At 40.9% G+C, this 72,089-nt stretch overlaps 3 protein-coding genes and 1 long non-coding RNA gene across 4 annotated transcripts; 2 read left to right on the plus strand and 2 right to left on the minus strand.

Annotated features, from left to right (window-relative positions):
* Positions 1–2,440: 2,440 nt before the first annotated feature.
* LOC130378664 (uncharacterized) lies at positions 2,441–5,658 on the plus strand. The gene is made up of 4 exons (XM_056585375.1): positions 2,441–2,602; positions 2,821–2,999; positions 4,404–4,597; positions 4,844–5,658. Exons 1-4 carry the CDS (start codon positions 2,441–2,443, stop codon positions 5,656–5,658), a joined length of 1,350 nt encoding a protein of 449 aa, XP_056441350.1.
* A 1,751-nt stretch (positions 5,659–7,409) lies between these two features.
* Positions 7,410–9,011, plus strand: LOC130378662 (uncharacterized). The gene is made up of 3 exons (XR_008894835.1): positions 7,410–7,564; positions 7,847–8,021; positions 8,458–9,011. It is a non-coding gene; the product is annotated as an uncharacterized LOC130378662 (long non-coding RNA).
* Positions 9,012–18,663: 9,652 nt separating this feature from the next.
* si:dkey-11f4.14 (uncharacterized) lies at positions 18,664–20,305 on the minus strand. Its single transcript, XM_056585374.1, has 2 exons — positions 19,855–20,305; positions 18,664–19,071 (listed from the first exon to the last, which is right to left on the minus strand). Exons 1-2 carry the CDS (start codon positions 20,201–20,203, stop codon positions 18,737–18,739), a joined length of 684 nt encoding a protein of 227 aa, XP_056441349.1. The 5' UTR covers positions 20,204–20,305; the 3' UTR covers positions 18,664–18,736.
* Positions 20,306–23,703: 3,398 nt separating this feature from the next.
* On the minus strand, positions 23,704–42,921 carry LOC130378661 (uncharacterized). Its single transcript, XM_056585373.1, has 5 exons — positions 42,726–42,921; positions 40,718–41,002; positions 39,942–40,205; positions 39,294–39,392; positions 23,704–28,312 (listed from the first exon to the last, which is right to left on the minus strand). The coding sequence occupies exons 1-5, from the start codon at positions 42,799–42,801 to the stop codon at positions 28,260–28,262; spliced, it is 777 nt and encodes a 258-aa protein (XP_056441348.1). The 5' UTR covers positions 42,802–42,921; the 3' UTR covers positions 23,704–28,259.
* Positions 42,922–72,089: the final 29,168 nt, after the last annotated feature.

Below are 72,089 nucleotides of genomic sequence, written 5' to 3' on the forward strand. Positions count from 1 at the left end.
AATGGTGCTTTGGCTGTGCAGTTCACATGCACAGTTTGTCCACATGCACTATTCATCCCCCAGCGATTGTAGCCAGCTTCTTTTAGGTTTTAGATTTTAGAATGTTAAGTTTAAGTCTACCTTCCTTTTTTTACGTGAACTTGCCTCACTGTTTAATAATGTCTGCCTCTGACTCATCAATTGTTTACTTATATTCCTCAGGGCCCGAAAGGACCAGAGGTGAAAGGGTAAGCCACTATCAAACTCATTAATTATGACAAGATGCATGACAATGCCATGTTTGCTGGATAGAAACTTTCATGAAGTTTATCGGTTGATATATGATGACGCCGATTGACCTTTCAACTTGAATAGGCCACACCCCTTTGTTTACATCAGGCACAGCCTAAAGCCCTCCGCCGTGATATAACAAATATAATGGACCAATCTCTGCTGCACGACGGCTGAAAATAACCTGAACTACAAATATTTGTGTATATTATTTTTTTCTGACTTTGGCTCACATATCCAGAACAAATTCATATTTATCTTTTCTAAACTTATTAACATAATAAAACAATTTAGTAAAAGGACATGACGCTTTTATTCAAGTTGAGACCAAACCGAGCTCCACAGCCGAACAGAGCTGGGACTCTGGCAGCGTCCCAGCAGACACGGTGGCTGTGTGTCAATCAGTGGTAATCAACGGAGACTAACCCAAGGCCTTCCTCCACAGGGACCCCAGGGCCCTGACGGAGGGACGGCAGACCTGGCAACCCCGGCCCTGCTGGGCCCCCAGGACCCCCTGGCCTCGGCAGAGTAAGTATCCTATAGGGGCCGACTTGGTCAACTGCTGGGTGGGGGGACTGAAGGTGGATGTTGGTTCTAAAATGTGACTGTGTGGGGGACTGAAGGTGGATGTTGGTTCTAAGTGCTGCGGGGTGGGGGAACTGAAGATGGATGTTGGTTCTAAAGTGTTCCTAGGTGGGGGACCTGAATGTTGATGAAGCCTCTCAGTAAATAAGGTTAACCGGCTGGTATATCCTATTGTAACCGTAAGGTATAGAAGCTACAGGAAGATGCTGATTTGCTGTTCATCTGTTGATAACGATCAAGCCCTTAAACTCACCTGACCCAAATTCTGGCACAATTATAGCAATGGAACAGACAATAACCTATGATTTAGAAATAAGTATATTGATTTGTATGAATTTTTATATGTATATTTTGTCTCTTATTCTGGTTTTTATTTTTCACTCCACCAGAACTTTGCTGCTCAGTATGATCACAACAAAGGCGCTGATATTGGTCCCGGCCCCATGGTGAAACACACACACACACACACACACACACACACACACACCACACACACCACACCACACACACCACACACACACACACACACACACACACACACACACACACACACACATACAAACTCAGACACACACACACACACACACACACACACACAACACACACACACACACAGCACAAACTCTGAGACACACACACCTGCAGTTTTGTGGTAACTCTCCAACAATAACACTATGTATTCACACATACACATCACCCAGGGATTAAAGTTCTCCGTCGCTACGACGGATTTCCGTCATTTGGAGTTCACAGAGGCCACTTGTGAGATCAATGTAGATCCGAGGAGTTTTTTTTTGGGGGGGGGGGGGGGGGGGTAATAGGTACTTCTCGCATTAAAAAATATTAAAACTTAAGAAAGTGATGTATTAACAGCACTGAAGCGAGAATTAAACAGCTTTTAGCAGCTTTACCGCTACCGCTGCCGCGAAATGCATTCTGGGAAACTTGCATACTGTATACTGCGGTGCAGTCGGCGAAAGTTAAGCTAGTCGAGCGAAAGTTAAGCTAGTATGAACTCCCTTATAATGATTGACGGCTCTGATGTATCGGATATTGATAAAACACAAAAAAATAAATGGAGATGGGCATGGCTGATGGAAACGGGGAACGATGGCAAGCCTTACGGTTCATGGTGCAAAAAAATTCAACAACCAGGTGCGTGTTTTTGTGTGATATGCCACAAAAAAATTCTGTATGGCAATAATGGCAAAAAAGTGCTAATTCGCCATCAGGCTGACGCTCACAAGGCTGCCCTTCGCGGTCTCCAAAACACATCCTCACTGCCTGGTGCCACAACAACGACATCGGAGGCGCAACAATCCATGGCCGATCGTGCGTGCAACCAGAAAGCGATATGTTCGTTTATTGCGGAACATGACCTGTCACTGACCATCGCCCAACCACTAGTCGACCTCATACAGTCGTGTGCAGAAGACCGGCGCGCACTGTCGAGACTGTCAATGTCCAACTCCCATGCGTCCTATATGTGCACACACGGTATTGCCGCTCATCAGAAAGCGAAAATAGCACATATACTGAAAACACGTATGTTTCGTTAAATGCCGACGAGGCAACAAATGGCAACATGGACAGGATATTAAATGTTCTTGTTCGCTACTTTGATGAAGACATGGGGAAGGTTTTAACTCAGCACCTGGCCTCAAGAAAAGTCAACATTGCAGATGCCTCAACCCTCACACAAGAACTGACTGATATTCTTCAGTCCTACAGCCTGAACTGGGATCAGGTTGTTGGTCTGTTATTGGACAACTGCAATGTTATGAGGGGGAAAAAGTCTGGCGTAGAGACACAAGCCAGAAGAGAAAACCCATCACTCCTGGACATCAGCGGAGATACCGTTCACATGGTCTCAAATGCAGCCAAGGCCCTTTTGGATCCTTTCCAAGGATTTGTGGAAGAATTTTGCTCTGATGTTACTATGATATCCAAAAATTCCCCAAACAGAAGGAAATTTTTTCAGAGTTTCAGTCCTTACTGCATTTGGAAAAAAAGAGCCTGATACGTCCTATCAGCAGCAGGTTCCTGCAAATGCTGGAAGTGTGCAACAGGGTGCGGGAGATTATGGACCCATTGATTGTGCATTTCTACGGTTTCCTGTCCCCTCAGGAGCAACACAAACACAGGTGAGATTCATTCTTTTTATATTAGGGATGTAATCTTCATCTGCCATGTAGATTTAAACATGGGCTATAATTAATTTACTCCGGTTTAGCGGCTCCGTGTATTCACAAATAATTCAGGAATACGCGTAAGAAATGACTAGATACAGGCGAAACTGTTCATGTGAACTGTATACAAACTGTGCAATGAAGCAGGCACAGCAGCGATGACCTAGCAACGGAGACGTTTTCCAGTCCCGTCAAAGCTTATGGAGATCGTGGAGTTTCCCAAACTGAATAAATACTGCACATAAGCACTAAACTGCTTTGTTAGTTCAGTCTTGTAGTGACTAAGATATCTGCTGAAAAACATATTTTTCCATGGACAGATTCGCCTCCTTATTTCACAGCTGATGGAGGATGATCCAAACATTTCCAGTAACTCCACAGAGTTGTAATGTCCAAAAGTCAAATGTATTGAACAAAGATCAATGGAATAATTTCCAAAATGAACAACATGTTTTTATCTAACGAAATATTCCTCCTCAGTCCGTAAAAGTCCACCTTTAGTCTCTAAAAATATTTTCTCTGCGCTCACTGAACTGCTTGATCTCCGACGTGCTGCGCACAAACGAGGTACACCTGTATTAACGAGGTGGTCTAACAGCTCCGTAACAAACAGAATATTCAAGAAAGCTGAAATTGTAAATTCAGATGTTACTTAATTAAAGTAGCCTACTTCCAGTGGATTTATTCGTATTTGATATGTACGTACATGTTATATTTTCAGGACGTGGCAATGTGGACAAAAAGATTTATGTACGTTATGTATAAATTATATACAGCCTCTTCAGTATTGAGAGAAATGGATTCAACATTTTGCATTTTAAACTATATAAATATATAAGTATGATTTGTAGGTACAGTGGGTCATTCGTTCCTATGTAAATGTAAAACAAATTACCCCCGTCTCCCCACAACTGACTCAATCTGTATGAGACGCCACCTAGTGGCGAGAGTAAGCAAACCTACAGGACATTTTGTGACAGCGACACTGCCCGTCCCTCATCTTCTGCATTATCCATTCATATATTCTTATTCAATTATTATCCCCAACTTTATACTACAATTTGTCTTTACTAGTAGGCCCAATTTGCATCACAGCCAAGCCTAAGTGACATTTCTTAATAACCTACATGTGGGCGGATGTGATTTAGAGCCAGTCACCAAAGTTTAATAGGGATGAAATACATTTTGTTCTTTTAACACTGAACTTATTTTTAGGCCCACATATACTATTTATGTATTATAACGTTTATGTTATATCATGATATGCAAACTCTTGAAATAAGTCAGAACAAATATATAGCTTTTTCAGGTGTGTTGTCTGCCCTAATCTAATGTGTAGAATGCCTTTTTATGATGCAGATGGCTCCTGAACCAGGTTCTTGACAAGCATCAAGTGACACCCGATGAGAGGGCCAGGATCATTCTTCTCCGACAGCAAATGGCAAAATCTGCAAGGACTGGAACAGTGTTCAACCAAAACCGGAAGAGACGCATCTGTGTGCAGCTCTTCTCAGAGTTCGACAAGCTCACAGTCTTGATAGATCTTTACAGAGGTATGTTGAGTCACTTTTCTTTTTTGAGTGGCCTGGTCAGAGTCCTGTTCCTAGATTAAATTATGTAGTAGCTCATGCAACTTTGTCTTATACCACATATACCACCCTAAATAGCTTATAACTGTTATGTTATCAAACAGGAAAGGGGTAAAATACTTTTCAGTGTTGTTTTTTGAAAGTATGAAAGTATTTAGCTCCTGTGATCATTCACCCACTTTTCTAATCAGGTTCTAATCTGATTTTCAGGTGTGCTTCCAACATTCCAGGTGTTCCTGAAGAAGTTGCAACATGAGAAACCCATGCTCCATGTGTTGCATGCTGAGATGGTGTTGCTGGTCAGGGAACTCCTCTCTAAATTCATGAAGCCTGAAGCCATCTCCATGAGGGTGAATGATTTGCTGAAGCTTGATGTCCAGAACAGAGAGCTGCAGTACCCTGACAAAAAGTTGTCTGTGGGGAGATACAGCTTCTTTGCCCTGAACAAGGCTAGAGTGGAGAAGAAGATCTGGGTTCAGAACATCTACAGCTCTCTCAGAATAGGCTACATCAAGGCAGCAACATTCCTCCTGAAAAACCTTCCACTGAGGAATCGCACCATCACCTCTTTGTCTGCGCTGGCACCATCAATGATTCTCGAGGAATCTGTCCAAGGAGCATTCAACACCCTAGCCAAAGCTTTGCCAAATGTGGTTAAATCAGAGGAGCTTGGTCAACTGGATGATGAGGTGCGAGCCTACCAGATTGACTCAGATCTTGGGGCACAGGCCAAGTGCTATGAAGAAAATACTTCACAAATTGATGTTGACTGGTGGAGTAAAATACTTGCAAGCAAGACACCAGGAGGAGGGTTGAGATTCCCTGTCTTGGGGAAGTTGGTAAAGGCTGTTCTGTCATTGTTCACTGGCCCTCTTATTGAAGGATCATTTAACATCATGGATGACATCATTGAGAATGATAGGGTCAGGTTGAACATTGAGACATATGAAGGCTTAGCCATCATCAAGTCCCACATGAAGGCAACAGGGACAACAGCATCCAAAATGGAAATTAGCCCTGCATGAGGAGTTCTTGCCTGTCCTCTTATGAGCGATACCAGAACCATTTGCAGAAGAAGAAGGAGATCATTAACAAACAAAAGGAAAGGAAACTGAGAGAAGCTGTGAAGGTCCTTTCAGCAGTTAGAATAAGAAAAGTAAAGAAAGGTTCCACCTCTTCTGCTGCTGCTAGAGCCTCCTCCTCCACCCCTGGACCCAGAGCCACTGCAGCCACATCCTCCTCCTCCTCCTCCTCCCTCACCACTCCTGGACCCAGAGCCACTGCAGCCACAGCCTCCTCCTCCTCTCCTCCTCCTCCCTCACCACTCCTGGACCCAGAGCCACTGCAGCCACAGCCTCCTCCTCCTCCTCCTCCTCCTCCCTCACCACTCCTGGACCCAGAGCCACTGCAGCCACAGCCTCCTCCTCCCTCACCACTCCTGGACGCAGAGCCACTGCAGCCACAGCCTCCTCCTCCCTCACCACTCCTGGACGCAGAGCCACTGCAGCCACAGCCTCCTCCTCCTCCCTCACCACTCCTGGACCCAGAGCCACTGCAGCCACAGCCTCCTCCTCCTCCCTCACCACTCCTGGACGCAGAGCCACTGCAGCCACAGCTCCTCCTCCCCCTCACCACTCCTGGACCCAGAGCCACTGCAGCCACAGCCTCCTCCTCCTCCCTCACCACTCCTGGACGCAGAGCCACTGCAGCCACAGCCTCCTCCTCCTCCCTCACCACTCCTGGACGCAGAGCCACTGCAGCCACAGCCTCCTCCTCCTCACCACTCCTGGACGCAGAGCCACTGCAGCCACAGCCTCCTCCTCCTCCCTCACCACTCCTGGACCCAGAGCCACTGCAGCCACAGCCTCCTCCTCCTCCTCCTCCCTCACCACTCCTGGACCCAGAGCCACTGCACTACTACCACTAAAACGTGCATTCGGTGTAACCAAGCTTCAAGCATATGGTTTTGTTGCCAAAAAGCAAAAAAAATGAGCCTTTTTGCAAAGTTGCACTTGTTGTTGCAATTGTTATTTAATTCTGGTGTTGTTTGTTTGATGCTTGTTCTGTTGTTGTTCATTGTTTTAATAAGATAAATCCTGGTGCTGTTTGTTGATTTTTTATTTCTATTTTCTTATATATAAAAGGTTTACTTGAAATAAAACATGTGATGAAAAGTTATGTAGATGCTTGATTTTTTAGAGAGTAAAATATGAGACAAACTTTGCAAAAAAAAAATCTTAGAGTCTAATTGAAAAGACAACAAAAAATTGCAATAGATGCAAAAGAACAGCTGTTTAAAATCCTCCTCCTGTAAAACAGTATTGGTCGAGCATTTAAACGTGATGGCTGCATTTGGTGCTGACGTCTTATACATTTGTATTTCTTAAGCAGGTGTCAAGTAACCTAACCTGGAACATGTTTCACACACTGCACGTGACTTGGCTGTAGCGCGAATAAAATTTCAGTCAGAAGATTTTTTTTCACTTTAATCCCTGACATCACCACACAGAACTACCACTAAGAACCCATCGAAGTCTGAAGACCTTTCCATGTCAGAGCACACCTGTCAAATAGGTTTTCCGGCGACAGTGGTTCACTGTCATTCCATCCATGGATTATTCCCATGGAGATTCTGGGATTTATTGCGCACTTTATGGCATGCTTCCTCCAACCTTAGCTTCAGTCCAGTCAATGGACTCATCGTCAAAGAAATACTTCCAACAATTTCTGGACTACTGTAAGTGGTGGTTTTATAACACAAAACCCTTTCTGTTGTATAGCATTCTGTCCTCAGCGGCATATCTTACTCACAGCCCACAACATGCACAGCCACTGGTGTTGGACATTGCTGTTGTTTGACCTTTGATTTCTTTCCTCTATCTCCAGGGAATGATGGGAATGAAAGGCCAACCTGGACTTCCCGGCCCCCCTGTAAGTACCCCCTCACCACACACACACACACACACACACACACACACACACACACACACACACACACACACACACACACACACACACACACACACACACACACACACACACACACACACACACACACACACACACACACACACACACATAGCTAGTTGATTTATAGCATGCAATTCGTGGGGCTGACAATGTCCTGTTTTTTATGCTGCTAAGCTAGCAAGTGCTAACGTAGTAGTAAACAAACCCAAGTTCGACGCTGAAATGTTTCTATTTATTTTGTAGGGAGAAGGAGTGATAATCCCTTGAGTCCGGACTTTGTTCCATCTCTTTTCAACTACGTTCCATCTCCAGAGAAGAGGAAAAGAAAAATGAGACTGGAGGTTTTCAACAGACGACAGGGAGCAAAGCTACAGAAGATGGAGCAGACAAAGCTATCTGCGAAAGCCATCCCTCCCAGGTGAATATTTAAGTTCCTTAACCTGGTCAACCCCACTTCCATGGACTTGGGAAAATTATAAACCAATTTTTTTTGTACAATTCATTGTAGGTTTAATAACACCCAATGAGCTAAAAAACATAACATCTGTGACTGGGCTGAAATCATCACACACCTATACCGACTTGCATTTGGCAGCCACTGACTATGCATGTGATTGTCACTGTCATTGTCAATATCCCTGTCATTGTCTTTCTATTCATTTATTTTATTACATTGTTTATTTATCATATACCGACTATAAAGCACTTTTGGATGTAAATGTGCTATACAAATACAATTTACTTACTTTCTTACTAACGAAAGCTAGTATACTGCAGAAAACAGAGAGTGACTGACAAAAGAATGACAAACTGTCATCAGTAGTGACAGTTTATACTACTTTTGTTTTCACCAGAGCATCAACAGATTGTCCCCAAGACTGCAACAAGGATCCTACTGCAGAGCAAAGTCCCACCACAGAGCCTTTGAAGGAATCTACCCATGAAGAACCTGGAAACGATGTCCAGCCTGTTCTCCATGAGGAGGATCCAGCAACCCCACCATGCACCACTGAAACCTGTGGTAAACGCGTCCAATCTCTTGAGCAAGAATGCCAAGCTCTGAGGACTGAAAATATGTTGTTGAAGGAAAAAATGAATAGGACTACACTGAATGAGATGAGCTTGCATAACGATGATAAAAGGGTTCATACTCTCACTGGTTTATCAGCATTCTCCATTCTCATGACAATTTTTCATATTGTGGCTCCTTTTCTCCAACTTAAATCTAGTTTAACATGTTTTCAGCAGTACATGTTAACTTTAATTAAGCTTAGAATGAACTTGTCCTTTGAGTTTTTGGCTTTTATTTTGACATTGACTCAACCACTGTTTCAAAGCTCTTCAAACACTGCATTAGTGTGATGCATTGTAGACTGGTGCCAAGTCTGGTGTTGTGGCCTGACAGAGAATACTTAAGAAAATCTCTTCCATATGCATTTCGAAACCGTAGCTTTGAAAAGACAGTTTGCATTATAGATTGTTTTGAAATATTTCTAGAGAAACCCAGTAGATTGCTAGCCAGTGCTCAGTGTTACTCATCATACAAATCACACCACACAATGAAATATTTAATTGCAATTTGCCCTCGAGGTTCCATTTGTTTCATTTCCGCTGGATGGGGAGGTCGCACAAGTGATACGTTTATCACAGAACAAAGTCACTTTTTATCTCATTTGCTCCCAGGGGACGTAGTTTTAGCGGACAGAGGTTGTCTGGTTAAAGAGTCCATTGAGAGATGCCAAGCTGAATTAAAAATTCCAGCATTTACTCGTGGATAGAAGCAGTTAGATCCTGCTGACTTGGAGAACACCAGACGTCTAGCCTCTCTTAGGATACATATTGAAAGAGTGATAGGAGTTCTCCGTCAAAAGTACACAGTCTTGCAAAGCACTGTCCCCATATGTTTCACGGACATAGACAGGGAAAATGATGTGGCCTACCTTGACAAGATGGTGAGCGTGTGTTGTGCACTTACAAATGTGTCTGAATCTGTGGTGTCCTTCCAGTGATGGGGATTTACAGTAAATTGAACTGATGTGACTGGCTACAGATGTGCTCAACCAGCAAATAAACCTTTGTGACTCACACTTCTTGCTTGCTTGTCGTGACATTATTTTTAATCACTCGCTATTCTGATGCGATCACATCGTTTCTCTTTGCAGATCAAGCTGCACATCCACCCATTCTAACTTGAGTTCCACCCAAACAGATATTTGTTCTGGTGTGTTTTATATGAATGACCCACCCATGTTTCATATCCCTGATTGCTACAGATATCTAATACAAATTATGGGGAAGAGAACAATATTGGTTTAACAACTGTTTATTCATAAATAACAGTACAGTATCAGCTACTACAAACAACTCATTTCACAGTCTCCTCACTAAGGTTTTCTTCTTTGGGCATTGATCACTTTTCGGCAGATGGGACATACCCACTGTTTTGGGACCCTTTTCATGCGAAGGCAGGTCTGGTGAAACTTTTTAACTGAACAAAAACCTGACGCACAGACCACCATGTTCCCTGCTTCTGGCTCAGGGCAGTAGCACCACTGTTGTTGACTATGATCAGCAAATGCTGCTGCTGCTGGTGCTGGTTTCTGTGCAGAAAAACACTTTACTGCCTAATTAACAGAAAGGTCCTTTGCAGAAAATGGGCACTTAATTTCTATGACACCTGAACCACAGCAGCTACAGGAAACGTATCCATCAGGTGAGGCCCCAATGCAGGGGTGAAATCCTGAATCCAGCTGTTCCTACCATGACATTCGTGTGTGAGAGGCGATGACGCATTTCATAGTATTTCCTTGCCAAGTCCTCGTGTTGACATCCCCAACTGAAGAAAACAACAATAACATTAGTTTTGGACAATAGTAATGCCACCCCACATTGGTACCGCCCTGCTCTTTCAAAAGGATACTACCTACTTGGTTTAACACTCCTGCTTTTTAAGAATAGTACTTCCTGGATTTACCCTCCCTGTTATTGTACCTACTTCACATTCATTTGATTGTACACCATCTGGAAATGACCATTTTACACACAGGAGCAGTTACACACTGCATGCCCTGTTTTACCCTAATCCTTCTATGCTCATGAATACCTGGTAGCCTCACTGGTGAAACTATGGGACTTTTGGGTAGCATATTTGTCTTATTAGAGACACTGCAGGCTTTCTGACGTCTGTCTTTGTGGCTGCTCTGAAGGTAGTTATATCTATCCGGATACTGCAGATCTGGGACGTCTTCTTCAGCGGAGATGCTTTTGAAAAGCACCCCGGGGCCATTGTATGGGTCGGTAATATTTAACCTATTTAATTTTTGCCTATAGAGCTCGATGTCATGCGAATTAAAGTGAGATGAGTACTCCGATGGCTTGAAAGCTTCGGCGCCGGGTCATTTTAAGGAAGCTCTTTAAGGGCGGCGCTTGATTTTACTGACAAAATGGCGTTCCGAACACCGGTGGTCACGTGGGTTCAGGAACTCGATATCATGCAAGCACTTTGTTTTCTTTTTATTTTGTTCTACACCACAATTGCATGCTTTAAACATGACACGGGGCCAACAGTAAAGGCGTTTTTTCAGCCAACTCCCTGTTAGCCAGTTTACCTTGTCATACATGGAGCAATTTAAAATGCTCCTTACCGTAGCACCAACGAGCTGTGTGGTTTTCACAGTAGGTTTTGGTCTGCCCTCTGCTTTCACTCGTAGTCAGTTCACGATAGCTGTCCAATGAAGGCGGTGACTGGCCAGAGTGTTGTGTCAAGTGACTGAAGTGCAAAATTCTACCCTATCGGTCACTGGTTCACGGGTGGGACTTATCTGCCATAAGGATCAATTGAAACGGAAAATAAACACGAGCCGCCTGGGGTTCACTCGATTTACATTGAAGTCAATGGGAATAGTGGCGCTGTTGTGACTCACATAATTGATTTCAGGAAAACAGCTCGTCTTCGTGAGTATTTCTGTTTCAAAGCACTGAAAATGGGATTGTTGTAAGATTTTTGGTTTATTTATTTTTTAACGTTTTTTACCGTGGTAAAGTTAGTTTTATATTGGACGTTGGATATTCGACACATTCGAAAATTCTATTTAGCACTGGCTTTCGATGGACGAAGTTGTGTCAAACCAACTAGATGGGTTAATACAAGCCTACCTATGTAAAACAAAGCTTAGTTCTTTAAAAAAAACAACATTTGATGTTCTAAAAAAGTGTAATGTTAAAAAAGGCTATAAATCTATTATGCGGCTTGACCTTTTGAGCTACACATATCAAAACACATCTGGTGAACTCAGCTAACTGCCCCACACATAACACAAAGCTTCTTCTCTCAAAAACACCTACCCTTTGATTTTATACAATTTTTTTAATGTTAAAAAAAGGCTATAAATCTATTATGCGGCTTGACCTTTTGACCTACCCCATATCAAAAAACACATCTGTGTAATCAACTAACTTCCCCACACGTAACACAAAGCTTACTTTTCTCAAAACACCTACCCTTGATTTTATTACAATTTTTTTTAAATGTTAAAAATGCTATAATCTATTTGCGCTTGACCTTTTGAGCCTACCCATACAACCAATCTGGTGAACTCAGCTACGCCTCCACACATAACCCAAGCTTATTTTTGTCCAAAAACCCACGCTTTTGTATTTTATAACTATTTTTTTAATGTTAACACAAAGCTATACATCTATTATGCGCTTGACCTTTTGACTAGCCATATCAAAACCTGTTGGTGTAATCAACCTAATTGCTCCCACACATAACACAAAGCTTATTTTCTCAAAAAACGTACCCTTTGATTTTATACTAGTTTTTAATGTTAAAAAAGGCTATAAACTCTATTATGCGGCTTGACCTTTGACCTGCCCATATCAAACACATCTGGTGCACTCAGCTAACTGCCAACACAGCATAACACAAAGGCTTAATTATTCTCTAAAAGCGACTTAACCCCGGTTATGATTTTATACTATTATTTTAATGTTAAAAAAGGCTATAAATCTATTATGCGGCTTGACCTTTTGACCTACCCATATCAAAACACATCTGTTTAATCAAGCTAACTGCCCCACACATAACACAAGCTTATTTTCTCCAAAACACCTACCCTTTGATTTTCTATATATTTTTTACTCTCAGAAAAAAGCTATAAATCATATTATGCAGGCTTGACCTTTTGACCTACACATATCCAAGACACGTCTGGTGTAATCAACTAACTGCCCCACACATAACACAAAGCTTCTTTTCCTCAAAATACCGTACCCTTTGATTTTATATTAATTTATTTACTCTCAGACAAAGCTATAAATCTATTATGGCGGCTTGACCTTTTGACCTACCCATAGTCAAAACACAGTCTGGTGAAATCGAGCTAACTGCCCCACACATAGACACAAAGCTTATTTTTTCCAAATCCCACCTTTTGATTTTAGTACTATTTGTTAATGTTAAAAAAGGCTATAAATCTATTATGCGGCTTGACCTTTGACCTACCCATATCAAAACACATCTGTAAACTCAGCTAACTGCCCCACACATAACACAAAGCTATATTTTTCCAAAACCCACCTTTGATTTTATACTATTTTTTAATGTTATAAAATGCTATAAATCTATTATGCGGCTTGACCTTTTGACCTATCCATATCAAAACACATCTGGTGTAATCAACTAATTGCTCCACACATAACACAAAGCTTATTTTCTCAAAAAACCTTACCCTTTGATTTTATACTATTTTTTTAGATGGTAAAAAGGCTATAAATCTATATGCGGCTGACCTTTTTGACCTGACCCCTATCAAAACACATCTGGTGAAATCAGCTAACTGCCCCACACATAACACAAAGCTTATTTTCTTCTCAAAACACTTACCCTTTGATTTTACACTATTTTTTGTAATGTAAAAATGGCTATAAATCTATATGATGCGGCTTGACCTTTTGCCCTACCCATATCAAAACACATCTGGTGTAATCAACTAACTGCCCCACACATAACACAAAGCTTCTTCTCTCAAACACCTACCCTTGATTTTATACAATTTTTTTAATGTTAAAAGGCTATACAATCTATTATGCCGGCTTGACCTTTTGACCTACCCATATCAAAACACATCTGGTGTAATCAACTAACTGCCCACACGTAACACAAAGCTCCTTTCTCAAAACACCTACCCTTACCCTTGATTTTATACAATTTTTTTTATGTTTAAAAATGGGCTTATAAAATCTATTATGGGCGGCTTGACCTTTTGACCTACCCATATCAAAACACATCTGATTGAACTCAGCTAACTACTGCCCCCACACATAACACAAAGCTATTTTTCCAAAATCCCACCTTTTTGATTTTATACTATTTTTTTTAATGTTAAAAAAGGCTATAAATCTGTTATGCGGCGGGCGTCTTGACCTTTTGCCTTACCCATAACAAAACACATCTGGTGAACTCAGCTAACTGCCCCACACGTGAGGACGCATAACACAAAGCTTAGTTTTTCCAAAATGCCACCTTTTGATTTTATCCTTATTTTTTTTATGTTACAAACGGCTATAATCTATTATGCGGCTTGACCTTTTGCCTACCCATATCAAAACACATCATGGTGTAATCAACTCAACTGCCCCACACATAACAAGAAAAGCTTATTTTTTCAAAACACACCTTTTAGATTTATTACTATTTTTTTAATGTTAAAAAAGGCCATAAATCTATTATGCGGCTTGACCTTTATGACCTACCCATATCAAAACACATCTGGTGTAATCAACTAACCTACTGCCCACACATAACACAAAGCTTCTTTTCTCAAAATACCTACCCTTTGCTTTTATATATATTTTTTACTCTCAGAAAAAGCTATAAATCTATTATGCGGCTTGACCTTTTGACCTGCCCATATCAAAAGACATCTGGTGAACTCAGCTAACTTCCAACTTCCCCACACCTAAAACAAAGCTTATTTTCTCAAAACACTTCCCTTTTGAGTTTATACTATTTTTTTAATGTTAAAAAGGCCTATAAATCTAGTTATGCGGCTTGAACCTTTTGACCTATCCATATCCAAACACATCTGGTGTAATCAACTAACTGCCCCACACCTAAAACAAAGCTTATTTTCCTCAAAATACCTACCCTTTGATTTTATATTATTTTTTACTCTCAGAAAAAGCTATAAATCTATATGCGGCTTGACCTTTTGACCTACCCATTATCAAACACATCTGGTGAAATCAGCTAACTGCCCCACACATAACACAAAGCTTATTTTTTCTCCAAATCCCACCTTTTGATTTTATACTATTTGTGTTAATGTTAAAAAGGCTATAAATCTATTATGCGGCTTGACCTTTTGACCTACCCATATCAAACACATCGTGAACTCAGCTAACTGCCCCACACATAACACAAAGGCTTCTTTTTTCCAAAAACCCACCTTTTGATTTTATACTATTTTTTTATGTTAAAAAGGCTATAAATCTATTATGGCGGCTTGACCTTTTGACCTATCCATATCAAAACACATCTGGTGTAATCAACTAATTGCTCCACACATAACACAAAGCTTATTTTCTCAAAAAACTTACCCTTTGATTTTATACTATTTTTTAATGTTAAAAAAGGCTATAAATCTATTATGCGGCTTGACCTTTTGACCTGCCCATATCAAAACACATCTGGTGAACTCAGCTAACTGCCCCACACATAACACAAAGCTATTTCTCAAAACACTTACCCTTTGATTTTATACTATTTTTTAATGTTAAAATGCTATAAATCTATTATGCGGCTTGACCTTTTGACCTACCCATATCAAAACACATCTGGTGTAATCAACTAACTGCCCCACACATAACACAAAGCTTCTTCTCTCAAAACACCTGACCTTTGATTTTATACAATTTTTTAATGTTAAAAAAGGCTATAAATCTATTATGCGGCTTGACCTTTTGACCTACCCATATCAAAACACATCTGGTGTAATCAACTAACTGCCCCACACGTAACACAAAGCTCCTTTTCTCAAAACACCTACCCTTTGATTTTATACAATTTTTTTAATGTTAAAAATGCTATAAATCTATTATGCGGCTTGACCTTTTGACCTACCCATATCAAAACACATCTGATGAACTCAGCTAACTGCCCCACACATAACACAAAGCTTATTTTTTCCAAATCCCACCTTTTGATTTTATACTATTTTTTTTAAATGTTAAAAAAGGCTATAAATCTATTATGGCGGCTTGACCTTTTGACCTACCCATAACAAAACACATCTGGTGAACTCAGCTAACTGCCCCACACATAACACAAAGCTTATTTTTTCCAAAATGCCACCTTTTGATTTTATACTATTTTTTTATGTTAAAAAAGGCTATAAATCTATTATGCGGCTTGACCTTTTGACCTACCCATATCAAAACCATCTGGTGTAATCAACTACTGCCCCACACATAACACAAAGCTTATTTTTTCCAAAAACACACCTTTTGATTTTATACTATTTTTTTAATGTTAAAAAAGGCCATAAATCTATTATGGCGGCTTGACCTTTGACCTACCCATATCAAAACACATCTGGTGTAATCAACTAACTGCCCCACACATAACCAAAGCTTCTTCTTTCTCAAAATACCTACCCTTTGATTTTATATATATTTTTACTCTCAGAAAAAGATCGATAAATCTATTATAGCGGCTTGACCTTTGACCTGCCCATATCAAAACACATCTGGGTGAACTCAGCTAACTTCCCCACAATAACACAAGCTTATTTTCTCAAAACACCTTACCCTTTGATTTTATACTATTTTTTAATGTTAAAAAGGCTATAATCTATTATGCGGCTTGACCTTTTGACCTATCCATATCCAACACATCTGGTGTAATCACGAACTGCCCCACACATAACACAAAGCTTATTTTCTCAAAATACCTACCCTTTGATTTTATATTCATTTTTTACTCTCAGAAAAAGCTATAAATCTATTATGCGGCTTGACCTTTTGACCTACCCATATCAAAACACATCTGGTGACTCAGCTAACTGCCCACACACATAACACAAAGCTATTTTTTTCCAAAATCCCACCTTTTGATTTTATACTATTTGTTTAATGTTAAAAAGGCTATAAATTCTATTATGCGGCTTGACCTTTTGACCTACCCATATCAAAACACATCTGTGAACTCAGCTAACTGCCCCACACATAACACAAAGCTTATTTTTTACAAAAAACCCACCTTTTGATTTTATACTATTTTTTTAATGTTAAAAAAAGGCTCTAAATCTATTATTGCGGCTTGACCTTTTGACCTATCCATATCAAAACACATCTGGTGTAATCAACTAATTGCTCCACACATAACACAAAGCTTATTTCTCAAAAAAACGTACCCTTTGATTTTATACTATTTTTTTAATGTTAAAAAATAGTATAAAATCAAAAGGTGGGATTTTGGAAAAAATAAGCTTTGTGTTAGTGTGGGGCAGTTAGCTGAGTTCATCAGATGTGTTTTGATATGGGTAGGTCAAAAGGTCAAGCCGCATAATAGATTTATTGCCATTTTTTAACATTAATTTTTTTATAAATCAAAGGGTAGTTTTTTGAGAAAGAAGCTTTGTGTTATGTGTGGGGCAGTTAGTTGATTACACCAGATGTGTTTGTATATGGGTAGGTCAAAAGGTCAAGCCGCATAATAGATTTATAGCCTTTTTTAACATAAAAAAAATAGTATAAAAATCAAAAGGTGGCATTTTGGGAAAAATAAGCTTTGTGTTATGTGTGGGGCAGTTAGCTGAGTTCACCAATGTGTTTTGATATGGGCAGGTCAAAAGGTCAGCCGCATAATAGATTTATAGCCTTTTTTAACATAACAAAAATAGTATAAAATCAAAAGGTGGCATTTTGGAAAAGATAAGCTTTGTTATGTGTGAGGCAGTTAGCTGAGTTCACCAGATGTGTTTTGTTATGGGTAGGTCAAAAGGTCAAGCCGCATAATAGATTTATAGCCTTTTTTAACATTAAAAAAATAGTATAAAATCAAAAGGTGGGATTTTGGAAAAAATAAGCTTTGTGTTATGTGTGGGGCAGTTAGCTGAGTTCATCAGATGTGTTTTGATATGGGTAGGTCAAAAGGTCAAGCCGCATAATAGATTTATAGCCATTTTAACATTAAAAAAAATTGTATAAAATCAAAGGGTAGGTGTTTTGAGAAAAGAAGCTTTGTGTTATGTGTGGGGCAGTTAGCTGAGTTCACCAGATGTGTTTTGATATGTGTAGGTCAAAAGGTCAAGCCGCATAATAGATTTATAGCCTTTTTTAACATTAAAAAAAATAGTATAAAATCAAAAGGTGGGATTTTGGAAAAAATAAGCTTTGTGTTATGTGTGGGGCAGTTAGCTGAGTTCATCAGATGTGTTTTGATATGGGTAGGTCAAAAGGTCAAGCCGCATAATAGATTTATAGCCATTTTTAACATAAAAAAAATAGTATAAAATCAAAAGGTGGGATTTGGAAAAAAGAAGCTTTGTGTTATGTGTGGGCAGTTAGTTGATTACACCAGATGTGTTTTGATATGGGTAGGTCAAAAGGTCAAGCCGCATAATAGATTTATAGCCATTTTTAACATTAAAAAAATTGTATAAAATCAAAGGGTAGGTGTTTTGAGAAAAGAAGCTTTGTGTTATATGTGGGGCAGTTAGTTGAATACACCAGATGTGTTTTGATATGTGTAGGTCAAAAGGTCAAGCCGCATAATAGATTTATAGCTTTTTCTGAGATTAAAAAATATATATAAAATCAAAGGTAGGTGTTTTGAGAAAAGAAGCTTTGTGTTATGTGGGGGCAGTTAGTTGATTACACCAGATGCGTTTTGATATGGTAGGTCAAAAAGGTCAAGCCGCATAATAGATTTATAGCATTTTATGAGAGTAAAAAATATAAAATCAAGGGTAGGTGTTTGGAGAAAAGAAGCTTTGTGTTATGTGTGGGGCAGTTAGCTGAGTTCACCAGATGTGTTTTGATATGTGTAGGTCAAAAGGTCAAGCCGCATAATAGATTTATAGCCTTTTTTAACATTACATTTTTTTAGAAAATCAATTGTTATTTTTTTTAAAGAAATAAGCTTTGTTTTACATAGGTAGGCCTTGTATTAACACATCTAAGTTGGTTTGACACAAATTCGTCCATCGAAGCCAGTGCTAAATAGAATTTTCGAATGTGTCGAATATCCAACGTCCAATATAAAACTAACTTTACCACGGTCTTCTCAGGGGTATCAGAACTGCTGATATTCTTCAGCGCGTCACCCTTGTTCCACTCTCCTTCATCTTTCTTCCATTCGTAGGAGACCGGTCCCAGATCTGTGGTGTCCGCGGTACACTTCAGAGCACAAGTGAACTCACACAGCAGCGGCTGGGTCTTTATACTGGGCGTCGGAGGGGGCTCTGGTCGGGTGAAAAGAACACAAGAACATCATTGTGTATCTGCACCCCTGAAGTACAAGGTCACCTCTCCCCATGTCAGGAGGATAAAACCACACACTTTGTTTAACTTTAAGAATACTTTGTATAACTCAATCTCTATGAAATCTCTCTCTCATTTGTAATTAGTGTTGCTCAGTCTATCGTTTCAAACTCATCTGCAGTGGACAGAAAAGCTATAGAGGCTCAGTGAAGGACACCAGCCCCTCTCTCTATGGACGGTTAAGTCCTGCCCTCACCCAGAATCTGCCTGCCCTCAAAAATGAAATTATTTATTTCATTTCTATGCATATTTGCGAACCGCGGGTAGAAGGTTGGGTTACATTTGGTCTGAAATTCTGAATATCCCAGCACTGCATATGCAGCCCAGCCACATCATCACCATTGGAGCACAAATTGTCAGTGCCAAATGATAAGATACATGCTTAAGAGAGAGGTAGATTTGTTCTACTCCTATTTATGGAAATTTGTCATTTCTTCAGGCTACTTCATGTTCGCTCGCCTCAAGACAATTTTATAACATAGCCTAACTGGCTGCACTACCGAGTACGTTACTAATGAAGATCTAATACTGTCTCAGCGGTGAGGCTTAAAGCAAATGTCAGGCCAAGTCTGGACAATAAAGTCCTATTCTATTCTAATGACTTTGTTTGTATTTGAAATGAGATGAGATAAACCTGATTTCTTTGGGGCTCAGGCCAACAGACAGATATCCCCCCCCCCCCCCACACAGACACACACACTTACTGATGACTTTAACCTCATGAGTCCCGACTGTTTCACGATTTGCCTCCAAGGAGAACTGTCTGCTATCAGCCAAGGTCAAACGATTGATGACCAACCGCAGGGTTTGTGGATCCAACGTTGTGCGTCCTCTGAATGACCCATAGTATGTATGGCCGCTCGGATCCCAATCCACCACCAAGTCGGTGCCGTACTTCCACATGATGCTGTCGATTGGTTTTTGAACAGTGGAAACGTCTGGCTCCAAGGTGAGCGTTGTTCCCACTTCTAAATATTTAGGTTCTCCTTGAGCTGCAACAAAAAACAAAAACTTGTTACGCGGAAAACTGGACAACATTTCGCAGTCCGACATGCTTGTTGCTCATTCATGACAAACGTTGATTTGTGTGACACCAAAGGCCAGCAGGTGCAAAGAGGATGACCCAAGCTGTCTGTAGCGTGGTGGCCGCCGACCGGTTTTTTATTTGTTATTTAATATAACAATAATCTTTCTCATTTTGAAAAATAATCTGTGTTAATTACATGTTAATTACATGAAAATAATGAATTTACGGTACTTTAGAAAGTGTTTCGAACTCTCCAGAATGATATGTACATTCCGTTTCACGTTCACGTAATATTTTGGGTCTCACTCATTATACTCAACTCCGTTAATATCGTTACATTAACAGTCAAACTTGGAACAATCTATACGATCACAGAGACAGAACAGATATAAACTGGCAGCGTAGGCCTACATGTTTGAGTATGAAATATTTTCAGACGATGTTGGTGCGGAGAGGAGGAGCGGTTCAGTGTGATGTAAAACAATTACCTACCAGCCAGACTCCTAGGACGGCCGACAGCCAGAAGAAGAGGGGTACTGGAGAACCTCATGTTAACCAGGAGCAACATGTTAAACACGCAACAATAATACTAAAGCATTAACAAGAAGGTCCACCGAGGGCATACACACAGCTTTCACACAATGAGGAAGATGAAGTCGAGTCAATTCGTTTGTTTTTACAAACTCCACCACAACCACATCCACATCCACATCCACATCCTGCACACAGTAACACACGCACACACACACACACACACACACACACACACACACACACACACACACACACACACACACACACACACAACACACACACACACACACACACACACACACACACACACACGTATTATCAGGCCCGCTGCTAAACTTTTAGAGGCCCTAAGAATTATTTGTCATAAATTGGTCCCACACACACATGTCATCATAGAGTATAAAAATAACCATCCTCAGCAGCCCCATCAGTAATATATAAAGTAAGATATAAATAATATAGGCCTAAGTAATACATACAACATTCCTAGCATTCCAATATAATAACACTGCAGGCTCCAAAGATGAAAGTGAATATGCACATGAAAAAGGTATAAAAGGAAGTAATCAAAACAAACAACATCCAACAACTATTTTTCACACACCAAAAAAACGACCTCAAAGTGCAGTATTGTCCTAATCAGAATATTTTCCCCACACTATGCAGAATTGTAACTGTTGGATAGTGGGCAATACTAAATTGCGTATGCATTCTAAGCAGCTGCAGGAGGCTTTACAAACGGTGCACGACGACGATTGATGAAAATGATATGAACACTTTATTTCCGACTCAGGTCCATAAATAGCACAAGACAAATACAATACAAAAATATAGAAATTCAGTTTATATACAAACATTTCAGCCAGTGTACCCTCAGGCTGGCGGTATAGCGAGCACAGCTCAGAGTGGGTTTAACAAGTACCACAACGATACCATTCCCAGATTCCTCCAATCGTTTCATGAATTTAAACATACGATTTCTTGAAAGTGAATGGAATGTGCTCACTCCTGCAGTGACAAACATCTGGCTGGCACTGCCCCCTCTTGGTAGGATGCGCATAGCATCATTGTACGCAACTTTCAGCCTCTGCATGCTAGATCTTTTGTAGCTTAACCATAATTGGGCACAGTATAGCGGTAGGTATACAATATGCTTTGAACAGGGCTACCTTCACCTGTGGTTAACAAAAGCTGAACTTGCGGGCGGTGGTGTTTGCCTGGGTGTATAGTTTGCAGCAGGGGCGATTCTAGGTTCTGATTTTTGGGGGGGCTCAACCCAAGGAAACCACAGGGGTCTATGAAGTATATAAAGTCCTGTCCAAGATTTTTTTATTCCAGAACCTTTATTTTCTTAGTTACTATGCTGTTGATGTCTAAGCCAATAGCTGGCAGTGTCAGCTAAATAATGCAGTTCTGAACCACTAAAGTGATGAAAGGAAAAAGACTGTTTGGATGAAGGAATAATCAATGGATGTGAACTGTAATAACAAGTCAATCGATGTGAACAGTATAGTCAATTTCCTTTGTGTAAGTTTCACTCAAAAATTGCCATATTTCCCCCTTTTTATATTTACACAGTTACTGAAACACATTGGTACAACATGTACTAGATTAATAATACATATATACCTACCACTATTTCGGGAGCACTAAACTATGTTGTCTCATTTTCAGGGACCCATACATTTTTGTAAAACTTTTGATGCAAAAAAATCTTGTTCTGATGCAAATAAAAGGGTGCTAATTTCAGTTGAAATTTTTTTTGTGCCTTTATTTTATCAGCTGAGGGCGTTTTCATTGCCATAACAACGTGAGCTAATCAACAAGTACAACATGTTCTAGACCAGTGGTTCTTAATTATTGAGTCATTCCCCCCCTAGGAGAAATTTTTTCGTGTCCTCCCTGAATTGAAATAGCCTACTATTGAGAACCTGCTAACAACGAACAATCGAACAAAAATGTATAATAGAACCATCGCAATGACTCTTAGCCTGCTATATTAAGGTAAATCAAGCCAAAAAAGTTGCATAGTTTCCCTATTCACTCGTGTCTGATCTCTTTTTCTGGTCCATTCTTCTTTTTTTCCACCGACAGTCGCCTCTTGGGTCCCTTATCAGTCGATTGATCCATGATGTAGGCAACATTGCCTCGCAACTGGCTGTTTATATCTAGCCGGTGCCATGTTTGGGTGTGTGTCTGTGGCGTAAAGCATTTTCGAAACTACAATCTGACTACATTTTCGAGGCGCGATTTGATACTTCCGCTGCGTCACATCCGGATTGTGTCGGTCCGAACAGAGCAAGTTGCATATGCGCTTTTTCCTTGGAGAGGCGACATGGGGCAATGACACACCCACCAAACGACCCAGAAATGGTTGCAGAACCATCAGAATAACTTTCAACCTGCATAATTAATGTGATTTTGGCTAAAAAAGTTGCATAGTGGGCCTTTAATTACAAATATTTTTAAACAGTATACATTGGTCCCTTGTCAGCTTCATCAGCTTATTCCCTTTCAAAAAAATAATATATGTTCATCTTTCAAGCATGAGTAAAGACACCAAGTCCATCTGTAATGACTTTGTAAGATCAAAATTCTTGTAAAACTTCTGACCGGTATTGTTATTATGTTTATTTAAAATAAAATAAGTAACTTATTAAAATAAATAAATAAATAAATAAGTAAATACGACACTAAGTCCTGTCTGACACCTTTTATCAGCTGAGGGCGTTTTCATGAGTCTCATAGGATTAGAACATGTTGTACTTGTTGATTAGCTCACGTTGTTATGGAAATGAATATGCCCTCAGCTGATAAAATAATGCCAGTGTTTTATTTTAACTGAAAATTAGCACCCATGTCAAATTCTTCAGCTCTTTGCACCTTATCATGCTTATCATGCTACGCAGCATTACAAGCCTCTGCCGACTAAAACATTAAGCAATTCAAGAAGAAGCATAGATAGAATCGCCTTGTAGAAACAGCAACAGTCATGTTTAATCCATACTCAGTGCAGATATTAAGGAGTTGCTGTAGTCCAGCACTACTTAGGCTAATAATGACCAAATCATCTGCATACATAAGGTGGTTCATCAACATTTCTCCAGTTAAGCACCCTGTTTTACAGGCTCTGAATTGCATGGACAATTCATTGACATACAAGTTGAATAAAATAGGAGACAAGGTTCCACCCTGCCTAACGCCATTGTCAACTCCAAAGGAGGCTGATATACTCCCTCCCCATTTAATCTGCATCTTCTGGTGAGCATACCAGTATATCAGAACCCTCACAATATACCCAGGCACGCCCCTTCGTGTTAGCTTCATGAATTGTTTCCTGTGGTTAACTCTATCAAATGCATTGGAGGCATCAATAAAGCACATAAGGACAGATGAATTTTGAATTTGGCCCTGTACAGGTTCACATTTTCCTTGAGTGCATGTATACACATGTCTGCCCCATGGTTTGGTTTAAAACCAAACTGATTGTCACAGAAAGAAAGATACCCAGTTACTCTATCAAGTAGAATTCTTTCCATCGCTTTTGATAATATGCTGGCTAGCGCTATGGGCCTATAATTATCCATCCAACTTACACTCCCAGCTTTGTCCTTAAGCACTGGGACCAGCAAGATGGATAATATTGAATCCGGTAAGTAAGTAATAATACACCCATGTGCCACTTAAGCGTTCCTGCCCCATTGGTGACGGTAGATATGTTTGAATGAGTTTCAGTTTAGAAAAACTGCGCTGAGAAAGGATGCACCTCAATATTGCTTAGGGCTGGTTATTGACAGGTACCTCACGATTCAATTCAATTGGATTCTTTAGGTCTTCATTCGATTTGATATCGTTTCGATTCGATATTGATCCAATTGCTTCGATATCGATTCAATAATAGGTGCAGACGCCAAAAATACCTAAATATTATTTAGAATTAACCATTTCATAATGAATTAATCACTTCATTGTGCTTTAAATAGGAAAAAGGGAATACACCATTCATTGTATATTATTGTTCCTGAGCCAAACTTGCAGCATAAAAGTAATAGCTAATCATAACATGGACAAATGTAAAAGGGCATGTACATTTAGGCAAACTCGCTTCTAGATTACAATGACTGAGTATGCTTCTTTGTTCTTTTTTTTTTTTAAATAATCAATTAAAAAAATGTCTGGATCGAAATTGGATCGAGAACAAATAAATTGCAGTGCATTGATGAATCGATATTTTTACCCAGCCTATTGATCCTCCAACCTCCTATCTTTATTCAGATCATTAAGTAGCTTTATTGACATTGAAGAAAGCTATCTCAAGTGAATATAACTGATCTACCTCATCCTCATCTTCAAACCGCTTATCCGGGGTCGGGTCGCGGGGGCAGCAGCTCCAGCAGGGGGCCGCAGACCTCCCTTCCCCGGGGCCACATTGACCAACTATGACGGGGGGGATCCGAGGCGTTCCCAGGCCAGTGTTGAGATATAATCTCTCCACCTAGTCCTGGGTCTTCCCTTGAGGCCTCCTCCCCACTGGACGTGGCTGGAACCTCCCCCTGGGAAGGCGCCCAGTGGCCATCCTTAACAGATGAACCCCTCAACTGACTCATTGCTAAGCAGAGGAGCAAAATAATTTGCATATCTCGATTGTCATGTTAGTTAATGTATCTGTCTCCATCTTTTGCCAAGGAGGTAACAGAATAAAGATTGAGCCAATGGCACACTGATGAAAGCCCTTTCCTTTGCAGCATTATAAAAATAAATTATAATAAAATAAACTGGTTGGCAAAAACGTTAGCATCAATTGGAGAAATGACCGCTCAACACCCAAAAATGTTGCCAAAGAAAATGAAAGCGAAGTCTTCAAATTTGAAATTGTATTTCCGACAAGGTTTATGTAATGGTAGGCCTATAGGCGCGTTCATGGTCTAACGAGACGGCTCGTCAGTAATGACGCTCACGCTTATGCGTGTTCCCGACAGCGACCGTTCATTTGCACTGCCTTGGGAATCTAATGCCGCGTTTCCACTGCAGGGTGCGGAACGGATCGGATCGCAAAGGGGCGGTAGGGAGGGGGCAGTATAGCCCAGCTCAGTTCCGAGGTCGCGTTTCCACTGCCGACAGTACCCTTGGTGGTAGGCCGGATGTCAATCGCCGCGGCAGCTACGTAAACATCGTAAACAACGTCTTCCTCCGCAAGAATGCAGACGAACGTCTCCACCTCCTTGTTCGCCCAAGCAAGCTTTTTACGCGACATGTTAATTGTAAAGAATAATACCTTGAGGCTACTGTTTGTTTGTTTTTATCCCCGCGTCACCCGGAAGTGACGATTCTGTCGACCAATCAACGGAGGGGGGGTGTAGCTAGAATTCCAGGGTACCCTTTCAGGCGTCTGGTCTCGTTTTGGGTACCGCAACGGAGGAGTCCCTAGAATGGGGTCGGAACGGGTACGGCAAAGTCCGGGTCACGCCCACTTTTGGCGGTGGAAACGCGATCCGACCCGCACTTTTGCGATCCGATCCGTTCCGCACCCTGCAGTGGAAATGCGCCATAAAAGTTCTTCACAGCAGGGTTTTTTTTTATCAGATAAAAAAAAGTAACTAAGTAAAACTAAACAGAACTTGGTAATATCAGTTTCAAGTTTGAAGGCCTTTATTTCCTTGTAGCCTATCACCTACTATCCTTTTGCTTTTATTTATGAGAAGCACATTGTATTGCCACTGCATGGAAGGCTACACTTGCCCTTATCTAGGGCTGGTTTACCAGTACACAACGTTTAAAACTGAGCAAAGTCGATGCCAACAGATGGTTACGTAAATCAATAGTAAAGTATGTGATATAATGGTTTTACATTGAGTAAATCGTTTATGCTCCGCCATGTTCATGCGTGTCACTAGTAAACCATGAGTCACCAACTGGGCAACTCTGTTATCAAAATCTGGCCCCAGTTACCGATCAGAAGTAGAATCATAAGAGCGTCATGAGGTGTCGTTCACGAGAACTCTCCGACATCGCGAAAATGTTTTCCCCATATTTCCCAACGATGTGAACGTGCCATAAGTCTATAATATAACTCGGCTATACTTATCAACCACTAGAGGGCGCTATTGGTCCTTAGCGAGAATGCCCATCTAGCGAGCAGTTCAAGAGGATATCAGTTGAAAGTGCATGTTGAACCGACACATTAAAGATAGTATTAACTTTCCTAGCATCAGTCTAATCGTCGTATTTCCTATACACCAAGAAACGTTACTGCTTAGTTTGTGTGTAAGTGTAAGAGGACAAATGCATACATAGAGGACAAACAGTGAGCAGAGGCCACCCACATGTTTGTAAACTGCTGCTTCTCCTAGTCTTTATACAATAGAGTTGACATCAAAATGTTCAGCTCCTTCTGTCCCTCACGTTTACGTCTGTGAGGGACGTGATTTATAGTCTTAAGTTATTGGTTTGAGAGTCATGCTCCCCAATATATACACTTGTAGAATGTTCAGATTATAGAAGCAATCTGTACTATCACATTTTGTACAACTTTTGGTTTACATTTCATTCAGATTTTTTTTGCAGTATGGCATGGTCCACCTTACCAATCACAGAATTCATTGTTTACAAACCTTTTTCAGTTTTATTTTCTTAAGGTTTTATCCTTTACATTGTAGAGTGAGTAAAACAGGAAGGTATGGTATGGAGAAGGGAGGACATGGAGCATCTCCCTCACTCACACACAACCAAATATTCGCTGAATCTGTGATTAAAATGAAAAATGAACCAGGAATTTGATATTTCTGATTCATCCGTGTAATCGATTAAGAAAAATGCTCAAACAATTTGCAACTATAGCCTTGAAATATCTGGTTTGCGGCTTTACTGACTTGAAACCAAATACAGAATGACTTAAGTTAATCACAAACATCTTGTTTAACATTCGGATGCGATGTCTCTCTATACATTGTTTCAGCAGTGAGTCACAATCATTTAAGCTGCCGTTTGGCTTAAAGTCCCATCAACGTGTTCCAGGTCTTTGACATTCAGAGGCGGCCTAGTAGACAGCTACAATCACTTTGGGAGACTACTTAAAAAAAACTTTTACTACTTTCTAAAAAGAATTGCAGTGAGTCACCGCAAATCGGCCGCGTTTGGCTTAAAGGCTGCTTCATTGTGTCCCAACTGCCCTTCACAACTGAACTGTGTGGTTATTCAATTAACACTAAGCTTCACAGAGCAAGCAGAGGGGCACTTTTCACAGATTGTTGACACAAACTGGTGAAGAGCAAAGGCTATACAGGCTGTAACAGTAGCATTAGCTCAACTTTTGAACTGGACGACAAAATAATATAAAAATAATAATTATCTAAAAACAGCAAGCTGTATGAATGCATAAAAAAATCTGAAGCATCGCAAATACTTTGTAACAAAGGCCAATTGACTCAGGAAAGCAGGAAATCAGTGTCCACTTTCAGCTACGACCAAGCGTGTGTCATAGCAGACATCCATGTGCCTAATCTTTGGTGGGTAATTGACAGATGATTCTGTGAGTGCAGCGACGGCGGCCTAATAGACAGCAGTAATCACTTTTTTTTTCCCCAACTCCCCATCCCCAGGGCCTGTGAAAGACACACAAAACGTGTTACCACTTAATTTCCATGTTTAGATAATTCAACAACTTGTTTCTCAACAAAGTATTTATTTTATATCCAAATCTTCATCTAAACAGACTTTTAATTACTATACCACGGAAGGAAGGCAACTGAATCAACGTCTTCCAGCCAGGTAAAAATACCAAAAATCTATAAATATGACCCGACTGAATTATTCTACTTTTATCAATCCTGTGCATTTCATTCATACGTCTTGATGCGTTCTATTAGGTTTGACCGTTCTCCACTACTTGCCCATTATGACAACAACAAAAAAAAAAAAAGAATAATATTGATATGATAATTCTGGCAAATACAACACAATCAGGGAAAAGACAGAGTGCTGAAAATCTAGCCATTTGTGACATCCCAAGTAGGAGCATCCACCCCGTGTAAGGAGGTGATGTGTGTACTAAATCAACTTGTTGGGCTGGAGTTGAACTCTCCATCATACATCTGAAGGCTACGTTTACACGATGACGGTCTGAACAGAAGACGCAAAAGTGGTGTTGCGTCTTCACTTTTTATTCCGCGTTTAGGCGAGCGTTTTCGGGAGGAAATCTGCGTGCATACGGTGACGCAAAAGTGTGTGGAATTCGATTGGGTATGCATGCCAGGCTACTAGGTGGTGCTGTGATAGACTATCACACAACACCGCCATGTTTGAGCGCATGCGTAGAATCTTCCTTCTCTTATCCGTGCCGCAAAAACCAAAAAGATCCTTCTCTGTTCAGTAATACTATCTGTAAAGATCCTGTAAATTTTGTGGAAATACTCCTGTATGCTTGTTAGAGCTGCCAGAGCAGCTTGAAGGTCCGACGCATGGAAATAATCTGACATGTTTGTTTATTTCCTTGTACTGGCACATGTATGTGACGTAAACGCGTACGCGACGTGAGCAGATCTGAGCAGTGTTTTGCCTCTTGGCAGTTCAGACGGGAACGCTACGGCGGAGCGTATTCAACTTTTCTATGGCAAGCCATCCCCGCCAGAAAACGCCATCATTTAGACGCGTATCACCTTCATTACGCCGTAAAAAACTCTGTAAAATGTAGAAAAACGCTGTATTTTACGCCGTCATGCGCAAAAAAACACAGTTTTTTACGCCGCAATTAAGCCTTTCAAGAGCGCGCGTAAAAAGCGCCGTTTTGAACATCAAACCGCCCGTAAAATATGGCGCTTTTGTGCACATTAGAACGGCGTAAAATACGGCGTTTCTCTAGTTTGCTAATAATCTCCGCCCTTCTTTTCTCTCAGCCAATGCATTTGAAGTGTTTGCGCCCAATCGCTGACCAAGACAAGCAGACCAAATCAGTTCAGCACAGATCTCCTCTCATTTGGCGTTAGTTGTAGCGTCATATAGATATATATATTAGTAAATGCAGTTTCAAAGTTGTGATAACCGTGGTCCATACGATAGAGACACTTGCTCTGTAGGAAAAAGGTTGTTGGATCGAATCCATTTATTGTCCGATTTGTGCTTTTGTCAGATGGTCACGCTTTTATGTTCGCAATGCTTTTTAGTCCGCAAGCCTGTCCTCCTGTGTTATAAGTTCCAAATTCAGTGCCTTTTTAGTCAGCCAGCCAGATCATCTAGGTGTCTTGTTACACGCTTTATAAGTTAATTATATTTAAATTATTACAGCCATGGAGCCTTTATTTTCGTGGAGTTATCGTTACATCCTCTCTTGTTCAATCGATATAAATACACAGTGGAAAGGAGTGAGAGGGAGCCATAGAGAGATATGATGAACTAGGTAGCCAAGTAGCCTAACAGATAGGCTTAAGAGGCCCGTCAGCCCATCATTCTTTCGAAACTTCGTAAAAAATTACAGTTTTTCCCAAAACTCCTCTTTACATGAACGCGCGTGCAATGCTCTAACAACGTTCAGAGGCTTGTAACAGTCTACTGAGTCTGACACAGTGCTTAAATGGGCTCTGTATGAGGGGGAGACGCAGGAATGTTGTTGGATTCAACTATTTGTGCATGGAAGCAAAAAAATATCCCCCCATCCAGGCCAACAGCAGAGTAGCCTACGAAAAGAATAGACTAATATGAATGCTTCAAATATTAAAACCCGATTGATTAGGCCTATAGGCCGACATATGCTATATCATTCCTAATCCTGAACGCACCGTGCGTACACGCACGGCATTTTCCCCCCGACAGACAGACAGACAGACACTTTATTTACCCCAAACTAACTTTCATAATCCAGCAGGTTACACAATACAAATAATTCTTTCACAAATACAGCCTATACAGTAGGCTAATACAGCGCCCACCACAGCAAAAGGTCAAATGTAAAAAGAAGATATAAGCTACATTTAAAATACAGATGCTGTAGCCTACATAAAAATACAGATGCCACATGAAATATGAAAATAGGATACAATGTATAAATATGCAAAACTAGGATATAACTAGGCTATAATGAGAATACTTGGTTACAGCTGTGCAATGACTATCCTCCTAAATTAATATTTTTTAGTTAGATGGAAAGATTTTTCACTTTACTGCCACACACACGTGTGTGTCAGTAAAGTGATGAGGTAGGAGAATCCGTGTATGGTTCGTTCTTTGAATATTCCGATTTAAAACAAAATCAGAACAAACAATTAACAGGATTGTTTTTTGGTTTATCTGATTTGGTTTTTAAACTGAAAAAGGGCCAAAGGAATAAACAAATAAACGGCATTTGATTTTGTGTTTGTGTGTTTTGTGTGTTGGTTTTTAAAACCCGAAACAGAAAAACAAATAGGGCCTACATACATTTATAGTTAAAGGCTACACCAGAAGGCAGAACACAGCGAAGAAAAAAGAGCCAACCACCTAAACCAGCAATAGACTAATTGCTGGTTTAGGTGTCTAATTATATTAAGCCTTAGTTATGGCCGCACTTGAACCTTATGGTGATTTTATTCGTGAACTATTTGACACTGGAAAGACACGACGCGATCAGTACCGCTCTAAAGCATTCTGGTGCCCCGAAGTGCTCCGTTATGATGGTGAGGAGGTTCTGTGTGGAGCAGAACCTTCGAAGAAGAAATCTAGTTTCCGATTTAGTTTCAGATCGTCCACTCGCAGACTAGCATTCTGGTGCCCCGAAGTGCTCCGTTATGATGGTGAGGAGGTTCTGTGTGGAGCAGAACCTTCGAAGAAGAAATCTAGTTTCCGATTTAGTTTCAGATCGTCCACTCGCAGACTAAAAGTCGCCGGCTCCCATGGGAAACAATAAAGCTGGCCATTGTAGAATGCGAGAGACTCGATGAAACGTTTGAATCGTCTTTATGTATTATTATTATTTATTTTTTAAACAACCTCTTGCCTACAGAGCAAGCGTCTCTATCGATTGGGCCACGGCCACGGTGAACACACTGTTGGAACTGGATTTACTGATATATATCTATATGACGCTACAACTAACAACAAATGAGAGGAGAACTCCTCAAAGCAGATCTGTGCTAAACTGATTTGGTTTGCTTGTCTTGTTCAGCGATTGGGCGCAAACACTTAAAATACATTGGCTGGGAGAAAAGCAGGGCGGAGATTATTAGCATACTAGAGAGACGCTGTATTTTACGCCGTTGAGATGTGCACAAAAGCGGCGTATTTTACATGTAGTTTGATGTTCAAAACTGCGCTTTTTACGCGCGCTCTTGAAAGGCTTAATTGCGGCGCTTTTTTGACGGCGTAAAATACAGCGTTTTTCTATGGCAAGCCATCCCCGCCAGAAAGCGGCATCATTTAGACGCGTATCACCTTCATTACTCCGTAAAATACGCCGTAAAATGTAGAAAAACTGCGTATTTTACGCCGTCATGCGCAAAAAAGCGCCGCTTTTTACGCCGCAATTAAGCCTTTCAAGAGCGCGCGTAAAATATGCGCGTTTTGAACACCAAAACGCGCGTAAAATACGCACGTTTTGAACATCAAAACGAGCGTAAATTACGGCGTTCCTCTAGTATGCTAATAATCTCCGCCCTTCTCTTCTCTCAGCCAATGCATTTTAAGTGTTTGCGCCCAATCGCTGACCAAGAAAAGCAGACCAAATCAGTTCAGCACAGATCTGCTTTGAGAATTTCTCCTCTCATTTGACGTTAGTTGTAGCGTCATTTAGATATATATATTAGTAAATGCAATTGTAACTGTGGTTCCTGTGGCCCATTTGATAGAGACGTTTGACCTGTAGGCAGGAGGTTGTCGGATCGAATCAATTTAATACCATATTTCTGCTTTTGTCAGATGGTCACGCTTTTATGATCGCAATGCTTTTTCGTCGGCAAGCCAGACCTCCTGTGTTATAAGTTCCAAAGACAGTGCCTTTTTAGTCAGCCAGCCAGATCATCTTGGTGTCTTGTAACACGCTTTATAAGTTAATTATATTTAAATTATCATAGCCATCGAGCCTTTATTTTCGTGGAGTTATCGTTACATCCTCTCGTTCAATCGATATAAATACACAGTGGAAAGGAGTGAGAGGGAGCCACAGTTACAAAAGTGTCAAACAAGCTGTCCTCTAAATACCATTTCCCTAGGCCTATATGTTTTCATGCCGACAAATGGTTGAAATAAAGTAACGTTGTGACCCGGCGTATATTAGACTTGTTAAATGCAGAAATGCTTGCTGGCAGTGTCTATTCAGTTTCAACACTCCAATTCCAAAATTATGTTTTCATGTCGTCAAATGCTCGAAATAAAGTCAGGTTGTGACTCGACATCTTGACTTATACACCTCGACGCAGGTCGAGGAAATGTTTGCTGGTTGGCGTGCCACTGCTTGGATAGGGAAAAACCTACCTTTGCCATACGACTACTACATTGCTGTTACAACTGACTCGTTAGCCCCTAACCCCTAAGAAGTTAGAAAGCATTTATATTAAGATTTAATTATTAACTATAGTGATATGTCAATTAAATATGATTTGTGTTAAAACTCGGTACATTAATGAAGTGAAATAGCACCATAGACCACCATCTAGAGATCTAAATTAAAGCACATTACTTTAACTTCTGCCACATTGCACTCTCTCCCTACAAGCTTTAAACTTGGTGTGACTCATTCCCATAGATAGGGGTACTGATTGATAGAGGTTTTGGTATAGGCCTACTATGTTATGTTTCCAAGCTGATATTCACTTTGAAAACTGGTTCTCTTTAGGTAGAGATTTATTTTTTTATGTTCTAGTTGGCAAGACCAGCAGCATGAGGAGGGGCAAGGCCAGCAGCATGACACCCTCACTCAATCCACTCTGAACTTCACCCTTAACATTGACGGCTCCACCATCACCCCCTCCACCAAAATCCGAAACCTTGGAGTTATCCTGGACCCCACTCTCTCCTTCCTCCCCCATGTTAACCATATTACCAAAACTGCATTTTTCCACCTCCGAAACATCGCCCGCCTCCGCCCCAACCTGTCAACTACCGCTGCTGTGACACTCATCCACGCTTTCATTTCATCCAGGCTTGACTACAGTAATGGTCTTCTCTACGGCACCACCAACAAAGTCCTCAAAAAACTTCAATATGTCCAGAACTCAGCTGCACGCCTCCTCACTGGTACCCGCTCCAGAGAACACATCACACCTGTCCTCCGTGAACTCCATTGGCTTCCAATTAAACACAGAATCAACTACAAAATCTTACTCATCGCCTACAAGGCCCTCAACAGCCTAGGCCCCCCCCTACCTTGCCGACCTCCTCCATCACCACGCCCCCTCCCGATTCCTCAGGTCCATCTCTGCCAACCTGCTACAAGTTCCACGGACTGAGCGACGGACTTGGGGTGATCGGGCCTTCTCAGTTGCTGCCCCCACCCTTTGGAATTCACTCCCCTCCCACATCAAAGTCTCTCCAACCCTCTCTTCTTTCAAATCTGCCCTCAAAACACACCTTTTCACACTAGCCTTCCCCTCCTAACTACCACCTTATTCTTCATGTTTAACCTCTGTTTTTCTTTTATTCCTAGTCTGTCTTACATCATTTTGATAGGGCAATATGTAAAGCGTCTTAGAGTACCATATTAAGCGCTATATCAATTTAATTTATTATTATTTATTATTAACATTTAAGTAAGATGTACCTTGGGGTCTCTTATCCATCAAAGGGGCTCGCAAAGGACGCATACGCTTCCACCTGTGGTTCCAGCCCTACAGGAAATGACTCAGCAAGTGCTCCATCTCGTTGCACCTCACCCAGCGGCTCGCTTGCAAGATTTTGGCCTGGAGTTCTTCCCAGACCTACACCCTAGCCATCCAACATGCATAGCTGAGAATCAGGCCTCTCTTTAATAATGACAAAAATGTATGAGAGAAATACACATTAACTTTTGTCTCATAAGCGGCGTGGTGCCGGCTCCTTTAGACCTTTTGACCCCAGACTTCAAAAACGTGGCCACAGGCCAGCTGTGTCTACACACCTTAAGCCACAAATGTACACCTCCATCCCACAAAAAATGGGGACTAGAAACTAACCTCTGTCTTATGTACATTTACTGTACTGTTGGAGGTCATGCCCCTTTTCCGGCCTTTTCGAGATAGCTAGGGATGCTAAAATGTTTACACACATTTCCCGGGGCCCCGAGAACGACATATCCACGATTTGGAGTTCTAGCCCTTAGAGAAAAAAAGTTTTCCCAAATGGACTGTCATTTGGACCAAGCCCCTCAGAAGTGTTACCTGCAAGACCTAATGGTTCAGAATGTGGTGGAAAAACAGTTTTTGAGGTAGGAAGGTCCTACCGCCCTGAAATTTGAATACCTTATTCTAAGGCCTAACTGGGACCCCCGCACCGAAACTTGGCCCGGTCGGACCCCGAGTGCAGGAAGGGGGGGCCTGGACTTTCATAATCCTCGCTCGGTGACTGTAAAGGATGTTTGGTCGGATGTTATGACGAAGAATCATAATGTGAATGGGAATATTCTATAAATGTCTTGATATCATCTTTCGTCTCAACACTTCTGCTGCAGCCGCTTAAAGTCTCACTCCGAGAACCTTAAAATATGAATCAATCCATTAGAAGTATGAAAATATCTTCCCGGTTGCGTAACGGGGCAAACAAGGTGTCCTTTGACATCTACGTTTCGAGGCGATTGCAACAGTGCCACACATGATCATATTTGAATATGTTTCGAGGTAGTAATTAGCTGTCGATTTTGGAGGCCTTTATCAATAATGACCAGCTATAGATTTGCTTCCCGATGGAGATTTCTGACAAATTACATGTTATTTAGCATCTACACGTTAAGCTGAGTCCAATGAGATCAAGCTCGCCCTCTTGCTACACCGAGATCATGTCCTAGACCTAGGTGTACCATGTAAAATACATGTGACCATTTTCTAGAGTGTCATGCTTGGTGTCATTGGACTCAGCTCAACGTGTAGATGCTAAATAACATGTCATTTGTCACAAATTTCTATCGGGAAGCAAATCAATAGCTGCTCATTATTGATTAAGGCCTCCAATTTCGACAGCTAATTACTACCATTAAACATGTTCGAATATGCTCATGTGTGGCACCGTTGCAATCGCCTGGAAGCGGAGATGTTGAAGGACACCTTGTTCGCTCTCTTACGCCACCCGGAAGATATTTACATGCTTCTGATTGACTAATGAATTGATTCAGCTATTCCCCCAGAAGTCTGGGGTCAAAAGGTCAAAAGGAGCCGGCACCACGCCGCTTATGAGACAAAAGTTAATGTGTATTTCTCTCATACATTTTTGTCATTATTAAAGAGAGGCCTGATTCTCAGATATGCATGTTGGATGGCTAGGGTGTTGGTCTGGGAAGAACTCCAGGCCAAAATCTTGCAAGCGAGCCGCTGGGTGAGGTGCAACGAGATGGAGCACTTGCTGAGTCATTTCCTGTAGGGCTGGAGCCACCGGTGGAAGCGTATGCTTCCTTTGCGAGCCCCTTTGATGGATAAGAGACCCCAAGGTTTATTATTATTTATTATTAAATGTTAATAATAAATAATAATAAATTAAATTTATATAGCGCTTAATATGGTACTCTAAGACGCTTTACATATTGCCCTATCAAAACTATGTAAGACAGACTAGGAATAAAAGAAAAACAGAGGTTAAACATGAAGAATAAGGTGGTAGTTAGGTGGGGAAGGCTAGTGTGAAAAGGTGTGTTTTGAGGGCAGATTTGAAAGAAGAGAGGGTTGGAGAGACTTTGATGTGGGAGGGGAGTGAATTCCAAAGGGTGGGGGCAGCAACTGAGAAGGCCCGATCTCCCGAAGTCCGACGCTCAGTCCGTGGAACTTGTAGCAGGTTGGCAGAGATGGACCTGAGGAATCGGGAGGGGGCGTGGTGATGGAGGAGGTCGGCAAGGTAGGGGGGGGCTAGGCTGTTGAGGGCCTTGTAGGCGATGAGTAAGATTTTGTAGTTGATTCTGTGTTTAATTGGAAGCCAATGGAGTTCACGGAGGACAGGTGTGATGTGTTCTCTGGAGCGGGTACCAGTGAGGAGGCGTGCAGCTGAGTTCTGGACATATTGAAGTTTTTTGAGGACTTTGTTGGTGGTGCCGTAGAGAAGACCATTACAGTAGTCAAGCCTGGATGAAATGAAAGCGTGGATGAGTGTCACAGCAGCGGTAGTTGACAGGTTGGGGCGGAGGCGGGCGATGTTTCGGATGTGGAAAAAGGCAGTTTTGGTAATATGGTTAACATGGGGGAGGAAGGAGAGAGTGGGGTCCAGGATAACTCCAAGGTTACAGATTTTGGTGGAGGGGGTGATGGTGGAGCCGTCAATGTTAAGGGTGAAGTTCAGAGTGGATTGAGTGAGGGTGTCATGCTGCTGGCCTTGCCCCTCCTCATGCTGCTGGTCTTGCCAACTAGAACATAAAAAAATAAATCTCTACCTAAAGAGAACCAGTTTTCAAAGTGAATATCAGCTTGGAAACATAACATAGTAGGCCTATACCAAAACCTCTATCAATCAGTACCCCTATCTATGGGAATGAGTCACACCAAGTTTAAAGCTTGTAGGGAGAGAGTGCAATGTGGCAGAAGTTAAAGTAATGTGCTTTAATTTAGAACTCTAGATGGTGGTCTATGGTGCTATTTCACTTCATTAATGTACCGAGTTTTAACACAAATCATGTTTAATTGACATATCACTATAGTTAATAATTAAATCTTAATATAAATGCTTTCTAACTTCTTAGGGGTTAGGGGCTAACGAGTCAGTTGTAACAGCAATGTAGTAGTCGCATGGCAAAGGTAGGTTTTTCCCTACCCAAGCAGTGGCACGCCAACCAGCAAACATTTCCTCGACCTGCGTCGAGGTGTATAAGTCAAGTAGATGTCGAGTCACAACCTGACTTTATTTCGAGCATTTGACGACATGAAAACATAATTTTGGAATTGGAGTGTTGAAACTGAATAGACACTGCCAGCAAGCATTTCTGCATTTAACAAGTCTAATATACGCCGGGTCAGAACGTTACTTTATTTCAACCATTTGTCAGCATGAAAACATATAGGCCTAGGGAAATGGTGATTTAGAGGACAGCTTGTTTGACACTTTTGCAACTGTGGCTCCCTCTCACTCCTTTCCACTGTGTATTTATATCGATTGAACGAGAGGATGTAACGATAACTCCACGAAAATAAAGGCTTGATGGCTATGATAATTTAAATATAATTAACTTATAAAGCGTGTTACAAGACACCAAGATGATCTGGCTGGCTGACTAAAAAGGCAATGTCTTTGGAACTTATAACACAGGAGGTCTGGCTTGCCGACGAAAAAGCATTGCGATCATAAAAGCGTGACCATCTGACAAAAGCAGAAATATGGTAATAAATAGATTCGATCCGACAACCTCCTGCCTACAGGTCAAGCGTCTCTATCAAATGGGCCACGGGAACCACACAGTTACATTTGCATTTACTAATATATATATCTAAATGACGCTACAACTAACGCCAAATGAGAGGAGAAATTCTCAAAGCAGATCTGTGCTGAACTGATTTGGTCTGCTTGTCTTGGTCAGCGATTGGGCGCAAACACTTCAAATGCATTGACTGTGAGAAAAGAAGGGCGGAGATTATTAGCATACTAGAGGAGCGCCGTATTTTACTCGCGTTTTGATGTTCAAAACGTGTGTATTTTACGCGCGTTTTGGTGTTCAAAACGCGCGTATTTTACGCGCGCTCTTGAAAGGCTTAATTGCGGCGTAAAAAGCGGCGCTTTTTTTGCGCATGACGGCGTAAAATACGCCATTTTTCTGCATTTTACGGCGTATTTTACGGCGTAATGAAGGTGATACGCGTCTAAATTATGCCGCTTTCTGGCGGGGATGGCTTGCCATATTTTTCTACATTTTACTGCGTTTTTTACGGCGTAATGAAGGTGATACGCGTCTAAATGATGCCGTTTTCTGGCGGGGATGGCTTACCATACTTTTCCACCCTGGAGGGTGGTTTCAGATTTATGCGTTTTCATGCCCCAAAATCGCCGTCACCGTCTAAACGAAAGGCACTTCCGATAAAATATTTTGTCTTTTTCACCCGCAAGCGTCCTCGTGTAAACGGGGCCTCGAGTCGAACACACTCGTGTGAGGTCAGAAAAAAGTTAGTTTTGAAACAACCTGCATTGGCTCATCAACCTGGAACGTTTTTGTTGTTGAAATAGGCTGGCATGGTGAGAAAGGGAAAATCCAATGGACATTGGACATTGGCCATGTTGTCCCTCCATGCAGTTATTTTCTTTTTGCCATGTACCAATCAGTATGTGTATAAATCTATAAATAAATGTATAACTATAAATAGATGTATAAATCTATGTGTCTATACATGTATATATTATTATTATTATATATATGCATATATGAATATGGAAAGCTATCGATATATATCTGTATAGATCTTTCTTGCAAGATTTAGAGCTAAACAAGAGTGTGAGTGTGAAATAGTTGATTGAATGGATACTTACGGCTCTTCACCAGAGAAATGAAATGTGTAACTGCAATTACAGCAACAATGCATAATATGCCAATACGTGTTCCGAAAATGTCCCCTAAAGTTAAACCATCTGCAAGGAGAGAAAATGGAAATAAACATAAGGTACCATCATGTCATCAAAATGCTAACACACAACGTTAATCCTTTTACAACAACACACAATTGGAAAACAACCCCTCCACTTTGATCCGTAAGCCAGCAGCACGAAAGTCAGGCTTCTTTGTGTTTCTTTACATGTGAAGCACAGAAAGCAGCTAGCTGGCCACTGCAGCCTTATGAAGAGTCAAAAGTGCCCAGTAGCCCATTTACTCCTATGTCTTTGGCCATGAAGTAAGACAAGTTCAATTGAAATAAGCTGCTAGGGGCTATTTCCAGCCCAATCTGGCAACACTGCCTCCTGGTCGCTTGTGACATACTGTATATAAATAGATCTGGGCTCAGCATCAATGTTTACAGAAAAATAGGAGAGTGTCAGGTATCTATGTGTCCCTCCCAATCAGCAATGTAGCTTCTACCTAACTTCTACAACTTCTCAAATCCAATTCTACAGGAACTAGAGTTTTGCAACACAATTGTCTTCTTATGACCCCTGTTTGAATACTGTCCACTCGTGACATACCTGGTACTGGTTTATAGAGTGGATTGTCCTTGGCGATGCTGGCATTACTGGTCCTCACAGGGGTCTTCAGCCTGCAGGAGAACTTCTCAGGGGGTTTGGAAATCTCCATAACCTTCAGCTCGTCACCCTCGGTCCACTCTCCTTCGTCTTTCTTCCATTCGTAGGAGACCGGTCCCAGATCTGTGGTGTCTGCGGTACACTTCAGAGCACAAATGACGTCACACACCAGCGGCTGGGTCTTTATACTGGGCGTCGGAGGGGGCTCTGGTCGGGTGAAAAGAACACAAGAACAGAGATGAGGTCTTCCCTTTGCTGTGTATCATCTACAGACCCCAGTGCAGAAATCTCTCTGTCTGCAGTCTAGACCCCTGTCATTTTTCATTTATTTGCCTCTGCGTAAAGGCGAACCAAAGGTTTGGTTACATTTCATCCAAATAGCAGTCGTAAGATATGGGCCCATTTGTTTTATTGTCCTAGTGGACCAGGCCATTCTTTTAGCCAATTTGTTTAGGCTTTTAAAAAAAATTCTTAAGGCTTTTATAGACCTAAACTGGTTGCCCTACCGCGTACATTACAAATGCAGACTCCTTTTTGATCTCTCAGAGGTGAGGACACTAAAGTTTACCATTTACCAATGAGTTTGTGGTATTTGCTCATTCAAATTAGATTATTTGGGCTCAGGTCAATATACGGAACACACACACACACACACACACACACACACACACACACACACACACACACACACACACACACACACACACACACACACTTACTGATGACTTCAACATCATAAGTCCCGCTTGGTCCATGATTGGTCTCCAAGGAGAACTGTCCTCTATCATTGAAGGTCAAACTATTGATGTCCAACTGCAGGGTTTTTGTATCCAACGTTGTGCGTCCTATGAATGACCCATAGTATTCTGGGACGTTGGGAGGCCATGACACCACCAAGTTGGAGCCTTTTTTCCACCTGATGAGTTCGATTGGTTGTGGAACAGTGGGAATGTCTTTCTCCAGGGTGAGCGTTGTACCCAATTCAAAATATTTAGTTGTGGCTCCTTGAGGTAAAAAGAAAAAGATTGAAATGTTATGCAATTTTCCATTACAGTCTCTTTCTCTTTCATAGCTTTTCATTTTACAAAGTGTTTCTGATGAGGGACATGAGCCCTCTAAGTCTTGCTACATTTTTAAGGTGATAATATGCCGATTTTGTAACTGATTTGATGTGACTGTCAAAATGTAAATCTGAATCCATGATAACCCCTAGATTTCTGGCTTTGATTGAGGTTTTCAGGGACAGAGAGTGAAGGTGTTGGGTTACTTTAAGCCTTTCCATTTTAGAACCAAATACAATTATCTCTGTTTTGTCCTCATTTAGTTGAAGGAAATTTCGGCACATCCATTCCTTCACTTGCTCAATGCACTGGCACAGCAGATCTATGGGCCGATAGTCATTTGGTGATAGCGATACATAGATTTGCGTGTCATCAGCATAGCAATGATGATCAATATTGTTATTTTGCATGATTTGCCCTAGTGGGAGCATGTAGATGTTGAATAAAGAGGCTCCTAAGATCGAACCTTGTGGGACTCCACATGTCACGTTGGTTGATTCTGATACAAAGTCGCCAATGGAAACAAAGTAGTTCCTATTTTGTAGGTAAGACCTGAACCAATTTAAGACAGTGCCTGAAAGCCTCACCCAGTTTTCTAACCTTTCCAGGAGTAATGTATGGTCTACAGTGTCGAATGCAGCACTGAGGTCAAGTAGCATTAGTATTGAGGTTTTGCCAGAGTCTGTGTTAAGACGGATGTCGTTTACAACTTTAATAAGGGCGGTCTCAGTGCTGTGCAGGGGTCGAAATCCTGATTGGAAGGTGTCATAGCAACCAGTTGATTCCAGGAAGTGATTTAGTTGCTGGAGGACAACTTTCTCAATGATTTTACTTATGAAGGGTAGATTCGATATTGGTCTGTAGTTGTTAATAATAGAGGGATCTAGGCTCCACATTTTTAAAAGGGGTTTAATAACTGCAGTTTTCAAAGCTTTTGGGAAATTGCCTGACTGGAGAGAGTTGTTAACTATCTGCAATATGTCTACTGCTAGGCAGTCGAAAACATTCTTAAAGAGGTTGGTAGGTATAGTATCAAGGCAACAGGTGGATGGCTTTAGTTGCGTCACAGTTTCCACAAGATTTTGAGAGTCTATAACATTAAAGCATGCCATCCTTGCCACGTAATTTTTGCCTGAACAGGGTGGTAGTCCAACATTTTTGTTTGAAGTGGAGATATTGATGGCGCGTCTGATACCTTCAATTTTATCAATATAAAAAGCTGCAAACTCATTGCATTTCTGCGTGGAATGGAGATCAGGTGGAATTTCTGTTGGGGGGTTGGTCAGTCTGTCAACAGTTGCAAATAGGGAACAAGACTGTACAATATTTGTGAGATGAAACACTGTTTCACAATGGTTTCGGGGGAAGTATACATTGGCTGGGTCCGACATTATGGATAATCAAACCTCAGAATACGAACGGGATTTTCACTTCCTGACTTTATAGATTGGGGTAAGCAGGCTATAACAACGGTTCTTTACAACGCCACTCATTATTCTCAACTCTGTCTATATCGTAGCATTAACACTCAAACCTCGAACAATCTATACGATCACAGTCATACAGATATAAGCTGGTAGCGTACATGTTTGAGTATGAAATCATATCCATACGACGTGTGCGCGGAGAGGGGTGCGGTTCAGTGTGATATAAAACAATTACCTACCAACCAGGACTCCTAGGACGGCCGACAGCAAGAAGAAGAGGGTACTGGATAACTTCATGTTAACCAGGAGCAACATGTTAAACACGCAACAATAATACTAAAGCATAAACAACAAGGTCCACCGAGGGCATACACACAGCCTTCACAGAATGAGGAAGATGAAGTTGAGTCAATTCGTTTTTTCTACAAACTCCACCACATGGTGGTTGTACAACCACATACACATCCTGCACACACACACACACACACCAGTGGCGGCTGGTGGTTTTTAAAGTGAGGGAGGAAGGACTGCGCGCTTGGTTGCCATTGGCCTGCTTGCACTGTTGGTGTATGGTGGCATAAGAATGTGAGACTCAAGTTGTTTCAAGGTGTTTTGGTGAACTACAAAATAGCAGGGAGGGAGTTATGTGAATACAATTTATACAAAGCCACCAGTGGCATCACTGTAATTTGAGAAGGAAAGGATGCAAAGCATATTAGTCAAATCAGGCCTACTATTGATTTGTAAAAGTAAATAAAAAAATCTGGGCCTATCATTGGGCCTAGATCTCGACGGGTGTCAAGATCACGTTGGTGCTCACCAACGTGATCTTGACACTTGTCGTGGCGTTTGGTTGCCCTATCAAGATTTTCCACATCAGTGAAACCATGAACAGCCCACGTTGGAGATTTGCTATTATTCATAAGCAAACAGGGCCAGCAATAAAGTCGATTGCTTGTAATGCTACCAGTAAGCCATGCGTACCTAGCAAACAGGGGTGGACTGGGACAAAAATGCAGCCCTGGCATTTTCTGTCCAGACCAGCCCACTACATTGTCAGCACTAGGGGTGGGACGAGACGAACGGGAAGAACCCTGTATGTACTTGATTAAAACAATTGAATCAAGTACATACATTCGAATAATAGTACAGCACTGTAAATAGCAGTTATTACTTTTTTTTTTTTTTTTTTTTTAAAGTTTGTGTCTCTAGTGCTGCTGACAAGACAGGTGTGAAACCCGAACAGGAAATAACAAACCTCCTGTGGTCGCTGCATCTCCTCCCCCCATATCTACAAAACCCTTGTTAAATATCACACTTGATCCAACGATAAATTATCTCTTGCAGTTTTTAGTCTGTGAAAATATTTTGGTGTAAGACCAGCATTAATTAAAACCAGACTCAGAAAAATAATAACAAAATATCCTGACAAATAATCTAAATAGAAACATATTACCTTTCGGTCATCACCCAGCCCTCATGGTCATGAGGGCTGGGTGATGACCGAAAGGACGAGATCGCGGGTACAAGCGGCCGAGATGAGTTTTCTCAGAAGGGTGGCTGGCGTCTCCCTTAGGGATAGGGTGAGAAGCTCAGCCATCCGTGAGGAACTCGGATTAGAGCCGCTGCTCCTTTACTTAGAAAGGAGTCAGCTGAGGTGGTTCGGGCATCTGGTAAGGATGCCCACTGGGCGCCTTCCTTGGGAGGTGTTTCAGGCACGTCCAGTGGGGAGGAGGCCTCGGGGAAGACCCAGGACTAGGTGGAGAGATTATATCTCAACACTGGCCTGGGAACGCCTCGGGATCCCCCCGTCAGAGCTGGTCAATGTGGCCCGGGAAAGGGAAGTCTGGGGCCCCCTGCTTGAGCTGCTCCCCCCGCGACCCGACCCCGGATAAGCGGATGACGATGAGGATGATGAGGATGAGAAACATATTACAACATATTAGTAGCAGCATTAGAGCTGAACTCATTTGTTTTAACGGTGACTCAGTCATTATGAAACCATGAATAGAGAATTTAAATAGGGAACGTGTATGTGCACATGTATGTATACATGTGCACATACACGTATATGAGAATGCATATCTATTCAGACCTGTAATTCATGTCTTAGACTTTTTCAAAAAAAAAAATTCAATTATAGACAATATATATATTGCCCTACTTCCTCCTCCGCAGCCAGCCAGCTACACTCCTCGCCAAATTCATGACCTGCAATAAACAACAAACAGAACTTGTACTCAGTATCTGTGTACTGACAAGTATATGTAGCCATGTAGCCTTTTTGTGATGAAGTGACACTTAGTGAACAAATGTATCTGATGAAGGATGACTTAAGTCTGAAAAGAGCCCTAAGTCCTACCTGCATAACTGTTAATTGAACTCAAAAAAGATATTCAGATGTTTGAAATTAAAATCCTAAATATGAAAATCTTCAACCAGGAAATAATCATAATCAAACCTTTTGTTTCAATCTGAGACAAAACAAATTGCATAATAAACTCACAAAGTCAAGACGAAGCTCTCTCTCTCTCTCTCTCTCTCTCTCTCTCTCTCTCTCTCTCTCTCTCTCTCTCTCTCTCTCTCTCTCTCTCTCTCTCTCTCTCTCTCTCTCTCTCTCTCTCTCTCTCTCTCTCTCTCTCTCTCTCTCTCTCTCTCTCTCTCTCTCTCTCTCTCTCTAGGATCATACAGTCCCTCCAAAAAAATTATTTTTTTCATCATGATTGATTGACTATGAAAAACATAGACAAATAATATGTGTCGATGCTGGCAACACACTGCTAGCTCTCTGTAGCCCATTTGCCGGCCCAATTGGAGGGAATTTAGAGAGAGAGAAATAAACAAAACATAGCGGACTGGACCGGCCAACATTGGGTCAACGGCCCACCGGGACGATGCCCGGTATGCCAGATGGCCAGTCCACCCCTGCTAGCAAACCATGTAGCACTCACAACAATGACGTTGCCATTACTTCTGGTCACCTTGATTTTGGGAAGTGGTCTACCTCTTTCTTTGGTCGCTAACTTAGCACTGTAACTCAATGAATGGAATGCTTTTTTTAATAAGACGTTAACAATGTCCTCCGTTTCCAATGTTTCCATTGTACATTTAGGATCTCGCTATCGCAGATTTCACTTGCTCTGCGTCTCTGACTGAGCACCGCGACAATGCAGACCGGGTTTGTTATCGACAGCGTTGCCAGATTGGGCAGATTTCCCGCCGAATGATAATTTTTCCAGCCTAACATGGTTAAAAGTAGCCCAATTGGGTGGGAAATCTGACCAATCTGGCAACGCTGCTCAACATCCAGGGATCCTGCTTATTGGTTCATAAGGCAGACGGATAGATTTTTGCGCGAATCAGACCCCTTAAGGTCCCACCCACTCAGAGGAGGACTTTCCTCCTCTCTCCCATTGAAACCCATGTTATCCACCGGCCGCCAGTACTTTCGGGGAAATTAATGGGAGTCAACGGAGGGCGACGGAGGACCTTCCTCCCTGAAGTAATTGTCAATAAGCGATAGGGGGTGCTAATGTCCCTTTACCCAGGGAAACGAACATTATATATTCAAAGGCAATAAAGTAGTCATATTTAAGGGCATTAATTCATTACAATAGTCTGGGCATCTACATTTTTTATTCTCAACAATGTTAGGGAGGATCTTCCTCCCTCTCCTCAATGGAGAAGCCTCCACTGACACACACACACACACACACACACACACACACACACCCACACACACACACACACACACACACACACACACACACACACACACACACACACACACACACACACACACACACACACACACACACACACACACACACGTATTATCAGGCCCGCTGCTAAGCTTTTGGAGGCCCGAATAATTATTTGTCATAAATTGGTCCCACACACACATGTCATCATAGAGTACAAAAATAACATCCTCAGCAGCCCCATCAGTAATATATAAAGTAAGATATAAATAATATATAGGCCTAAGTATTATACAACATTCCTAACAGCAGCATTACAATATAATAACAACTGCAGGCTCCAAAGATGAACGTGAATATGCACATGAATAAGGTATAAAAGGAAGACATCAAAACAAACAAACATACACACAACTATTTTTCACACACCCAAAAACGACCTCAAAGTGCAGTATTGTCCTAATCAGAATATTTTCCCTACACTATGCAGAACTGTTACTGTTACTACAAGACAAATACAAGACAAAAATATAGAAATTCAGTTTATATACAAACATTTCAGCCAGTGTACCCTCAGGCTGGCGGTATAGCGAGCACAGCTCAGAGTGGGTTTTACAAGCACCACAATGATACCATTCCCAGATTCCTCCAATCGTTTCATGAATTTAAACATACGATTTCTTAAAAGTGAATGGAATGTGCTCACTCCTGCAGTGACCAACATCTGGCTGGCACTGCCCCCTCTTGGTAAGGATGCGCATAGCATCATTGTACGCAACTTTCAGCCTCTGCATGCTAGTTCTTTTGTAGCTTAACCATAATTGGGCACAGTATAGCGGTAGGTAATGGTATACAATATGCTTTGAACAGGGCTACCTTCACCTGTGGTTAACAAAAGCTGAACTTGCGGGCAGTGGTGTTTTCATTCGATATCGATTCGATTCGATATTGATCCAATTTATTCGATATCGATTCAATAATACGTGCAGATGACAAAAATACCTAAACATTATTTAGAATGAACCATTTCATAATGAATTAACCAGTTCATTGTGCTTTAACTAGCAAAAAGGGAATACAGCATTGTATAGTATTGTTCCTGAGCTAAACTTGCAGCAGAAAAGTAATAATTGTAACATGGACAAATGTAAAAGGGCATGAACATTTAGGCAAACTCGCTTCTAGATTACAATGACTGAGTATGCTTCTTTTCTTTTCTTCTTTTTAAAGGAAATAATCAATTAAAAAAAATTCTGAATTGAAATTGGATCAAGAACAAATAAATTGCAGTGCATTGATGAATCGATATTTTTACCCAGCCTATTGCTCCAACCTCCTATCTTTATTCAGATCATTTAAGTAGCTTTATTGACATTGAAGAAAGCTATCTCAAGCGAATATTACTGATCTACCTCATCCTCATCTTCAAACCGCTTATCCGGGGTCGGGTCGCGGGGGCAGCAGCTCCAGCAGGGGGCCCCAGACCTCCCTTCCCCGGGGCCACATTGACCAACTATGACGGGGGGGATCCGAGGCGTTCCCAGGCCAGTGTTGAGATATAATCTCTCCACCTAGTCCTGGGTCTTCCCTTGAGGCCTCCTCCCCACTGGACGTGGCTGGAACCTCCCCCTAGGGAGGCGCCCAGTGGGCATCCTTAAAGGGCAACTTCACCCATTTCACTTAAGCTTTGTATCGTTAGAAACCCACTCATATTTTTTAATGGTCGAGCATCATTCCCTTATTTTCTGGAGAGATCCATATCAATCTCCAACACTTCCTGTTTACAATGGCGCAATATGACGATTTTTGCGTACAAGAAAATAGGAAGTGTAAGAGGGGATGATTCTCGTAAGACTACAACCACTAGTCCCACCTCCCCATTGACGCTTCAGACCTATTAGAGCAGTGCCAGTTGGTGGAACTTCACCTGCACAAACTAACATGCACAGCTTCTGAAGCTAAGCTAACAGAGGCTGTTGATAAAACCGAAGTACAATGGCGGAGGGTACTGGATCTGACATAGAAGATGGCACCATGCAAGTTCACCATTTCGAAAGAAATACAAACGACGACTACCGTATTTTCCGCACTATAAGGCGCACCGGATTATAAAGCGCACCGGATTATAAGGCGCACCTTTAATGAATGGCCTATTTTACAGCTGTTTTCATATAGGCCTATAGGGCGCACCGGATTATAAAGGCGCATAGAATAGAAGATACTGCAGTCAAACGTTTGACTGGGGTGGCGTTATGCATCGACTAGATGGAGCTGTGCTAAAGGGAATGTCAACAAAACAGTCAGATAAAGTCAAACTTTATTAAGCGTTCTGACAACTCCGTTCACTCCCATGGTTACGATGTTCAAACGTTAAAGGGGTAGTTCGGAATTTTGGACATAGGGCCTGATTCCGAAGTGAGCATTGGTATTCTATATCACTGGAGACAGTTTTCAACACATTTCATTCAGTCCTTCTAGTTGCAGAGTTCGCTCGTGCTAGGCTAGCGCACGGCAACGGGCAATGCTAGCCTGCTATTAAAAACAGTCTTACCCACTCCACAGTAGGCCTACACCCGAGGTAAATCAATTATAACGGCAGACTATAGATTTAAATGTCTGTGTTGATAGAATAATGTTAGAAATAAAACTAACCTTGCATCGCATGAATAATCGAGGGACTACTTTCTCAGCAGAAGCGGAATTTTACTATGCGCTGGTTAGGTTTGTAACCGAATCACGACAGAAGAACGTAAACAGAGAAGCGTGGGACAGAAGCGCAATTGAACGACTAGGCAACATGATGGTTCAGTGTGCTTTTAGAAATAAACGATACAGATGGGCACCACAAAGTTTCCACCAATTTCCAGTGCGAGACTCAACTGTGGCTTGTTGATGCTGGCTTTGACATCAAAACACCGGCCGGCTCGTACAAGTACGGTTCGTTGGATACAACAAATTCCTCATAATCGTCTTCAAAAGCAGATGCATCGCTAACTCCTCCAAACGTGGCAATATCTTGTTAATTGAATACGCTTGTAGAATTCCTTCATTCACTGTACTCTGCGTTTGTAGCAATGACAGCGGCAGGTAACATAGGTATCAGTCCGCCGCTGCCGTAGCCTACGTACAGGAATATAAACACTGCTGCTGAGACCCCGCAATTCCCTCAAAATGCAATGCAATGCAAGGTTGGTTTTATTTCTAACATTATTCTATAAACAGACATTTAGATTTATAGTCTGTCGTTATAATTGATTTACCTCTGGTGTACTGGAGTGGGTAAGACTGTTTTTAATAGCAGGCTAGCATTGCCCGTTGACGTGCGCTAGCCTAGCACGAGCGAACTCTGCAACTAGAAGGACTGAATGAAATGTGGAAATAAACAAAACATAAGCAGGATATCAGAGACGGAAAACAACTTTATTATTTGAAAATAAATAACTAAACGTAATCAGAAATTGTGGTACAAAGGCGAAGAGTTCAAAGGGCAATGTACATTTATAGTAAGTCAAAAGAACTTCAACCAGGCTTACTTTGAACTTTTTAAAACAAGAAAAAAAATTAAAGCATAAATCCGGTGTAAAATGGATCTGGGATATGTTTAACATGATAACGAAATGGGATGTTCATTTGGGAGCAAAAAAGTGAATGTAGACGCATTCTTAAGTTGGCTAGCCAATTCTACCAAAACGCTATAAACTTGGAACGATGGGGGCAAGTCTCGTGGTAAAAACGAAATTGCTATTTTAAACCACTTAAAAGGATAGAAGTAGCCCGACACTTCTTTGGTAGTATAATAAGGGTCTTAAAATATAAAACGAGGCATTGATAACTTTGTAAGTGTACAGATTGTTTATTAAAAATGATATTTTATGCACACAATACCATCAGTAGTTCACCCATCGACACCATCTTGTATTTAAGACTCGATAAGTAGAATGGCGAACACAGAGCTTAGCTTGCGTGTTGTTCACGGATGTCACAATCTCTGTGTTTGTCAATGTACTTATATCGAGTCTTAAATACAAGATGGCGTCGACGGGTGAACAACTGATGGCATTGTGTGTATAAAATTTAATTTTTAATAAACAATCTGTACACTTACAAAGTTATCAATGCCTCGTTTTATATTTTAAGACCCTTACTATACTACCAAAGAAGTGTCGGGCTACTTCTAGCCTTTTAAGTGGTTTAAAATAGAGATTTTGTTTTTACCATGAGACATCGTTCCAAGCTTATAGCGTTTTGGTAGAATCGGCTAAAAACAGCCAATTTAAGAATGCGTCTGCATGTGCTTTTTTGCTCCCAAACGAACATCCCATCTCATTATCATATTAAACATATCCCAGATCCATTTTACACAGGATTTATCCTTTAATTGAATTGTTGTCCTTGTTGAATTAGTTTAAGGACCCGGCGGTACCTTTTTACAACATCCGATATTGTTGTCACTGAAAATGGAAAATAAATTAACAACAATAAAACACTAATATAAATACAGTTTACTGCTCCCCAAAGATTGTTGTGGTTTGTCTTAGTTGCAGGGTAAGGGTTAGTAAGTACTTTTAGAAAAATGAAATTTTCATAGGGGTGCTAATAATTCTGCCCTAAGCTGAATACACTATATGTAATGTCCAAACCTAAAGAAATACAGCATAACTCTATAGTTTACTTTACCTCGAAGTCCTTTGTTCTTTGACATCTTTGAAGCCTTTTTGCTCTTCTTTTTGTTTTTCTTTTTGTGCTTCCTCTTTTTCTTGCGGCCATCAGAGGAGGAAGAGCTCATATCACTGCTCCTGGAATCTGTGGAGTCAGTGCTGGAGTTCGAACTCCAGTCAGTGTCTGACTCTGGGTCGGTGGCAGTGTCTGACTCTGGGTCGGTGGCAGCCATTTTCTCAACTGAGAAATGACAAAAAGCAGAAAAATAAAACTTAAAACAACCTTAAAGTACAACTTTACCCCCTGTCTCAGCATAACTTCTCCCACTGCACAATTTCGAAAAATACGTTCTGACCAAGGTTCTGACGGCTGATAGTCGGGAAGGGGGTGGCTGTAAAGGAGGTGGGGTTAAGCTAGCTTCCACTCAGGAAGATCTGAATGACATGATTTCCTTGAAAAACGGAGTGACACAAAGTCTAAAGGTACTGTCGCTACACGATGTGAGCTCATATGCTCATATGTCTATCAGACGTTGAGCATATGTACATTTAGCATTGTTAAACAGCAAATGAAGTGCATGTTATAAATAAAGACATTTAGAGACAGGACAAAAGGGCATTATCACTGTGGAATCACTTTCACACATTTTACAGGCTTTCACACATTAAAGGCATTAGCCTATAGTACAAGCTTTTATGCATTCATATTTTGATTATTTATATGTGTATGTTTTAAATTGAGATATACAGGTTTTAAAACTATCAATTCTCACATTTTCCTTGAAAACCAAGCCAGTACAATCATAATTCCTTTTTATATATTGCATCGTAAATCGCAATATTGGCCACCATAATCACATCGCACAAATTCTCCAAATCTTCGCCACACTAATTGGGTGCACCGCTGGCGCAACAGGCACCTCTGGAGGGACGACTCTTACCAGTCAGACGTTACGTTACATATTAGTGGTATTAGATCAGTGTCATTGGGAGGGTTTATACAAAGATTCTTGAGTTGAATTTACTACCTTTTTTAATACCTTCACAATATTTTTTAATACCAGCATGACTTCAAGCTGCAACTGTAGCAGCGTGAAGTAAAGTGACGAACAGTAACAGTAAGGCTACAACACTTTGCCCTTCACAAGCCATGTGACTGTGGGTCAATGTTAGTCACAATGGTGGTACAGTACTTGAAGAGCCAAATATTTTCTGAGGGGGTACTCATTGTTAAAAAGTTGGAAAACCACTGGCTACCTCACTTTCTCTGTCACTCATACACTTGAATGAATAAACATTTGTGAACATTGAAACTACACCCAGGGGTAGGCAACCTTTATATTTTTGTCCAGAGCCACAAAACGCCTTATAAGTTAGGGGTGTAACGATTCATGCGATGCATCGATGAATCGATTGTCAGTCCTACCGATTCAACTAAATCGATCTGCTAAAATAAATAAATAGAATGAATCGCTTTGGCTTCACCAATAATCGATATAAATGCTTTAAAACGTATAAATCGATTATGATTAATGTTTTAAGACTTAGTTTACACGTTTATTTTGTGAAGTGCAGCTCGGTAATCCGTAACTCTGTCATCAGCTAGTCAGCTTGCAAGGAAGTCCCACGAGTTTTTTTTCCTCCCTCACCCTCTACTGGTGCATTTCAAACATGGCAGAGAGCGGCAGTGAGATTGTTAATGCACCAGCAAACTTGAAATCCAAAGTGTGGAAGCATTTTGGCTTCGCAAAGAATAGTGGTAAAATTGACAAGGGGTGTCACATTATTGCATGTTTATTTCACAGATATAGAATTTTGGTTAAAGTTACTGAATCGAATCGTGGTTTACAGAATCGAATCGAATCGTTCCAAAAAATAGTAATTGTCCCTGATTCGAATCGCCAACTACTGAATCGTTAATCAAATCGAATCGTCTGAAGCCAAAGATTCACACCCCTATTATAAGTGGAGAAGCCTGTACAATTTCTGAAAAGTATGCTGTTGTGTTTTCTGTTGGAGAATTGGATAACCTAAAAATTCATTCAGGCTCACACACACACACACACACACACACACACCTTCCCGTGAGGATGGACACTGGGGTTTCAACGGCCTTCAGTGTGCATATTGTATACAGTTCTCTGCAAACCTATGTCGGCATCATGCCTTCAGTGTGGCTTGAACAACCACAAAGGTTGCACATATTATATTCATATTTTATCGTATTTGTCTAAACGCATACTAGACTGTAGATAGATTTGAGTGAAGTTACCAACACAATAGATTGCTGAGTTTTAGTAACCCATATATTGATTTAACATAAATAACATGAATACCTTGTGCATGTGTATATTTATTGCACCTATCTGTTATGTTTAATGTTAATTTCATATGAAAACACATGGTTATAATTACATAAATACATCTCTGTACAGGGTGGGGATTTCAACATGCAGCCTTTCTTGATGTATATTTGTAAAGGGAAATCTTGTACCTATTTTAGAACATTATTCTATTTTTCTTAGAACCTAACAATTATTCGTAAATATGTACTGTCATACCTACATCTCTGACGTTTATAATAAACCAAACCGTTTGAAAATCTGTTGAGAATTGAGCAAGTTATGGTTATTTAAAACGTACATGTACCACTACCAACACAATGTTACGGGTGAGCAGCTTATTGTGGTAAGATGGCCGCCAGTGGTGACGTCCAACTCCATTGGCCAGCAGCGCGGACGAGACATCTAGTTCTATATCTATCTATGGGTATTAACGTCGTCACCCCCCAGCTAAGCAAAGCTAACGTTAATAGCTCTTGCCGAGCCCGGCCAGAAACAGTTTGAGCATTACAATAACTTTACAAATGTGTCAACCCAACTTACCAGCAGTAGGGCATATCGGAGCTTTCTCCTTCATTCCCCCGCTGTCCTTTTGCCCGGGTAGAGCGCTCAGGCCTTTCCACCATAGGCCTATTCATATTTCCAGGCGAGGCCAATCTTAACTGATGAAAAATCATATGCTGGTACTGAAACAAGAGATAGGCCTAACATAAGTGGTTCACACATACAAGTAATGGTGCCTGCTTTCGAAATAAAACAATAACTGTTGAGAGAGGGTTGATACTTACCATAGCGACAAGATCCAATTTATTTTGCGCGGACTAATAGCTTCTTTCAACGGCCCCGAGTTGGCGGTGCGGCTTAGCCAATCGGACGGTAGAAGCGCTTGATTATTATGATTGAGTCAGGCATCAACCAGGGAATCAGCCCAACCTTTGCGGTGGGAGGTGTTTAGATGTAAAAATCAAGCGTACCTCCACATATTGAACCAATAACAGAAAAGTGCGCCAGATTTTCAAATCAGGGCCTGGGCCAGTAACATCAGTTATTTCCTCTGCCCACCGGTGCTATGGCTTCGCTTGCGGGAACACTTTTGAGAAAAGTGAATGTCAAGGAGACAAAAAAAACATCATTCACGTTGATAACATGGTTGCAAAAGAAAAGGTTGCTGCAAAGAAAAGGGAAATGCAAAAACTGCAGGCACAAAATGAAGATGGTCTACTAGACACAGTCCACAGACCTCCACATCTGGTAAGTGTGCTAATGTTATTAATTATTGTTAACTCATGGGCCCATCAGTTGTTTGGCAATCGGCACAACCATTTAGGTTGGAATATGATATTATTGCGAGTTTCCGCGCCTCTGTCATGCCAAATTTGTACCGGCTGCCAAATTTGTACCGGGCGCGTCATCCATACGTAATCCATTCCAAACCTGCATGGCAGCAGATGATCGCGTCGTCCGTTGCCGGGCAGGTTTCAAAAAACATTTGCGCTCATGTTGCCAAAGACTAAATAACATAATACAGTTAACGGATCGCTAGATAATGTAATGTTTTGTTGGGTTCCTTAATAAACACACGATGTATCTTGGAACAGACATCAACATGCAGCGCGCCAATCCAACTGCGCATGCTCCGTGTGACGGTCTAATAACTGATGTTGATATCATTACAGATAACACTTGTTTTTACTTTATATTTGTATTCTATTTAATTGTTTAATCAAATTTAGCAAGTAAACTGAGTGTTTAAAGCAGGTCAAGGACGAAATAGCACAATACAGATAACTGATCGCTAGATAGAAGGTTCGCGAATGTTCACGTCATTCGACGTGATCGTCCGTTGCCAGGCAACGGACGAAGCGATCATCTGTTGCCAGGCAGATTTGGAGTGGATTACGTATGGATGACGCGCCCGGTACAAATTTGGCAGCCGGTACAAATTTGGCATGACACCTCCACCGCGCAGCAGCTCGTCGCCTTGTCACACTAAATCTGTACCGGCTGCCAAATTTGTACCGGGCGCGTCATCCATACGTAATCCATTCCAAACCTGCCTGTCAGCAGATGATCGCGTCGTCCGTTGCCGGGCAGGTTTCAAAAAACATTTGCGCTCATGTTGCCAAAGACGAAATAACATAATACAGTTAACGGATCGCTAGATAGTGTAATGTTTTGTTGGGTTCCTTAATAAACACACAATGTATCTTGGAACAGACATCAACATGCAGCGCGCCAATCCAACTGCGCATGCTCCGTGTGACGGTCTAATAACTGATGTTGATATCATTACAGATAACGCTTGTTTTTACTTTATATTTGTATTGTATTTAATTGTTTAATCAAATTTAGCAAGTAAACTGAGTGTTTAAAGCAGGTCAAGGACGAAATAGCACAATACAGATAACGGATCGCTAGATAGAAGGTTCGCGAATGTTCACGTCATTCGACGCGATCGTCCATTGCCAGGCAACGGACGAAGCGATCAACTGTTGCCAGGCAGATTTGGAGTGGATTACGTATGGATGACGCGCCCGGTACAAATTTGGCAGCCGGTTGTGTGACAGGGGAACGCGGCAGAGGGGAGGCGGTTGCCCTACCGCTCAGCTTTCCCAAACTGTTCTCTCGACTTTATTATTGGTAAAAGCTCATACAGAGACTATTACACCGGTATACATGTTTTAAAAGAGAAATACATGTGATGAATTTCTGGTCAAGCTAACCCAACGAGGATGATTTTCTTTAAAAAGGTCACTTTTCGTTTTTCGTGTTTTGATTTCCAAACGGATATGGATCGAACGGAAGATACACAGATTTTGGGGCCATAGGATTTGGTGCTGTCACGTTAAAAATTGTACCGGGGGCGAAAATTGAACCGGCCTACGTCATCCATAGTAATCCATTCCAAACCTGCCTGGCAACAGACGATCGCGTCGAATGACGTGGAAGGTTCTTGATCATTCGCGAACTCGTTCATTGAGCTCGACAAGACAGATAACACTTATTTTACAAATTACATTTATTAGCGTTCCTAACTTTATATTTGTATTTTATTGTATTGCATTGTATTTATCTATTTCCCTACACAGTAATAGCTAAATGTTATGGGGATAACGTGAATAATAATAATAAAAAACATTTACCAGTTAGTAAATGCCTGCCAAATATCTATCTATCTATCTATCTATCTATCTATCTATCTATCTATCTATCTATCTATCTATCTATCTATCTATCTATCTATCTATCTATCTATCTATCTATCTATCTATCTATCTATCTATCTATCTATCTATTCTCTAAATTTAATTAAGGAAATTAAATTAACACAAACTAGCTAGACTATGAACACATTAAACACTCAGTTTACTGGCTAAATTGGATTAAACAATTAAATGCAATACAAATATAAAGTAAAAACAAGTGTTATCTAGCACGATCCGTTATCTGTATTATATTATTTCGTCTTCGGCAACATGAGCGCAATTGAAACCTGCCTGGCAACCGTCAACCCCTTACGTAATCTGTTGTGATGACGTAGGCCGGTACAATTTTCTCCCCCGGTACAATTTTAACGTGACACCGCCCCAAAAAAACAAATGCTAACATTGAAATATTTGTATGGTAGCCCTTATTAACAATTCCCATTTAATGTAATATATGTAACTAATGAATCAAATGCTAATGAATGGTTTGATTGATTCAATTTTATTATTTCAGACATCAAAAAAACAAAACAAAATGAAAAGCATGAAAATACAATAGACAAAAATGATGTTCAAATCAATTCACAAAAAATAAAAATAAACAAAAAATTAGATATATTTAAAGGCATATTGTACGGGATCCAGTAATATGCACTTTTTAATATGTTGTTGAAATTGGTTTTTACATCCTGACAGCAATAATTAACTTATGGGCAATGAAAAAGAAGCGAAAAAATAAACAATTCTGTATCTGCTATAAACCTGTTAAAATGCTTACCAATCGGAGACACTGTGCCCGGATCTAAAGAACCAATCACAAGCCTGCGCGTTCTCTCCCCTCTGTGTACGAGCCTGCGCCGGCCTGAGCTTATTCACGGAGGGCAAAGAAAGCGCTGTTGTCATAGTAGTTCATGACAGTGGACTAGACCTGGTGAGCCTACAACGTTTACACAATGGAAGAGAAACAACTGAAGTTACCAATGCCACCGTTACTTGCCCCGGTTCATCCTTTTAAAAGGCAAGAAAAAGAAAGACAGAAACTGAAAAGGCAGCAACAAAAAAGAAGATGGAGACTGCTCGAAAACGAGAATAAATATTGGATTAGCTTTTCAGCGATGGCGACAGCTGAGGGAGTTGAATGGCCTGAAAAGTGACGCAATGGTTGCCGTTGAAGTAAGCCGTAAGCAGCAGCAGCGCTCGTGCACGGCTCTGTGTCGAGGGGTGGGGGCAGGGAGTCCTGAAGGGTGGGGGAGGAGTTAAACGGAACTCCGAAGAGAAGCTAATTTCAAATCATGCTAGCTCTCTCACATCGTACAGTATAGCTTTAATTGATATGCCTGAAACAAGTAGGAAGAACTATACACTTAATCCTACCCCTTTGTAATGCATGATTGAAATGATGAATAAGCTTGTACACAGCGAATAGCCGGAAGCATGTAGCTTGATATGTAGTATCAAGCTGGTTTAAGTTTTAAGATATCTATTTGATCAAGTTATAATTTATGACATGATCATCAATAAGGGTTATTTACATTGCCACAATGTTTTAGGCTGAGCAGTTTGTAGACAATGTATGTATGTATTTGTCAAACTTATAGACATCATTTAAATTTCCAATTTGTTTGCAATTTTCAGGGAGTGCTGTCGTAAAAGATGTGGACGTTTGAGGAGAAGTGTAAGGACCAAGTCTCTTTTCTCAAACTCACACTGTAGTCTCTTCACATGGATGAAGTACATTCACAGGTAATCATTTTAGGTTTTCTCCAACTCCAGTATTTCACAGATTACAGCTCTAGGTTCAGAGTGTGAAATGTTTGTACAATTTAAGATGAAACTATAGTTGCAAGTTGCAACAGTAGTTTTTCAGTAGAAAAAGCTTTGTGACAAAAGTAGACTTACGGATTGATGACACCAAGCACATATTTTCTTTGTGTATGTAAACAGTTCCGATTAAATCTTTGTTTTCTTTGTAGATTTGCACAGGGTTTGCAGCTACGGCAGGTAGACATGCTTCAGGATGGCATCACTAAAAGCACTGCTACACTCTCAATGATGTCTAAAAAACTGCGAAGAATTTGCCTAAAAAGCCTTAAAAGGCACAGGAAAGTCAACGCTATCGTCCACATTGACGAGAGCAAGTTCTGCCATAAGCGCAAGGTATATTTGTAATATAATTCACTAAATATGGGGTAATTCAATTTCAACTCATCAAAAATCTGATCTTTCCTCAGTTCTTGTTTTGGATTTTATTATAAACTTAATGTTGAAATATCAATTGTCTTTAAGAGAAATCTTTAAGCTTTACTTTTAGATTAATTATTGTGGAAGTTTGGCTCTATGAACATAATTTCTGAATTTGTATTTAAAGCCTCACCATTCAAAATATTTTCCCTGGAATGGTTTTAACCACACTTGAAAAAAAGTATTAATTTAAGTACTTGATGATGTTAATGCAATCAAATAAATAGCACTATGTACTGTCTTCACATGCAAATCGGCATATTGGAGGGGCCGATGAAAAGTTACAAGGTCATGACTTGTGTGCTGTATGCATCTTTCAAGAAGTATGGAAGACGCCTCGGAGTGTTTTGATACTATTTGCTATAACCAATCTATGCCTTAAGAAAACATGGGCTACATTATAGTTTTTTCAGGTTGAGCAAGTTGAAATAAGAAATAAAATTAGACCGTAGGCTATATCATATCAAGGTAATAATGCAACTTCTAGGTAACTGTCAGGTAGTTCAATGCATGAAAGAGTTATCAACTCATTCACTGTTGACATTCAACAACACATACTAATAATAATATGCATTCCAAACTTAAAAAAACAAAAGTTTTTATATTACTCCATTATTTATATCATTTTGAAATTAGCATACTCATCCTACTTCTCACTGGCTGTAATATAACATTGAGTGGTTTTCTTGATTATGTATATATTTGACTGTAGGGTATTATTTATTTTATAAATTTTATATAGTGTTTTGGCAGTACGGAAGAGGGCGCTTCGGGAACAGCTGGAGGAGAAAAAGGACATGGGTCTTTGGAATGCTCCAAATCAAACGGTCTGACAGGCGTCCTATTCTTCGCCTCGTGCAGAGACGAAATAAGGAGACCCATGTTCCTATCATCAAAAAGCATGTGAAGCGTCACAGTCTCGTCGTAAGTGATGAGTGGAGAGCGTATGCCGGTCTCGCCACAGAGGGCTACAGGCATGTCAGGGTGACCACAGCCAACATTATGTTGACCCTCAGACAGGACTCCATACTCAGAACCTCGAGAGAGCGTGGCAGACCTATAAAAAGGAAATTTGGAGAATGCGGGGGAATCGGTCGGAGAAGGCCTTGAAAGAGCAGCTCTGCTTTATTGAGTGGACCTACTGGTTAGCGAGGAAAAATTCAGAAGGTGTCCTTGGCAGGCTTGTCAAGGACATAAGGCGCTCCTATCAGACATAGGAAGCAGAGCTTGGCATTGATCAAAATAAGCTGAAATGGACAGAGGAGAAAGGGGAGTGTTTTAATTTATTTTTAAAAGAAAAGTTTTTGTTGCATATGTTCAAACGGTTTATAGTATTCTTGGTTCTTTTGACTCTTCAAACTCTTCCTTTGTAAAAAGAGTTTCGTTTTCTTTTTAATAATAAAGTTGTTTATTTCACTTTGCGGTCATCCAGTGTTACTGATCAGTTGAGCAAAACTTGTCTCTATTTTGTACAGTTACTAGTTTGTAGTTTGTCTACTGTTCTCATCTGTTTTCACTTTAATTTGACAGTCCTAAGACCTCTCTACTAATACTTAGTAGAGAGATAGTTTGTTGAGAATCAACTATTTTCTCTGTTTTGCTCTGTTAATAGTTTGCACACACTAAACAGTTTTGACTTTAATTTGACAGTCCTAAGACCTGTCTACTAATGCTTAATTGAATATTGACTGATAGTTTGTTGAGAATCAACTATTTTCTCTGTTTTGCTCTGTTAATAGTTTACACACACTAAACTGTTTTCACTTTAATTTGACAGTCTTAAGACCTGTCTACTAATGCTTGATTGAATATCGACTGATAGTTTGTTGAGAATCAACTAATAGTCAACTATTTTCTCTGTTGTGCTCTGTTAATAGTGTGTAGACACTAAACTGTTTTCACTTTAATTTGACAGTCCTAGACCTCTCTACTAATGCTTAGTTGAATATTGACTGATAGTTTGTCGACAGTCATATGACAATGAACAGGTTGTCACCTACACAGGGTGCCTATTGATTGATAAAATATTTTCATCTTTATATTACAATGAACATATATGATCAACAGAGGGTTGAATGTTCATTCATTAGATGTGTTCCTTGTGAGTGGAGGAAAGTTGATCCATATGAAACGTAAGTTGAGAATTGGTTGATAACAGCAGTTGATAGTCAACTTACTAGAAGTTGACACTCAACTGATAGTTGAATATTTGTAAAGAACATGTAGTAAAAAGCACAATGTCTGTTGCAGACTGTTTTTGTAAAAATAAATGAACAAAATAAAAATATACTATAGTTAACTAACACTTAGTTGAATGCATGTTACATATTTGTTGACAAGCTCTGTAGAGTATCAACTAACTCACTGTTGAATATCAACTAAACACCAGCTAATAGTGCAACGTGTAGTTAACTTAGTTAGTTGAATGCTTGTTTCTTATCTGTTGAAAGCTTTGTTGATTATCAACTAACCATCTACTAATAATGCAACTAATAGTTAACTGACAGTTAGTTGAATGCATGCTACGTGTACAAAACAACATCTACTAATAGCGCAACTTGTAGTTAACAGACAGTTGAATCCATGTTTCTTATCTGTTGAACAAGCTCTGTCAAATATCAACTAACCATCTACTAATAGTGCAATTTATAGTTAACTTACAGTTAGTTGAATATATGTTGCTTATCAGTTGAGATAGTTTGGTTGAATGTCAACTCATTCACTGTTGACATGCAACTGAATATCTACTGATGGCTTGTTGAGTGTCAACAGTGGACTATCAAACTAAAGTGTTACCCAGTTGGTGCAAAACACATTCGCACACCCGTGTTTCATAATCTGAGAACATGCCCAAAAGGTGTACATTCGTCAACCCAAATTTGAACAAATGCATCAGAAGTTGCACATCTGTGAACGCTATGTTAATTCAGCATTTTAATGAGCGAGCACAAAACCATTTTACAACTGCTCGAATCTGCTCCTGCAAGTCTCAGATGTGGGGTTTTTTGCAGGTTGTTTTGCAACACCCCTAGGTGGTAAATGTGTAGCAAAAGTATTCGTATCCGTAGATGCCAGAGCGTCCGTGAGCGGGACAAAATAGTCCCGCCCATAATTTCCTAATCCAATGAAAATCGCCGGCAGGGATGCATTTCTCAAATTACACTGGGACCCACTGCGTGCCAGTCATGGAGCTATAAAGATCGCAGCATACCCAGCGCGGGATACGTTTCTGTGAAGAGTGAAGAGGGCTACCCATAGAGAACCCATTCATACTGCGCCCAAAACCATACAATTTTACTACGTTAATTGGTGAAATATGTATTTATTTTATTATTGAGTATTTTTATATATATTTTGCTTAAAAACCCAGGTTTAACCATTGGCTTAAATTCCAGTTGAGTAGGGCTGAGTGAACTGGTACTGAACTACTACACCCAACGATTAACGTTGAATGTGAAACGGAATGCAAACATCATTCTGGAGAGTTCTAAACACATTCTAAAGTAAATTCATTATTTGCATGTAATTAACACAGATTAGTTTTCAAAATTAGAAAGATTATTATTATATTAAATAACAAATAAAAAACAGGCAGGCAGGTCGGCGGGAGGGCGGCGCCACAGCGCCCTCTATGGACGGGCCGCCACCATGCAGCGTGGGTCATCCTCTTTGCACCTGCTGGCCTTTGGTGTCACACACATCCACGTTTGTCATGAATGAGCAACAAGCATGTCAGACTGCAAAATGTTGTCCAGTTTTCTGCGTAACAAATTTTTGTTTTTTGCTGTAGCTCAAGGAGAACCTAAATATTTTGAAGTGGGAACAACGCTCACCTTGGAGCCAGACGTTTCCGCTGTTCCACAACCAATCACCACCATCAGGTGGAAGTACGGCACCATCTTGGTGGTGGATTGGATTCCGAGCAGCTCGGAATACTATGGGTCATTCAAAGGACGCACAACGTTTGTTCCAGAAACCATCAGTGTTGTATAGTAGCGAAGTAGAAATACTTCGTTACTGTACTTAAGTAGTTTTTTTTGATATTTGTACTTTACTTTACTACTTATATTTCTCTGTACTTTTACTTTTACTTCGCTACATTTTGCGAAGAAAACGGATACTTTTACTCCGCTACATTTCCCTTGAAATCTTCGTTACTCGTTACAAAATCAACTCAGCTTTAGAAAAAAAAAATTAATCATGAGAGATATGAGAATAACGTCGGGGACTGTGGTAGAACACAGACTGCGAGCGTGCATGGCTAGGACGAGGGCCTAGGGCAAGGGCTATCAAAATTCTACTATTTGTATCAGGCTGGTTTGTACACGCAGTATTACAACACTATCTTATACACTTCAATACGCTGTATATGTGCCATTTTTGCTACAAAGCTAATTTAAATACCCTTTTTGGGCAGGGACTTAAGTTTTCCGAAAATCCGCGATCCTGGATGACACCAAAATCAATATTAAGTAACGTGTACCAGCGCTTGCGGGATAATAGGTCGGGCTACGATATCTGTCAGTGTCAGTGATTTTTTTTTGGAGTAACTCCGCGACAGCATCCAGATCATGGCAAAATGGACTGCAATATGCAGTGGAAGGATGTTTTCAAAAAAGATCAACAACGAAGGGGAAACAACAATAATCGAAGCAAAATCATACAGGTCTCAATCAAAAAATTAGAAACTTCACGACCTCAAAATAAATACCACCAGCACAACATTTTAAACTAGTAAGGTTCTTTCACCGCTTTTTTATTAACAGCAGTTACTTGTACTTTTACTTTCAGTACTTAAGTACATTTAATATCAGAAAAGTACTTTTGATACTTAAGTACAGTAAAGATCAGATACTTTAATACTTTTACTTAAGTACTATTCTAAAAGGTGACTTTTACTTTTACTTAAGTAATTTTCCAGTAAGGTATCTTTACTTTTACTTAAGTATGGCTTTTGAGTACTTTATACACCACTGGAAACCATGCGGTTGGTCATCAATCGTTTGACCTTGGCTGATAGCGGACAGTTCTCCCTGGAGACGAATCGTGGAATTAACGTGACTTATGAGGTTAAAGTCATCAGTAAGTGTGTGTGTGTGTGCGTTGTGCTCGTACTTTTGTGTATTTGTGTATCGGTTGGTGTGAGCCACAAAGTTAGTTTAACGTTATCCCAATACAACAAAGTCAATAGAATAGGACTTTATTGTCCTCTAGGAGATGGGATATTAGGACGAATATCCCACCTTCTGCTTTCCTTTCGCAATTATATGAAAAGTACTTTTAAAAATATTTATTTTAAATGTTTTATGTTTTTCCATTACAAAAGATTAATGTCGGAATACCTACCTTAACGAATATCCAGGGTCAGCACTGAACACGACTACATACAAACACAGAAGCACCAGTTCATCACGCCTTATTACGGTTTGGACGTGTTGCGTTGGCCGGGGGGGGGTTAACACTCTTAAAGCTAAAAAAAAACCATGCAGAGAGGGTCTGGGGTCCTTCACTAAGCCCATAGCTTCCCTGTGGACAATAGTTTTATTATCATTCTGACATGGTGAAGATGTGTCATCATACTCCAGGGGTCAGAGGGGGTTGGGACCTCCTCTCTGTTCTCGTGTTTTGTTTAATTTAATTTGTTTATTTAAAGGATCACCATTAGCTGATTCCATGGCAATCAGCTAATCTTCCTGGGGTCCATACCTTACCTACTGTGTACATACTCCACACACTACATCCGAAAAACTTAAATTGCACTAATATACATTAATTTGCATCAATATAAAGCAAATGCAAAGGTTACATTGATATTAAAAAAATACTACAAATAAATAAATACATTCATATTGAAAGCCGGCTTACACTGATTATACAATAAGCGAGATGATATTTAAGAAGAATTAGAATTATAACACTCATATGGAGAAAAAGACGCAGATGACAAACTAGCCCTGAGTTATACCTCACCTCATGCATGCCAATAGAAATGCATATTCTTTTTGAAGGATGATTTATTTTTTATAAGGGGTAAATTATTCCAGTGGTTATGGATCTGTAAATGACCAGTGTTCTTTCTACATGACCAGAGCCCCCTCCGAAGCCCCTTGTATTGACAACGAAGAACCCTGAGGGAGCTCATGCTCTGAAGTGTACCGCGGACACCAAGGATCTGGGACCGGTCTCCTACGAATGGAAGAGAGAGGAATGGGAGGAAGACAAATGGGAGGAAGGGCCGTGGACCAAGGGGATAGAGCTGAAGGGTATGAACAGTTCTGATACCCCTGAGAAGTTCTCCTGCAGGCTGAAGACCCGCGTGAGGTCCGGTGAGGCCAGCGATCCCGTTCGCAACCCAATAGGTATGTGCCCAGTGGACAGTTCAAACATACATATTTAATTTCTTTATTTAAAGGAACACCATAAGCTGATGCAATGGCAATCAGCTAATCTTCCTGGGTTCCATGCCTGACCTACTGTACATTACACAACACACTGCATGCGAAAAGTTCAATTGCACTAATATACATTCGTTTACATCAATATAAAGCAAATGCAAAGGTTACATTGATATTAAAAAAATACTAAATCCATAAATATATATATCCATATATATATTCTATATATACTGAGTGACTGTTTTGTTATTTTTATATGTATTTTGCACTTTCATAAATAAGACACAAATAAGACATGTTTTATAACTGATTGTCTTATTTGTAAGTTACGGATGGAGTCTGGAGATGATGTGGGCTAATTATTGTTAACTGTTTACATCTTAGATTACACAGTTCAGGCTGTTGCAGCTAGCTCAGGGGAGAGACTGTATGACACAACCTGACCAGGTTGTACCATGCACAAGCACAAGGTACCAGGTTGTACCTTGTGCATGGTACAACCTGACCAGGTTGTACCATGCACAAGGTACCAGGTTGTACCTTGTGCTTGGTACAACCTGACCCATGCACAATAAAAAAGAATTGCCTTTTTTGTTTTTGTTTTTCCCTTCATTGTACCGAACTCGTACCGAACCGTGATGTCTGAACCGAGGTATAAACCGAACCGTGACTTCAATGTACCGCTACACCCCTAATATCTATACATATCGACCTTTATATCCCTGTGTATCTATACCTACATCTCAGACTATATCCATACCTTTATATTTTTCGACATGTATATCTGTCCATATCTGTAACTATATAGAGAAAAGGTTGATTGAATGAGTACTCACGCTTATAGACCATAGTGATTAGCCCTGCAGATACAGCAACAATCAAGAATATGATGACTATCACTGCAATCACCCAAGGTGGTAGAGGACCTGCAATGAGAGAAAATGGAAACATACATAAAGTTACCATCATGGCATCAACATGCAAACACACAACGTTAATACACATAATTTTTTTCTCCAAAGGGGATGTGTTTGCAACCAACACTCAGTGACATTATTCTTTGTTCTGTTCTCCTAAAGTCAAACCACTTTCAATAAGTTTGGCTTCTTTGCGTTTCTTCTTTTTTTTTTATTGTGTAGGCCTACGCCAGAGCCATAGAGAGAGAAGAGTTGCGACACTGATCTCGCCGGCGGGGTGGTCACGTGATTCATGTAAGCCTGTATAGTTCCAAAACACGCCGCCCTGCCATGTTCTTTTATGTTAGTGAATCAATAGTCAATAGTGAATGGTAATTATACATTTAAAAAACACACATCCAAGTACTTTTCTGACTATTATTGCATATTTGTAAATGTCAAGCTTTACATTTGGAGAGGGTGACAACTGAAAGCTACTTTGATACGTTTTTAAGTTTGAGGGAAAGCTTCACGTTCGTATTAGCATGGGTAGCTATAGGCTACTGACTTTAGTGGCTTAACCTTAACTTTTGCCTTACTACATCTGTTCTGAAATCAAAGACTATTGAAGATGTTATTTTTTGCGCAACTGGACTACTGGATTCCTTGACTTTGCTTGTAATTCCGAATCACTTACCCGTCGCCAGAGAGTGATTGAGAAAGGAGGATGCAGCATGTAAAGCTGGAGCCAGGAGTTCAGTGTTTGAGATGCTGAGTGTTTAGAAAAAAAAACCTCTCCACATATATCAGGCTGAGGTTTGTGGAACCAAAAACAAGTGTGAAAACGTATGTCTAAGAACTACGAAGCAAACGTACAAAGTAGAGCCAGGGAGTATCAATAAATAAAACAAAGTTAGTCATGTGTGGAACAAGAACAACAAATGTGTGAACAGGTGTGCGTGTATATCTAACTTGAAAAGCAAGAACAAAGTGAAGGAACAGGGAGGAATATTATAATTAATAAATACACAAAATACTCCACATACATCAGGCTGAGGTCAAGGATAGCAAAGTGCGTCAGGTCGAAAGGCCACGGATTTGAACTGTACTTGAGTAAGGATGGCGTGCTCCCACTAGCCAAACGATCTAGACTTAAGCACGGTACAGGTGTGAAACGGCCTTGGGCACGGTACAGATGACCTAGTGTGAGTGCGCCCTTAGCCACCAAAGATCAGACACATGGATGTCTGCTGCGACACATGCGTTGTCGTAGCTGAAAGTTGACAATGATTTCCTGTTTTCCACACAGGTGGAGTGAATTGGCCTTTGTTATAAAGTATTTGCGATGCTTCTGATTATATTTATTTATCTAGCTTTCTTTTTTTTATATTGTTTGGTCGTCCTGTCTAGTTTAAACTGCATCAAGTGGAGCAAGCTAGCTTCCTCAATCATACTAATTTCTTCGCGCTAATGTTACAGCCTGTATAGCCTCTGATCTTTGCTCTTCAGCAGTTCATGTCAATAATCAAGGAAAAGTGCCCAATGCTTGCTCTGCGAAGCCCAGGGGTGGTTCCCAAGAGGAGGCAACAGAGGCAACGCCTCCTCCTGATTAAAAAAAATAATGTTTTGTTATCTATGTGCAATGTGTGTTTATTACTGAATAATTACATGAAAATGTTGAAAAAAAATTGCAACCTGTCTTTGCAATGCAGGAGGCTGGCCGACGTTACTCTGAGTATGTTACGTCCGGGGCTAGCCAGTAGCCACTGAAGGGAGGCAAAGAGGCCAAACTCACTTTTGCCTCCTTTGAGAATAAAAGATAACCAATCATAATTCAGTTTCACTGCTGCGAGGTAAATCATCCATACCATGTTAAACATAAAGTTAGGTCAGCCGCATCTACTCCTTGCAAACAATCATAAATCAGCAATTTTTTTTATTAACGTTTTCAGCAAATGAGCCTTCTAGTCAGTTGCTGCCTTGCGCGGCTAACGAAGCTGATAAAAACGTTTGAATCATTGCACTCTGCTGACATACTGTTCAGTGTCTAGTTTGTTTTAGTTATTATCCTCTCTGATGCACCTCCACACGATGCGTCACGCAGGTTTATTTTTAAAAAAGTTGTGCAGGCCTACGCCAGAGCCATAGAGAGCGAAGAGTTGCGACACTGATCTCGCCGGCGGGCTGGTCACGTGGTTCATGTAAGCCTGTATAGTTCCAAAACATGCCGCGCTGCCATGTTCTTCTATGGGACTGACACTGACAGCAGCGATCGCAATAGTGTATGGTAATTATACATTTAAAAAACACATCTGTACTTTTCTGGATATTATTGAATATTTGTAAATGTCAAGTTTTACATTTGGAGTGGTAGGGTGACAACTGAAAGCTACTTTGATATGATACGTTTTTAAGTTTGATGGAAAGCTTCACGTTCGTGTTTGCATGGGTAGCACTAGGCTTCTGACTTTAGTGGCTTAACCTTATCTTTTGCCTTACTACATCTGTTCTGAAATCAAAGACGATTCAAGATGTTTTTTGCGCAACTGGACCACTGGATTTCCTTGATTTTGCTTGTAGCCAATTCCGATTCACTTACCCGTGGCCAGAGAGTGATTGAGAAAGCAGAGTATTAGTTTCCAGGTAACTTCTTCTGATGAGGCAGGAGCTGACGACACAACCATGATACTTTTAAGACTAAGCCATACACAAAGTATCAAATATATTAAAGAATAACAAATCATTATGAATAAAATAGTATTTTTTTTATTAAACAATGAGTGAGACAACAAGACTGCGTGTGTGTATTCAACTGGAAAAACAAGAACAAAGTGAAGGAACGGGGATGAATATTGTGTGTATATATACATATATATGTGTTAAAAAGAGTAATACGGTGAGGAAAGGAGACAATTAAAAAAGCAATACAAATAAAATGGACGACTGCAACCCTCCAGCAAATGCGGATTCCACTGCCTAACGTCTGCATGCTGCAAAGGAGGATGCAGCATGTAAAGCTGGAGCCAGGAGTCAAGTTTGTCGGCACCAGCCAGCTCAAGGCACCAGCAACCGCTAGCAGCATCCACCAACAGCCACCGCCATCAGCAGCATCCACCATCATCAGCATCCACCAGCATCCACCACCATCAGCAGCATCCAACAGCATTCGCCGCCGCCTGCAGGAGAATGAAAATTATCGGGCAAGAAAATAGCCTGTAGGTCAATGAGTCTCCACACACGGCCAAATTGCTGCCAAGCTGGGGAAGTGGTGGACAGAAGCTTACTTTATGAAAAAAAGAATGACACTACTGTCTGTGTAATAGAGTGGCGAAGTCACGCCCCTTCCGGTAGAGCCCATGGGACCTATGACATTGAAAAATATGAATGGGTTTCAATGGAGAGAAAGTAATTATTTGCTGGTCCCAGTCTTAATATGCCCCGGAATACACATATGTTGTTTGTTTTTTAAATGCAAAAGGGCTATATTTTTTTCTATTAATACTTTCCTTTTTATTATAATTTTTTTTTTGCTCACACAACATTCTAAATATTCAGATGAATTGGATTCTAGACGGATCAGATCGTCCTTTCTAAAGATTGGTCCTCGGAGGCTGGGAGCAACACTCATAGAAGGATTATGAGATATCGGGCCCCTGGGCACTACTGCCGCGTTTCCACTGCAGGGTGCGGAACGGATCGGATCGCAAAGGTGCGGTAGGGAGGGGGCGGTATAGCCCAGCTCAGTTCCGAGGTCGCGTTTCCACTGCCGACAGTAGTGCCGCGTTTCCACTGCATGGTGCGGAACGGATCGGATCGCAAAGGTGCGGTAGGGAGGGGGCGGTATAGCCCAGCTCAGTTCCGAGGTCGCGTTTCCACTGCCGACAGTACCCTTGGTGGTAGGCCGGATGTCGATCGCCGCGGCAGCTACGTAAACATCGTAAACAACGTCTTCCTCCCCAAGAATGCAGACGAACGTCTCCACCTCCTTGTTCGCCCAAGCAAGCTTTTTACGCGACATGTTAATTGTAAAGAATAATACCTCGAGGCTACTGTTTGTTTGTTTTTATCCCCGCGTCACCCGGAAGTGACGATTCTGTCGACCAATCAACGGAGGGGGGGTGTAGCTAGAATTTCACGGGACCCTTTCAGGCGTCTGGTCTCGTTTGGGTACCGCAACGGAGGAGTCCCGAGAATGGGGCCGGAACGGGTAGGCCTACGGCAAAGTCCGGGTCACGCCCACTTTTGGCGGTGGAAACGCGACCCGACCCGCACCTTTGCGACCCGCACCTTTGCGATCCGATCCGTTCCGCACCCTGCAGTGGAAACGCGCCAGTAGACCCCCCCCCCCCCCCCCAAACACACGCAACCATGATACACACACTTATTGGCGATAATAATAGCCTTACTAAGTCATTGGCCTATGCATTCACCTGTAACTCCGCAGGGTTTGTAGCACATAAGGCAACATTACAATAATTATTACAAATAAGTGCATCTTTATTTAAACAAAAGAGGATTTACAAGGGTTGCCATTTTGGGCGATTTAGAGTTCACTGTTACAACCGTACTCCACCCTTTGCAACACTTGCCGCTACACTGAACCATTTGGTTAACCTTCCCTTTCTGGGGTTCTCCTTGTGGTCGTCGTTGCAGGGCCAGAGAGCCGAGGCTGCGCGCCTCGCTCGGCACCACCAGGGGGCGACGCTCCTGAGACGCCTGATGCTGGGCGGGGTCTTGTGATGTCAGCGTGGGCCGGGAAACGATCGAAGGCACTAGGGATGGGTCGGACAATGCGTTTTGAAGCCAAACACAGATTCTTTAAAAGTGTGAGGCAGACCGTGTCTTTCAGAAATATTCATGACAATGGCAAGAAAACACCATTCAATGATTGCATATCACATCCATGATGCAAACATTCAAAGGCCAACGCTGTCAGTGTCCAGAATGACTCAAGTGGCAGTCGATGTTCTAAAAGACAGCATTAAGGAGTCTTTTGCAAGGAAGTTCCCTGTGGTTGTAAAGACAAGGTTAACATTTCAGCCACGGACTATAGTGTTGGAATGTTGCTGCCCTTTGGATCAACAGGAGGATTGCCTGACTCTGGAGAAATACTCCAATTAATCATTTTGCATGAAAGCCCTGTCTTTGCTCTGAAGTTACTGAGTTGGTGTACCGTGGTACCATGAGCACCAGGGACGTCACTAGGATTTAGAGGCTGGGGGGGCTTAGCCCCTAGCAGTGCCCGAAATGCAAGTGATAATTTTTAATCACATCTTTAAAGTGGTTCTTTAATTCATATTACAGTAGAGTACAGCAGAGCATGTATCAGGGCCTGTTTTCTGGCTCACTCTCTTTTCTTTACTTGCCTTAAGACCTCCTGCTTCCCTCTCCTGAGTCTTCAGGATGTCCTCTTTAAAAAATATATAAATAAGCTAAAAAATGTACGAGTTGGTATGATTCAAGTCTACATATTGGGGTGAGTTCAAGGAAAATAGTTTAGAAATAAATCCAACAATGCAAATGAAAGAATATATAGGCTAATTTTATAAACTCACTCTTTCCAAATAAAGTTTAGGCCTATTTCTGCCTGCCACTGATTTCTCTCTATTGTGTCTGAAAATAGTCTATACATTGAACAGAGGTTAGCATAATGGTGTGGTGCATCCCTGAATTAGTTTAGTTACTAAAGAAATTTGACAACACAGAACAATTGAAGTCTGAATCTTTCTGAAATATTTATTCTGCCAAATAATACGGTATGTGAAAAAAGTAGAAACAAAAAATAAAAAAATATAGATAGCTGAAAGCAGTTATGTGGCTGTCGAGCATAATGGGACTCGATAAACTTATTCTGCCGGAAGGACGTAATCGGCTAGGTGGCTACATGACGACAGGGACTCGATAAACTAGTTCTGCCGAACGGACGTAATCGGCTAGGGAGCATGACGACCGTATCGGTAATCGGACGGAAGTAATCGGCTACATGACGACCGGGACTCGATAAACGAATTCTGCCACGTTAAATGCCACGTTAAAAAGCAGAGGTTTATTATCTCCCACCACATCCTGTTGGAGAAAATCAGAACAGTTTGGAGAAGGACAGGCTTGAGTTGATCAATGAAATTAAAAAGAAGAATAACGAAAAGAAAATCACAGAAAAAATG

Source organism: Gadus chalcogrammus, unplaced genomic scaffold, assembly GCF_026213295.1.
Source record: "Gadus chalcogrammus isolate NIFS_2021 unplaced genomic scaffold, NIFS_Gcha_1.0 GACHA094, whole genome shotgun sequence".
NCBI classification, from domain to species: Eukaryota; Metazoa; Chordata; class Actinopteri; order Gadiformes; family Gadidae; genus Gadus; species Gadus chalcogrammus.

Excerpts from the sequence above, each read along its gene's own strand:
- si:dkey-11f4.14 (XM_056585374.1), bottom strand. The coding sequence starts at position 20,203 with ATGTCGGACTGCGAAATGTTGTCCAGTTTTCCGCGTAACAAGTTTTTG. Across the intron at positions 19,072-19,854 it reads TCATGAGGTTAAAGTCATCA|AGCCCCCTCCGACGCCCAGT; the intron begins GTAAGTGTGTGT and ends TCACCCGACCAG.
- LOC130378664 (XM_056585375.1), top strand. The coding sequence starts at position 2,441 with ATGGACAGGATATTAAATGTTCTTGTTCGCTACTTTGATGAAGACATG. Across the intron at positions 3,000-4,403 it reads CAGGAGCAACACAAACACAG|ATGGCTCCTGAACCAGGTTC; the intron begins GTGAGATTCATT and ends TTTATGATGCAG. Across the intron at positions 4,598-4,843 it reads CTTGATAGATCTTTACAGAG|GTGTGCTTCCAACATTCCAG; the intron begins GTATGTTGAGTC and ends TCTGATTTTCAG.
- LOC130378661 (XM_056585373.1), bottom strand. The coding sequence starts at position 42,801 with ATGTTGCTCCTGGTTAACATGAAGTTATCCAGTACCCTCTTCTTCTTG. Across the intron at positions 40,206-40,717 it reads TTATGATGTTGAAGTCATCA|AGCCCCCTCCGACGCCCAGT; the intron begins GTAAGTGTGTGT and ends TCACCCGACCAG. Across the intron at positions 28,313-39,293 it reads CATTTCTCTGGTGAAGAGCC|GCCCTGGGGATGGGGAGTTG; the intron begins GTAAGTATCCAT and ends TGTCTTTCACAG.